The sequence below is a fragment of the Coptis chinensis genome, chromosome 4 (genome assembly GCF_015680905.1).
Source record: "Coptis chinensis isolate HL-2020 chromosome 4, ASM1568090v1, whole genome shotgun sequence".
In the NCBI taxonomy this organism is placed as follows: domain Eukaryota; kingdom Viridiplantae; phylum Streptophyta; class Magnoliopsida; order Ranunculales; family Ranunculaceae; genus Coptis; species Coptis chinensis.
Window position 1 is genome coordinate 99,777,345 of NC_141459.1, and position 72,089 is coordinate 99,849,433.

The 72,089-nt window shown below is 37.7% G+C and overlaps 4 long non-coding RNA genes and 1 pseudogene across 7 annotated transcripts; 1 reads left to right on the forward strand and 4 right to left on the reverse strand.

Moving 5' to 3' along the window:
* Nucleotides 1-2,996: 2,996 nt before the first annotated feature.
* On the reverse strand, nucleotides 2,997-4,009 carry LOC147506191 (uncharacterized). Its single transcript, XR_015220752.1, has 3 exons — nucleotides 3,897-4,009; nucleotides 3,189-3,427; nucleotides 2,997-3,094 (listed from the first exon to the last, which is right to left on the reverse strand). It is a non-coding gene; the product is annotated as an uncharacterized LOC147506191 (long non-coding RNA).
* Nucleotides 4,010-4,669: 660 nt separating this feature from the next.
* LOC147506192 (uncharacterized) lies at nucleotides 4,670-6,005 on the reverse strand. Its single transcript, XR_015220753.1, has 4 exons — nucleotides 5,980-6,005; nucleotides 5,628-5,734; nucleotides 4,993-5,118; nucleotides 4,670-4,899 (listed from the first exon to the last, which is right to left on the reverse strand). It is a non-coding gene; the product is annotated as an uncharacterized LOC147506192 (long non-coding RNA).
* A 64-nt stretch (nucleotides 6,006-6,069) lies between these two features.
* LOC147506193 (uncharacterized) lies at nucleotides 6,070-8,644 on the reverse strand. 4 transcript variants are annotated; one of them, XR_015220757.1, is made up of 6 exons: nucleotides 8,620-8,644; nucleotides 6,830-7,023; nucleotides 6,655-6,732; nucleotides 6,389-6,470; nucleotides 6,198-6,311; nucleotides 6,070-6,123 (listed from the first exon to the last, which is right to left on the reverse strand). It is a non-coding gene; the product is annotated as an uncharacterized LOC147506193 (long non-coding RNA). The 4 variants fall into 4 exon arrangements; XR_015220754.1 differs by lacking the exon at nucleotides 8,620-8,644 and having other exon boundaries at nucleotides 6,830-7,350; XR_015220755.1 differs by lacking the exon at nucleotides 8,620-8,644 and having other exon boundaries at nucleotides 6,389-6,518; nucleotides 6,830-7,350.
* A 588-nt stretch (nucleotides 8,645-9,232) lies between these two features.
* LOC147506194 (uncharacterized) lies at nucleotides 9,233-9,902 on the reverse strand. Its single transcript, XR_015220758.1, has 3 exons — nucleotides 9,866-9,902; nucleotides 9,697-9,773; nucleotides 9,233-9,286 (listed from the first exon to the last, which is right to left on the reverse strand). It is a non-coding gene; the product is annotated as an uncharacterized LOC147506194 (long non-coding RNA).
* An 8,657-nt stretch (nucleotides 9,903-18,559) lies between these two features.
* Nucleotides 18,560-20,438, forward strand: LOC147506195 (plasmodesmata-located protein 2-like; annotated as a pseudogene).
* The last annotated feature ends 51,651 nt before the right edge of the window (nucleotides 20,439-72,089 follow it).

Here is a 72,089-nt window from a genome sequence, read left to right on the forward strand (position 1 = left end):
ATTTCTTTGAACAAACAACTTACCGCCGGGTGTGTCATTCCCAATATCTACTCTGTCTTCTTCAATAAACTCCCCTACAACTACTTTGTTGGGTTTACAAATATCTGCCAAAACACTTTTTAAATTAATTCACCGCAAATAAAGACAAACTAAAATGGAATAAGGGGGAGGGGCGAGCTCAGTACCATCTGTCATTTTATTCATGTACACAAGGGGAAGCACATGAATGTACGACATCATCATCCTCATCCATCAAATCACTTCTTTCTATTCTAGAAATCAGAATCCGTAAATCTCCCATCTTTTTACACCTCATCGACTTAATTGTTTTCTTGTAGTCATCCACATCTTCAACAGTGCACGGATGGCTGTAAACCAAAAAACATAACTTCAGTGGTTTAATTTTGCTTATTTTCTCAATAAAGTATAATGAAATCGTCTAATGGACAGTTCACAGAACAACTTTGAAGCTTCGTTACCCCACCGGAGTACCTACCACCACCACCAGTATCATCTGCTTCGAATTTTCCATCATAACTGCATAAGAATTGAAAACTTTCCCCCGTCGCCATTTCCACCTATCTTGGAGAACCTCCACCTGAGACAAAAGGAAATGAAATAATGAAATAACATTGAAATAAAGACTCAGACTGTATTAATATACATAACTGTAATTGGACGCCAACAAAACCAAATGCAAACGACAGTGTAAGAGGACTACAACAACAACTTAACTGAGTACTGAACTTAATAATTCACCTATAGAATCACTCAAACTTTGACCTACAATTCACTGAAACTTTTAGACGACAAATTAAATGTATGGACGAATAGATAAAATTAAATGCAATAATGGCTTTGTATAACCTACCTAGTACATAGAAGATTTTCACCAATGGTCGTTCGGAAATTGAAGAAGAAGCTTTCCTTCTTCAATGAACTCTTTAACTTATTTTTCCTCTAAGGAGTATTGTGTGGTGGTCGAGAGTACAATTTTGAAAAGCGTGTATTTAATTTTTTTTCAATATTTTTTTGATTGTTTACTTTTCGTTTAGGAGAGAGAGAAATTTTACATGCATTAAATGCATGGAAATGATGCTGGCCCAGTGAAGGGTATTACATTGTAAATAAAGTGTTTTTGAGGTTACTTATTTAAGGGGTATTATTTGTAAATTTGAAAACTGCTAGGTCAACGAGGCCAAAACCACGGTCAACAACGTTCGGTATTTGAATAAATGGTCAACTGGTGGTTATGACAATAATAAATAGTCAACGTCCAGTTATTTAAGAGTTCCTTCGCTAAAACCAAAAGCACTACCATCCACAAAGTCGAAAAACAAAAATACACTCTGAATGAATTGAAAAGACTTTTTTTTTTGCAGGCAAAATGTGAATATTATATATAATAATAAGGTTACAAAATAGGGGTTAAGCACCACCCGGGATGGATTAAGTTCCCACTTTGAATCCAAAATAATATATTTCATGAAGGTGATAAAGCCTTCATTCTAATTTCTAAACCATGTGTGTTTCCAGTAAGAATAATTCATTTATATCTTGCTGAAATGTTTCTAGTCCTGGGTGGACGAGGAGTTGGATCGACATCTTTCCCCTTTGTCTTGCTTCCTTTCTTCTTCTGAATCTGCCATGGTTCCTCACCATCCTTTGAGTTATCCTCGTCTTCAGCATGCTCCTGCACCATCCATGCAGGCTTATACTTTTTCATTGCTATCGTCTGCCATGTTTCTTCACCATCCTCGACATTATCATCTTCATCGGCGAGTTCAACCCAATTAACCGATTTTAGCAATGAATTTGCCTCATTCAATAATTTGAGCATGTTTCCCTCTCCAATAGTGGTAGAAGAATTGAACTCAGCCATTCTCATCGTTGAAGAGGAATCGGGCTCTACCGCTCCACTCTTCATAGTCCTCGCAATGGGAGAATAGGAATAATTGAAAAGACTAAAACCCCAACAAACTCTATAAATCTTTCATCATTTGAAATCAAAATCTATTTCTCTAAAACTCCTCAAAACCAAAGTTACGCGACTTGAAACAAAACCACCCCTCAATGGGCTTTTCAATCATAGGCCACCCCTTCTATCTCATTTCTCCAACTCTTATTAGCTTAACTACACTTGCATTTCTATCATGCTCCAGCGTAGTACGTATTAGACAATAGTCCACGTCAGCTAGTTTCCAGAAGAAAGTTTGTTAGTGAAGAAACCGTATTCTGTTAGTTAGTTAGTTTTCTGTTTTGAATTCAGTTAGACAATGAATGTAATACTATATAAAGTGTAATTGTAGTTCATAAACATTTCAATGAGAATACTATTGTTCAACATGCACTACTACAGAATGACACTTATACCACTGTTTTTAAGTGTGGTATAAATATATTTACCACTGTTATACAACCGTGACAATAGGTGGTGTGGTATATAATAATAACAAAACTGTGGTATATATGTTTAACGGATACCACGGTTTTTTAAAAAACCGTGGTTTGTAATGCCCATTATATACCACGGTTGTCAACATAACCGTGGCATATAAGCTATTGAAACTATGGTTTATATTAGTGTATGTGTTATAATACCGTGGTATATAGTTATACTAAATACTACGGCTTATGCCAAACCGTGGTATATATATATATATATATATATATATATATATATATATATATATATATATATATATAATAATGCTAGTAACAGTCTTCCACTTAACAACCAAACCTGCATAACAAAATTTACACAGCCTGCCTACATACAACATTTCCATCTTCCCAACAAATTCCAAAATGTACAATAAACTATCAAACATTGCAAAAAAAAGATAATAATAATAAAAAAAAACTTCCATTAATTTTTTGAGTGCACTAAGAAAACAAACTTCAAATTCCTTTTCATAAATTAAAAAGATAAGACTCATAAATTAAACCGGAGGGTCCGAACATAGCTAAAACTCATCCTCATTAAACTTCCGATTTGAAACACCCCATTTTCCTGGATGAACTGAATAATATCGAGTCGAACACCGTCAAGTTCATCTTGCGTGTATGTCTCCTTCAGTTCTAAATTTATTATCTGGATGAGTCAAAGCACAACATGTGGAGTTACTATATAAGAATAAGGCGAAGTTGTTGAGCCAAATAAAGTGTTTGTCAAAACTTTCGAATACCTTATTTTCAAATGATCTAGTTGAACAAGCTTCTGCTATTTCCCTCATAAACTTCATTGTATAATACCCACACTCTATGCCACCTGGTTAATATGGGCCCTAACATATAGACTCACAACATATGTAAACATATACTTTTCAAAGAAAAAGACAATAATGTGTAGGATTTGTTTACCTTGATCTTGTCCCACTTCAACGAAACTTGTTTCCCATCAACCCTTTGCAATGTGAGGACCGCACTTCACAATAAGATAAATGCAAAACATTTAATTCACAAGGTTTAGAGACAACCAATAGAAACTAAGCCACGTTTTATTAAAAGCGAAACATGATTCACTCCCACATAGTTTGTACATCTGAGGTTTTCACCTCACACATGGCTGCCAAGAGGTTTGAGAATAGATGCATTGAAAGAGAATCGAAGAAACTAGAAAGATTAAGGCAAAACACCACCAGGTAATAGGGGTAAACAAGTAGGCCCCTCATCAGACGATTTACTCCATCCATAAATTAACATTTTTTTATGGTAAGGATGATCAATGATAATCATCAACTTGACACATTATGAAACAAAAAGGAATAAGGTGATTCGCAGTATCTTCAAAACCAAATTAATATGAATGGAAAATCAGGAAAAAAAAATATCAATCATTTACTTCCTAAGTTGCACTGCAATAAAAAAAGTAATATCAGAGAAGGTGTCCTTACCGGAGAGTTGATGTAGCTTGCCCCTTGCCCAAAAGATCCCTGATGAGTGAGCTGTGAAATTCAATTACCCGTATTTACAACAACTCTTTAAATCCCAAAAGACCATTGAAATGTAATAATACACAGGAACTTTGACCCGATTGAACTCCGGCCGACCTCTTTTCTACCATGACCACCCTTCCACGGATCCTTTGCTATCACCACAGCGAAATTGCAATTCCTCGGATAAATTAAATATCGTGTAGAAAATTAAGCTACAATTGACAAGTCACGAGAATGGATTAAACTACTTTGTAGTGTCCTCTCCATTTTCAAGTAGAGAGAGAGAGAGAGAGAGAGAAGGGGGGTTACCAAGTCCAACATTTTTTTTTGTATTATGTAAGACAACCTTGCAAGAAACCCAAAGAAAATGACGTAGCCGGCCTTTGGAATATATGTTGTTTCATTTTTTTATGTTTCAAAAGAAAAGTAATCTGAGGGATAAATAAATTCCATAGTCTCTAACAAGTAGATAGATTCAAAAGAATAAAAAACACAAAATGTAATGAGAAATATTTGATTTTTCTGTTTCTCCAGGATCAAGCTTATATGTTGAGAGCAATGAACCACTTATAGGATCAACACAGCAAATGTCAGACGAACTAAAATAAGAACCCACCTACAATATTCTTTTATTCATCCATAAATCTATCAATCTCTACCCCAAACACCATTTCCAACATAGCACAATCACAAATACATTCCACAACAAGATGCTAGTAACCGGCATAATATTATAAAAGAAAGCAAGAATAAGATATACTCATATATATCTATCTTAATTAACACATTTGAACTACTAAGAATTGGCAATTTCCATTGAAGAAGTTCATAAAATACAAGATGAGAACATAACTACATAACTTTAATGGTAGATTTACATACTAATTAGCCACCAATTACAGATGAACCATACATTGGAACATAAGAATCACCACTCATGTTCTAGTTCCACATCTATTTCCTATAAAAAAAACAAAAAACAAAATATTACACTACAAAAAAAAACAAAAAGGCCTTTGATATTGGAAGATTAAGATCAAGTTTGAAGACTTACTCTATTACTCCTCTTTGGTTGATTGCACAAGGATAAAATGCAACTCCAACTATATTCCAATTAATCTCACTCAATGCTCTTTGACTCCCGTTTCTAGCCCGGTCTTTCCTCGCATTCGCAAACCTTCTTCATAGATCATACAAAATATCAAAAACCCATGTTATTAAGTAGACTTTACAACTAAAATTAATATAATCAAGACCAAGTCTCAAAATTATATCAAACTTTTCTATCCCGAGTCATAAATTTACAATCAATGACCAAGAAACAAAAATATACATCAAACTAAACTAATTCAGTCACACCAAACAAGTATTTGCCGACAAAGCTAGACCCACTAAGTGTATACGTACCAGCACCAATAAATTTGCTAACGTCCAAGAAATTATTTATTATCAATTCCTTGTCATATATGGTGTTATTAATACAAACATGGCTCAAACTAATCTAACTTTAGCCAAAAAGATGAACTGAGAAGTTCATGTTAATTGGCATAGTGACTTACAAAAGAATCACAACTTAATTAATTCATTTGCAGCAAGCAAGCTAAATGGACATAATTCTAAGGCATCAACTTCATACATTTCCAACTTTAATAAATTGGTTAAATAACTAGTGTTAGTTTAAAAGTAAACCTGCACATAGCCAATAGCAGCCCATGATGCACATCCGTGAAGATTTTGCTCCATTACTCATATGGTATTCACACAATCACATTCCCTTAATGTACGACCATGCATTACTGTTGCAAAAAAAAAAAAGGCAGATAAGAACAATGTGGTAATCTGTTTGATCTTCTGGCTCATCAATCATAACATATACCAAATCAAACCTTAATAAGATAGCAGGAGGAAGAGCCACATTGTACTGGAAAGAAGAGATGCAGGTCATTTTTATTTCCACATTTCATAGATGATACACACTGACATAATCAGTTCTCTACTATATTGGTCTTAAAATCAACATAAAGGTGCAAACATTTCTCACCTTTAGTGGTTTTGACTTGTCATGCCATGCCCCGATGGGGTTGGCAAAGGCTAAAATTGATGTTCGAGCATTTAATGTCGCTGTATTCAGATTCCCGCTTTTGTGATACTTGGTCTGTTGTTCCATGGCTTCATGAATGGCAACCTTTAAAGAGATCAGACAGTTAGAGAAAACTTTCAGGTCCCTCGAAAGTTGAAGTCTAAATAACAGATGGTTACCTGATCTCTAACATCCATTTTATCAAATTCATCTATGCAACAAATTCCATTATCATCAAGCATTAGAGCACCAAGAGCAGTAGAGCAAGCATATTCCCTCGAAAGCATGTTCCACTATCAGCAAGCATTATCCGCAAGCATTAGAGCAACATATTCCCTCAAAAGCTTAAGTCTAAATAATAGATGGTTACCTTATGGTTTGCACATCTTTTTTGTCACTCTTTGGTAATCGGACCAGCTTTCAATTCGAAACAACCAAAGTCATACAATCACCTTAAAACAAGTAAACCTTTGATAACTTTGTAGGAGTACCAAGAGGAGCTGTAATATTGAGCAACTCGACCCGACTTACAGAGTATTTAGGCATAGCGACAGATTTTTAGCATAAATTTAATGTGTTTGTTGAAAAAGGAAGAAGTCTATATAGCATAACATTTCTAAGTAACCAAGAGCTCACCCTGAATTGTTGGCTATCATCATCCTCCCCATCTCTCTTGCTATTTCTTATATCGCTATCTCTTCGACCATCAGATATCTGATTAAGAGCATACAAAGGAAACAATTTAAATGAAAGACTACTACAAATACAAATAAATAAAATGATGAGCTAGGAACATAAAATGGGCACAAACCTTAACAGAGTTAGCAATGAACGCAAGGCGATACGAGAGGTCTCTCACTCCTAGTGCCCGAAAGCCTCTTACACCTTCATTTCCGCCAGAAGATTTTGGGCGCTGAGACCTCTCTCCTACATTCTGCTCTTTCACCTGGTGAAGCAAGTGCCATTATGTCTGGTATTACAACCAACGTACCCGTGAAAATGACCCTGTGGAAGAGAAGAATTGCAAATTATCCAATCACAATCAAAATTCTCTCACTCCCCCAATCAATTATCATATAAATTAATAACTTCAAAGCCATATAATAAACAAAACAAAGATCTTAACAATACTTAATTAGTTTTTGTGTGTCCCATCAGATGGTAGAAAGATCTTGGTTTACCAGATAAGTTGGGCCTTGCCAGAGACAGGTTGGTGGAAAGTTTCTTAGCGTCAGTTGGAGCAGCCTATAAAACTCAGTACCACTGTTGTAGGGAATGGATAACTCGAGCTATTTTTCTCATACTGATAATTGATGGTATCTATGAACTAAAACTTTTCTGAGACTCATGTAAAAGGTTGGTGGCTACGCTTATATAAATAAGTTCGAATGTCGCTTAACCGGTATATGACTAAAAACTTTCCTTCAGGTGGGATCTCAAGGCAATGGACCTAATGCCATACTACATGATAATGTTTCTTGGCTCTTTTCAACATGTAGAACAACATTCTCTACTTGACATACAAAGAAAAGGGTATTGATATCTTACCACATTTGACTAAAACGGTATTTCATCATATTATATATGCACCTATCACATTCTAATTGGTATACATCATCTACACTTTGTAATTTGCGCTGTTTTTTTCTTCTTTATTATCCCAGTGGGCAGATTTTTGTAAAGCAGTCAAAACCTACACTTTTGTTAACTAAATAAACTATTAACATGATCAAAGGCCTACACCAGAAGGGAGACAAAAGTCCAAGACATTTATGGTGTCCTCGAAAGCGAAACAGACCGTCATGTCCTTCGACTTCTTATGAACTTACCCCTGCATTTTAGGCCAGAGTTAAACAACAAGAACTCATCAATCACTACGCCTACGCCAAAAGAGAACAATATAAGAGAGATTAGTTATTCTAGTTTAGTCTGAAATAAGAAATAGTTCTTCCTATGAATTATTATGTGGTATCCTCTTGTATATTCCAATTATCCCGCCTTAGGTTCTTTTCACTCCAAAGGAAGTGATTGATGCGAATATAACACATCTAACAAGTTCACATATTCTTTTTTGGTATTTCATTTCATAAATGAATTTCTAACTCTGTTTTCCAGTTGTTATGAACTACTCTTTCTCAACACAGATTAAGAAATATATCCAGTTAATATGACTCCCAAAAATGAATATCCTCTCCCAGTCAATCCATTAAAGTTTGGGCCAATGTTTTGTTTCATTACTTGAGATCCATATCTCTAGAAAACACCGCTAAAGTAATAGTTCTACATTGACTATTTCATTAGTAGTATACTTATTTATAACAACCCATCCACTCCTATGTTATGGACAGAAAATGTGTAACACATGAATTGCATGTGCCAATCCACTAATAGTGTAATAGATCGTAAAACAGTCAAGTCAACAGAATTATATAAACTAAAAAATAATAATGTAATCTCTAAAAACAATTCATAGACGAGAAAAATAAAGTAACAAAATAACAGAAACGGTGGTATTACATGATAAGTTAAGCAATGAATATGCTGATAAAACATAAATAAATAAAATAATAAAATAATTATCTCAGCAATAATAAATTTTACCTTCTGCAAACACCTCTACCTAACTTTCGGATCGGTGTTATTCACATGAAGTCGCGGACACCTTTACGCCAGACGAAGCAATGGACAGATGATGCACGGTGTGTGTGAGTGAGTTCACATCCCAAAGACTAATGGCCTCTCGCTTCAGCTATAACAACCTTCCCTCTATTTCTCGGTAAAATTTAACAGATTTGCTATAGTAATTAGGTGCCCGTAAATCAAAGGGAATGAAGCAACGTGAGCGTGATACACAATACAACATGAGAACATTTAAACTAACTAAAATCTATCATATAAAAATGCAACCTTTGGCCATCGTTGACAAGTTATACCAATCTATTGTTAACATACACCCTGAAAAATACATGTAAATTGTTAACATACCAATCCATTGTTGACAAGTTATCCAATACATGTAAATTTGTGATTGGTAAGATAGAGCAGCTACACCCTTGCATTCCCTTAGCTCATTCTCCAAGTTCAGTTTTTCTTCTTGCTTTCGATGAGTAGAGCTCTTGAAACTTATCTGCTTGCTGCAATTTAGATATATCAGTTCACGTATCTGTATATTGATCAAATAAAAATAATATATAAGATGAGAGATAAGCTATACCTTTGAACTTAGGTCTAAATCAATCTCCAGCTGCTCTATCTTCTCATTCATGGCCTGGAAGGAAGTAAAAATATCATTGTTTACGGCCCAATAATGTGAATATCATAGAAAACAACACAAGCAAAATGGGAACATATAGTGCATCTACAAAGCAGATGACCGTTGTGTTAATGAAAAAACCAACCATAGAATTCCTAGGTCAAAAGTAAAACCATATGACTTATCACTTCCTTTCAGATGACATTATAGAAATTCCAAAGGAAATCAACCATATAATCCAGAGACTAATGAAAGGCAATTTACGACTATTCCATTAAAAGCATTCAAACTGGACCATCACCTTTGCATTTTCTAAATGGAGAAAACAGAGACAAAACCTTAAAAGATGGCATAACGAAGCAGATCTAGTTGACGTTAAGTGAGTACATCAAACTCAAAAAGGTTGATAGCTACCAAAGACAAACCTTTTTGTCAGCCTCATCTTGAACAAATCTCTCATGAGGAACATAAACTCCATTCTTTTCCCTTGCTGCTCGCACATCTATTACCAGTTTGTCGAGATTAAGATCTATAATAAGTAAGAAATTTCTCAACTGGAATACGCAAAGTGAAAAAACTCAACAGTCATCAAACCTTGTTTCATTCTTTCCATTTCTAAGTACGGATCTTTTCAAAGAAAAGTGGCCTTAGACATTTTCTGGTTTACCTGAAAGAAATAACATTATATATCAGCTAAGTATTTGAGAAGAACTTGGTACAGGAAAAATGAGTAGTGTACTCATGCAAACCTCCGGCTTGTTTTTTATATTTTTAGCACGACATGCATAATCAAGAGTGCTTAGCGTTTCCTCAAGACAATGCACAGCTGGAGAAATTGTCGCAATAATGCATGTTTTTGTTTTTCCACCCAATGAGTCACGTAAAAGCCGTGTAAGCTTACTGTCCCTGCATGAATTGGTAACAAAAAGGGCATTACATCAACAATCAGGGACCAGACGTAAAATAACCGAAAGCAATTCCTATTGACATAAACCTCAGATGGTATGTGAGCGGGAATGTTCCACAAGTGCATTTATGACACGACCAAGTGTTAGTAAGCTCTTGTTTATCTCCCCTGCTTCCCTTGCCCGACCTGAAAACCAATTAACAACAAAATAAACAAAAAGAATAAAAGAATAATAAATAAAGACGGTCGATTCATTGATCAGAACACTGCTTTTTCATTGTTCGTCACATCATAGGCCATCAATAGCATATTCATATGTTTAGAAGACAAACTAAATTTTAATAACCTTGGTCTATCTTGGTCTGACAGAACGAGGCACCTAATGATACTCTAGAACATTGATTAGATGCAACTACAGCTATGAAGGGATTACGATTCAGATGCCTGACACCACATATTGAGTTTAAAAGAAACTGAGAAAACATTTAATCCAATACATGTAAATTTGTGATTGGTATGTGGACGCCAATTTAATTTTTCATATATCAAAACAGGAAAATGTCCAGGAACAAGTTATCCAATACATGTAAATTTGTGATTGGTAAGATAGAGCAGCTACACCTTGCATTCCCTTAGCTCATTCTCCAAGTCCAGTTTTTCTTCTTGCTCAGTAAGGTAGAGCTCTTGAAACTTATCTGCTTGTACCTTTGGCCATCGTTGACAAGTTATACCAATCTATTGTTAACATACACCCTGAAAATCTTATGTCAAGACAAACCCAAAAGCTAATTCCTAAATTTTTTAAAAATGGAAACAATAGAAATTGTAAATAAAAGATGATTCACTATACAAAACGCTACCTTGGACAATGAAGAATCTTTCTTGAGCAGATTGAGCAATTGATTATACAAATCCAACTCCTTAGCCAAAACCCTAACTGTTACAAAGAAAGAAGAAGAGAAGATTAAGAGAATTGAAGGAAAGAAGAGAAGAGAAATGGAGAAGATGACGACTTGACTGGAGCCACACTAGCGGGCGGCGATCTGATGCTTGATGGCGGTTTTCTCCGATGCTTACCTCACTTTTCTCTTTTATTGAAAGGGTGTGAGAGATGAGCACCGAGAATGAAAAACATCCTCACCCTATTTTCATTTGTTTTCAATTTTTCTTTTATTTTTTTGGCAATAGGTCACACTTCCTATCCGTCACCGGGGTAAATGTTACTAAATAAACCAAATATTTGCCTACAAAAAATGTAACGGTTGGTACCATTTCCAACGGAAAGTATGTGTGACAAACATTGTAACGGATGAATAAGTGTTAGCAATCAATTTTACTAAATGTTGCAAAATATGTGTGACAAACATTGTAACGGATGAATAAGTGTCAGCAATCAATTTTACTAAATGTTGCAAAATCAGTGTTATGGTGTAGTGGAGAGACCGAGAGAATAGCGGGAATCCAATTTGAATGAGTTTCGTACTGTGTATATTTTTTTCACGTATTTGACTATTTGGCATAAAGTCATAAACCAGTAGAAAGTGGCAAATTTATATACCACTGTTTATGTTTAAGGTAGTGGGGATGTGGAGTACTCTCATCTTTGGAAAAAAACTAACCATGGTATATGGCCCAACTTATCCCACGGTTTTCATGTAATCGTGGCATATACTAGTAAACCAATGACCAAAAAAATTTCCGCCGTGGTATATAAGTATTTCCCACGGTTTTTGGAAGAACCGTGGTATAAACGTTCTTATTGACCGTGGTATATGTGTCATTCTGTAGTAGTGATTACACGTTAAACAAGTTTCCACAAGAAGTTTAGGCAGAACTCGAAGTAAAAGCAATAGAAATATTGAACAGATAAACCTATGCTCACTCTTCACATATTCATCAGTTACTAGTTACTACCATCACCACAATCATTCAAAACATACACATTCAACCATATAAATATTGCACCACGAAGCGAAGGCAACACAAAAGCAGTCCAAGCAAGCAACTAAGAACAGCTATGGCGCCGCTCCCCACCATAAGCAAAATAAGCATTTGAGCCTGAAATCACAATCACTAGGCGGCGAATAGCTATCATACTTTCGCTATAAATAATAACAAGTCAGGTAGTCTCCTCACTTCCAAACAACCGGTTACGTTGCACACTCATTTGCCTGCACGACAAACTTGATCCCACACTATACAGGCAGGTGCACATCAACATAGCAAAAGGAAGCAAGTAGATACTAGCGGTGATGAACAATCTAACCATATAAGTTATTCTATTTCAGTATTGTGTAGCTCTACTATAATAGAGAAAGTTCTGCTATGCACCTCTCGCCAAGACTAGTTTAGTTGCCTTTCAATCAAAGGCCATATTCTTTGCATTCCTACTCTTGATTCAATTCCTTCGACACCTTCCACCAGCATTGGCTTCACGCTTCGCCCCTATCCCAACAATATTCCAACAAGCCCATCTAAGAGCTTCACCAACTCAGCTATCCGGGAATTCAGGCAGCAAAGCAGCACCAGGGAAGTCAATTAGTAGGGAAGTGTTCGAGGGCCCTCGCTCTCGAAATCCACTAAGAGATGCATTCTTGGCTCGACCAATCAATCACTACTATAAAAAAAAAAATCCATGATACCATAAAGAAAAGTTACACAACGTAAGGTCTTTGCGGGATAAGGAGAATAAGTCTTTGGGTACAAGTACCGGTGCCATAAAGAAATGTCACTAAAGTCAAGAGCTATCACGCCCGAACCGGCAACCTCTATCTTCTTATGTCGCTTTGCTTGCAACTCCGAGGTTTCGATTGACTTCACTTTTTCCAGGGAATAGCTAATCCCATGGAACCAAACCCTCCCCGAATCGCATAAAAAGGAAATTATTTATGAACCAATTCGGATAAAGATAAAGTTTTAGTTTCTATTTGAAATCCAAGAATGCTTTCAAATCAGATTTAAACTTTCCAAACCCTAAATACTCAAGAAATTAGGCTTATAAGAACTGGGGTTCTCGAAAACCAAAGCTTCAACATTAATTCAATTAAATATGACAAGTGAAACCCCAATTAGCGAAAATATCAAAAGATGGTATTTGTAGAATTGCCTTCTGACGTAAGAACACAAAAGATATAATTTTTTACCTTTGTATATCGAAATAAAAAGAGGCGTCCGTCCTCCACCCATAAATCCCAACGATTTAATAATAACTCTAATTCATCCAACAAAGTGGGGTGGCGATCTTCTCGTTGGTTTGAAGTGCGGTTTGAGCTATGTCTTTCTAAATTTTTCTTGTGTTTTAGATAATATATGATAAGGTGGACCTTTACCTACGGCTCTTGACAAAGATAACAAGATCTAAAGCCGTTCACACATGTATCCCACGGTTGAAACCATAGCAACAGCCACGGCTAAAAGTGTAAAACTAATAGTGGCTATGAGTTCCAAAATAGTGCTATGGACCTTTGAGCGATGGCGGCGACCAACATCCGTTGGTTATTTAGCTAGGTAATTAGCCGTGGGTAAAATATACCGGGCTTCCATGGCAAAAAATCCCATTTTCTTGTAGTGCTAACTTCGTTCTCAAACCGAAATCTGAAATCCAATTAAAACCTTAATTGGATTTTCCTCACGAAAATAAAAACCTTAATTTTCCAAACCCTAAAAAGAAAAGAATAATTGAAGAAGAAGAAGGAAAGTAAAAACTAACAAAAGAAGAAAGAAAAAAAACTTACCTTCGTTTTAGATGAAGAAGTACTGGTTTGAGCCAACCACTTCCCTCCTTTGAAAGTGAGAGAGAGGAGTGCGGGATTGGTTTTATACTGTTTCTTATTTTTCAATTTTTTTTCTTTTTTATTTTATTTCTGACGATATCCATATGTTAGTCAACCGTGACAAATTAATTCCGATAATTATCTAAAATTTAAGTAACATATAAAGTACATGCTAACGCTTTATAAACGTTAATAATTGTGTCACGGTTAAAAAAACGTTACAAGTGAAAAATGAGAGCGTTACAAAATTACCCTTTTGGTGTAGTGGGGAATCCAATTTGAATGAGTTTCGTACTGTGTATTTTTTTTTCCGCATATTTGACTATTTGGCATAAAGTCATAAACCACGGTAGAAAGTGAAAAATTTATATACCACTGTTTATGTTTAAGGTAGTGGGGATGTGAAGTACTCTCATGTTGAAAAAAAAACTAACCATGGTATATGGCCCAACTTATCCCACGGTTTTCATGTAACTGTGGCATATACTAGTAAACCAATGACCAAAGAAATTTCCGCCATGGTATATAAGTATTTCCCACGGTTTTTGGAAGAACCGTGGTATAAACGTTCTTATTGACCGTGGTATATGTGTCATTCTGTAGTAGTGATGGTATCGGAGCAGAGAAACCAAATGGTGATCTCGATCCCTTTTTCAATAAATTTCCTCATCCTCAAAAATCAATTTCTCTAATCAAGTTTTTTGATCGAATCAAACCTTTGATTCAATCAATCTTTACTCAATCAACCACGAAATCAAGCTTTTGATTTCATTTTTCAAATTTAAGATCTATCCTCAATCAACCACGAAATCAAGTTCTTGATTTCATTTTTCAGTTTCTTTTTCACATCAATCATCGATTTCACTAAACATCATGAATACCTCAACCAACATTGCTAATTTTGTTCCAATCAAGCTAAGCAAAGACAATTATCTGCTATGGAAGTCTTTATTTCTTCCAATTCTAAGAAGCAATGGTTTAACAAGCTTCATTGATGGAACAGGAGTGTGTCCACGATAAATTTTAGTCAATCGGTTTCGAGAATCAAGAGTTGATAATCGTGAATCCGTGAGTTTACTTGAATGGAATAAGAAGGATCAAAACTTACTTATCTGATTAAATGCTATTATCTCCGAATCACTACTTCCTTATGTTGTTGGAGCTCCAACAAAGAAGAATTCTATGGAGCACTCTAGAAAAAAACGTTTCTCATCAATTTCTCGCTCGCAAAGCTTCAACTCAAATCAAAGCTTCAAAACTTGAAGAAAGGTAACTTAACTATCTCTGAAATTTTTCAGAAAAGTAAAAGAAATTTCGATAATCTTCTTGGCTGTTGAGTCTTTGTTGAAGAAGAAGATTTGATAATGTATGTTTTGAATGGATTATCTTCGATTATGATACGTTTGGTACATCTCGAGAATGAGAACCGAACAAGTAAGTTTGGATGAATTACATGGGTTGTTGCTAATGTAAGAATTGAATATTGAATTGAGGAATCTCAATTTAATGCAAAATATCTTGTGAATCAAGCTTTTTCGGCCGTTAATCATAATCAATATTCAAGAGGGGGTTATAACAATAATAATGGTGGTTATAACAATAATAGAGGTGGTTATAGCGGCAATACTGGTGGGTTCAGAGGAGGTAACAATGGATATTATAGAGGCAGAGGAAGAATTAATAGAGGAGGACATAATAACACTGCTTATAATGGTGGAAATGGTTATACTGGTGGTCACAATGGTGGTGGTTTTCCACAGCAGTCTAATAGCCAAATCAACACTACAAACAAGTGTTTTCAGTCTGGACCTGCTGGTACAAGACCAGTTTGCCAAATTTGTGGAAAGCTAGGTCATTATGCTATTGATTGTTATGACCGTATGAATTTTGCCTTTCAAGGTAAGATTCCACCAAAAACTTTAAAGGCTATGGTAGCCCACAGGAGCAATGAAACATCAACATCAGGTTATGGAAACACTCAATACTGATTCTCAACATGATGGACAATATGATCCTACCGCAAGTTCAAGCTGGTATATGGATAGTGGTGCAACCAACCACATGACTTCGATGTTGGAAATCTGAATTATCATCAACCTTATTGTGGTGGAGATCAAGTTCAGTTGGGAGATGGTCTCAATCTTAACATTGCAAACATTGGTAAAGCACTTCTAAAACTCCTACTCAATCTACTTTCCAGTTAAACAACATCTTACATATTCCTAAGATTTCACAAAACCTTCTCTCAGTACACAAATTTACTAGTGACAATGATCGCACTATTATATTTACATCATCTCATTTCTTTGTCAAGGACAACAAAACACGAAAGATCCGTTTTCAGGGGACAAACTAAGCATGGCCTCTATCCCATTTCATTATCATCCACTGGTCAAGACTCACATTTGCATACAAAGATTCATTGGTGAAAGATCAAGTTCCAATTATTTGGCACCAAAGATTAGGACATCCAAATAGTTCTATTCTCGCATAAAGTTGTTCATCAAGATGACTTGCCCTTGAACACAAAACTAGCAAGCATACTTTCTGCACTTCATGTCAATTTGGCAAAAGTTCTCAGCTTCCTTTTGTTTTGTCTACTTCCAAGTGTAATAAACCTTTACAGCTTTTACATGTAGACCTATGGGGTCCTTCACCCAGACTCTCGTAAAAGGATTCAAATACTATGCATCAATAATAGATGATTTCTCAAATTATTGTTGGATTTTTCCACTATGTGTCAAATCTGATTTACGTAAAGTATTTCAAATTTTCAAACTTCAAGTTGAAAATCTCTTAAACACCAAAATCAAAAATTTTAGATCGGATTAATGGTGGTGAGTTTACAAGCAATGTTTTTGAAGATTTTCTGTCAAATTCAGGAATCAAACATCAATTCAAATGTCCTCACACTCCACAACAAAATGGTGTTGTGGAGAGGAAACACGATTATATATCTCTCGAAGTTAGGAAGAACCTTATTTGCTCAAAGTACTATTCCTTTTCATTCTTGGGTAGAAGTATTTGAAACGCGTCCATTTTTCTTATAAAACGTATTCCAAAGAAAGAGGTTTAACTTCATCTCACCTTATGAAAAACTTTTTCATAAAACACCAAAATACCTTTTCTTCAAAAGTTATGGGTGTGCATGCTATCCTTAATACTCCATATACATCAAATAAGTTTCAAGCAAGAAGTAAAGAGTGTGTTTTTCTTGGTTATAGTTTAAATCATCAAGGTTACAAGTGTCTTGACGTTTCAACTGGAAAAGTTTTTACTTCAAGAAATGTTGTCTTCAATGAAAATCATTTTCCATTCAAAAGTCTTCCTTCCAACCACAATGCATCTGAAACTTTCACAATACCTTTGATCATTCCCTTTTCTCAATTTTTACCTTCTTCCAACAATATACCTCAAACACCAAATTTCACTCACAGTCCTCCAGTTTCACATATTCCTGCAAATTCAACTTCAACACCTATCATATCTCAACCTTCTACCTCTGCTCAACCTCAATCATCTCAACCTTCTACCTCACAACCTACACAACTTCGTAAAATCAAAACAATTTGAAGAAGACCAGTCCCTCATTTGTGAATACTCATACAATGAACACAAGGTTAAAGGATGGTATTGTAAGGAAAAAGGCACTTCACTCTACTAAGCATCCTTTACCACTTATTTATAGTGCTTCAACTCTTTTACCTTCACTTCCAACATGTTTTAGTCAAGCTTTCAAGCAAAAAGAGTGGAGAGAAGCCATGGCTGAAGAATACAATGCATTACTCAAGACAAATACTTGGACCTTGGTTCCTTATAAGAATCAAAATGTAGTGCAGAACAAGTGGGTATTTCGAATCAAGCAAACTGCTGAAGGTAAACTAGACAAGTTGAAAGCTAGATTGGTGGCTAAAGGGTTTCAACAAAAGGCTGGAGTTGATTTCAGTGATATATACAGTCCTGTAGCAAAGCCTGCTACAATAAGATTGGTTCTTACCATTGCGGTTCAAAATGACTGGGTCATCAAACAATTGGATGTTAGCAATGCCTTCCTTCATGGTCACTTAAGAGAAGAGGTTTACATGGCACAACCTGCTGGTTTTATCAACAAGGACAAGCCATCATTTGTTTGTAAGTTAAACAAATCTTTGTATGGCCTAAAACAGGCTCCTCGTGCCTGGTATTCTGAACTTATGGGAGCTTTACTTGCATTGGGTTTTCAGACGTCTGAAGCAGATCACTCACTCTTTGTACAAATTCATCAAGACCTAGTTACTTACATTTTGGTGTATGTTGATGACATCTTACTTACAGGAAATTCATTGTCGCATTGTGAAACAATAATTCAGAGGTTGAGCATACAGTTTGCAATGAAAGACTTGGGAATATAAGTTACTTTCTAGGTTTTGCAGATTACAAGGACTAAAAACTATATGTTTTATGTCGGACTAAATATATTTTAGATATTCTTCAAAAAGCATGATATGTCGAAGCAAAGCCTGTCTCCACCCCAGCTGCTACTAATTCAAGACTTGATAATATCACTGGAGATTTATTAGAAGACTCTACAAAATACAGACAAATAGTTGGAGCCTTGCAATATCTTACATGGAGCAGACCAGATATTTCTTTCTCAGTAAATCAGGTTTGTCAGTACCTGCAATTTCCAAGAACTACTCATTTAGCTGCAGCAAAAGGATTTTAAGATATCTCAAAGGTACTTTAGATTATGGAATAATGATAAGAAAAGGAAGTTCACAAATTCAAGCTTTTTCAGACGCTGATTGGGCTGGATCAGTGTCAGACAGAAGATCTACAAGTGGTTATCTAGTATTCTATGGAAATACTCCAATTTCTTGGTCAGCAAAGAAGCAACCTACTGTCTCAAGATCAAGTACAGAGTCTGAGTACCGGTCATTAGCTCACACTGCAGCAGAACTTTCGTGGCTTAAAAACTTATTCAGAGATCTACACATTCCTATTTACACTCAACCACTCTTGTGGTGTGATAACATCAGTGCCATCTCATTAGCCTCAAATCCAGTGTTTCATGCACGCACTAAACATATTGAAGTGGATTACCATTTTGTAAGAGAACTTGTCACAAGCAAAGCAATTCAAATAAAATATGTCTGCAGCCAAGATCAACTAGCAGACATTCTGACAAAAGGCTTATCAAAGCAACGTCATCTCTATCTCCAATCCATGCTATCAGTAGTTTCTAAACCTACTTCTGCTTGAGGGGGTATATTAGACAATAGTCCACGTCAGCTAGTTTCCAGAAGAAAGTTTGTTAGTGAAGAAACTGTATTCTGTTAGTTAGTTAGTTTTCTGTTTTGAATTCAGTTAGACAATGAATGTAATACTATATAAAGTGTAATTGTAGTTCATAAACATTTCAATGAGAATACTATTGTTCAACAGTACGTACTAGTACTGCTTCAGATTATACCAACTTAGTCTACCAAGGTTGTGCAAAGCAAACTTTTCTAGACTCATCTAGTGTTCATTCACAAACCCTTTCAACACTATTTGATTCCCTTGTTTCTCAATCTTCAAAATCCAACTTCTTCAAAACAAGTTCAAGTGGTGACCAAGCTTCCATATCTGCTCTCTTCCAATGCAGAAGAGACCTTAGTTTTGGAGATTGCAACAACTGTGTAAGCAAACTTCCAAACATGTTGAATAGTTTATGTGAAAACACTATTTCAGGAAGAATTCAACTCTCAGGTTGCTACATTCCTTACGAACAAAATGGATCTCCTCAAGTGTCTAGTTTTGACTTGCTTCATAAAACTTGTAGTGCTACACAAGCAGAAGGAAGTGGATATGAAGAGAGAAGAGACGCGGCATTTGCTGCATTGAAGAAGGGAATGGTCAGTGGTTATGGATTTTACACAACAATATATGAATCAGTTTATGTGTTGGGACAATGTGAAGGTGATTTAAGTATTGGAGATTGTGGAGAGTGTGTGAAAAGTGCAGTTCAGATAGCTCAAGTGGAATGTAGAAATTCCAGCTCTGGTCAGATTTATTTGCACTAGTGTTTCATTAGCTATTCTTACTTTCCCAGTGGGATTTCAAGAACATATTCAGGTATATATTTCTTGGCCTCCTGCCTTCTATAACAAAATGTGCCACGTTGCTTAACTATAATTTTTTAATTAGTTTAGATTAGTGTGCCTTTTAATTAGTTGGTTACATTTGTGATTTGTTTGAATGACAGATGATGAGACAACACAAAATTCAGGGAAAAAAAATAGCTATTGTGGTAGGAGGGGCAGCAGGTGTAGGGCTTGGAGTTATATTTTTGATGTTCATCAAATCTTTAGTAAAGAAACATGAAGGTAAGGATTTTGTAACTAATGAAAAAAAATGACTAGAATGAAATGGATATCTTTGTTTAGTTTAATTGGTTTCTTCTTCATTATGGTATCTACTAGCTAGTGTTACTGTTGATGATGTCTTACTCCATGCAGATTATTAAAAGATGGAACAAAACTTGCTCGAAAAGTAATTTCTTACTTTTGAGGTGGGTGAATTTGGTGGGAAAGAGGGGTTATTAGCTAGGTGGATATTGTTGGTGGAAAAATCAGATTGTTGGGACTTGGGAAGAGAAGTGTCCAAATATTGGAGGAGTAAAAGGTGTAAATGGAAGGAGAAGAAGACATAAAGAGAAACACTGTCCTTTGTTAGCTTCATACCTTGTGAACATTGTACTCCATCAGTTTATCCTCTCATTGTATCTTTCCAATCTACTTAGACATTATATTTATTTAGTGTCTTTTTCCTTCTAAACAACATTTGATAGATTTTAAAGTTTGAACTATATAACAAATTCAAAGGGAATGCCGTTCAAGAACAATTTAAAAACCAATTTATAAAGAAAGTTCTGAACATGAAGCCGAATGCCAAGAACAATATTTCGTGAGTTTCATGAAACTTGCAGATATCGATTGTCATCCTGAATCCTGATAATGTAATAGCGTGACACACAACGCGACGACAAAGAAGTACATATATAGCTACATATAAGAGGATGTGGACCAAAATGTTGCTTATATCCCGAATCAAGTTTTCGTGTTTCTCTTTGTAAGTTGTTGTTGATTGTCAATGTGTGTGTGTGTTTGTGTGCAACAATTGATGAAATAATATGACAAAAGGGACAACTCTTTGTTGGTATGATGTGCTATGCAGTGCAACAAATTTGAGTAAATTTATGTTCACAAAATGAATGAGAAAAATAATACAGTCTAATTCAGGAAAAAAAATATATAGTTTTAGAGTGATACGGTGATTACATTTTTTGTTTGAAGAAAGTCCTCACTGAAAAATGGTTCTGTTTCTTTGGAGTAGTTAGTTATTTTTGACATTGTGGGTACTGTTTTTTTTTGTTTTGTTTGGACTTTGGAATTGCATGAACATGTCAGCATTCTATCCCAGTTCAACTAGTATAATGAATGTCAGCATGTGTTAACTGAAAATATTCATATTCATATAAGTTTTTGCATTTGGAATTCTGTTGTTTGAACTTTGAAGTTCTATTGCCCATATTCACCATATTCAATATTGTTTACTATGTTTAATTTTAGCTTATGAATTGAACTGATATAAGGTTTCTACAATGTAGCCTGCCAAGTGTCAAAGCTAGAAAAGAAGATTGTAGATTATATTACTCAGTATTGCCTCTTTATTATGGTGCAAACAAAAAGGTACGTCCAATTTTCTCCATATGAGCATTTTTTTTTTTTTTTTTTAAGTGCTAATATGAGGTTGTTATTGATTATTGAAACTTGTTCCCAGTATGAGGGTGCTATAGGATATCTGTTTATTTTCTTCTACTGAATATAAGTTTATTCTGTATGAGAAATAGGGATTGTGTGTATACACACCAAGAGTATATATGTTATAAATCATTTTTAGCCTTTTTTCTAGGACTTAGATCGATTTGGTTATTATCTAACTTGACTGACCTCAGTTGTTTTAGTTTTGAATAAATGAAAAATCTAAGTCTGTAACTTTCCGTTATCTATACGTATATCAGTATATGGTATATATCATTATATCTTAAATGAATTATTGAAATCCACTAAATACCTGGATGTAAGCATTTAACCACTAAAATAGTAGTTACTACATGTAATCTAGAAAGTAGAAACCATAACTTACCTAGGGCCAAGTAACCATAAGTTCCAGCAACTAACCACCCGTGCTGGTGGAACTCTTATCTTCTGCCAGCAATTAGGAATAGATAGTAATGGCACATATAGATAGAGACAATATGTAGAATTCTTAATTATCAATCTCCTATATATTAATTACTAACCAGTATAAATCTCTGGCTTTCTAGTTTTTGGTGGTTGTAATACCTAGGCACCTAGCATGCATGCATCTTGGATCTACCCATCTCGATCAGCAGGCAGATTACTTCATGGAAGAATTTCTAAATTAGGAGTTCCAATAAATACACCCACAAATCGATCAAAACCAGTACTATTTTAGGTAGCGGCTCTTATGCCAAAAAATCACATGGCATGTTTTCCATGGAGGAGTCCTTTCTATTTAGCCCCACTGAGCCATCTAAAGGTTCCACAACGATTTCAACTAGTTCTTCACAAACCACAGCTTCACGCCTTCACGTACGTTCTCCAAAACCCAGAAAAATGAGTTCAACTCACAACTTTAACCATCTTACACCAGAAGATGAAGAGTTAGCATGCTTACATGCAATGCAGTTAACTAACTCATCGGCCTTTCCCATGGTATTAACTGCAGCTGTAGACCTTGGAGTACTAGAGATCATTGCTAAAGCGGGTCAGGATGCATACATCTCCCCGTCTGATATTGCTGCTCAGCTACCTACCAACAATAAAGATGCTTCTATTATGCTTGATCGTATGCTTAGTTTAGTTGCTAGCCATCAGGTACTAAGTTGCACTCTTCGCACTTTAGCAGATGGAAAGGTTGAAAGATTGTATGGTCTTACACCTGTTTGTAAATTCTTAGTAAAGAATGAAGATGGCGTATGTATGGCTCCTTTGGTTCTGTTGAATCAAGACAAGGTCATTTTGGAGAGCTGGTATAGTATATCTCTTGATCTAGGGTTGAATTTCTATATTTCTCTATTATTATTTTTTCTTTTCAACCGATATTACACTTTAGGGTGTGTTTGTTAAATTTTAACTCATGGAAAGAAAAAGAAATAAAATGGGTGGTCCACTATGGAATGGAATGGAAAGGAAATAATTTTAAATGGTATGTGTTTGGTAAACTGGGGAAAGGAAAGTAAAAACTGGGGAAAGGAATAATCATGTTTGTTTGCAAAAGCTATGGAAAGGAATAATTGTATTGTTGAGTGGAGTGTATTAGTAGTAAGTCCCTATTTATTTATTTCCTTTTCTTTCCTTTCCACAAAATTTTCAGGGGTTAGCTAAAAACACAAAACCTTTTTCATTTGTTTCCATATGGAAAAGCCCATTTCCTTTCCATGGGTAAACAAACGCCTTAAAAACTATGGAAAAGGTGGACCACTCTTATTTTCCTTTCCTTTCCATAGTGTTTCCATCATAACAAACACACCCAAGTGTTGCTAAAAAAATTGTGACATCAGCATTTTGTGTCAGAAAACGCTGCTAAAATTTCGTTATGTATCAATGCGTATTTTATAAATTTTCATTTTCTATTTTGGTCGGGTATAGTTTTCCTATTTAAAATTAGGTTTTTTTTTTGCATGGGACAAGTTATCCCGTTTGATATTGAGACTAACCATTTTTTTAAAAAAAAACGGCACCACTAATCCACTATTGAAATTTGATTTAAAAAAAACTTTAGACGGGACAAGTTGTCCGACCTCCATGACCATAGCAAATAAATAAGGAGATAAGGGGTCACCTTGCTGAAGACCTTTCCTACCTTCGAAATAGCCTTGCTCAGAATGGAGTAGGAAGGAGATGTAAAACACATAGTGATCCATTTTATAAAGAGGCTAGAAAATCTAAATCTTCTCAAAATCTTCTCCATTGAGTCCCAACTAACAGAGTCATAGTCTTTTTGCACATCAATCTTTATAGAGCATCTATGGGTCCATTGCTTCTGTTATATCCTCTTATAAGTTCATGAGCTAATAACAAGTTATCTTGTACGCTTCTGCCAGACACAAAATTAGTTGATTGATTAAGATCAATCACACGAGACATGATAGGCTTCATCTTGTTACTAATCACTTTTGAGATGCACTTACATGCTATAGGTATAAATTCATCTAACCTTAATGGCTTATGTTTTTTAGGAATAAGAAGACTACACAAGAAGGTTGAGTTGATACCTCTATGCATATAGTTATGATTAAACACATACTTGACAGTTTTTATGAGCTCATCTCCAATGATAGACCAAACTTACTTGTAAAAAACCACATTGAACCCATTTGGACTAGGAGATTTGTTGTCCTGTATATCAAATAAGGCAATTTGTATTTCCTCTGAAGTAATACTCTCCATGAGCTTATTTGATTCCCCTTGACTCACTTCCCTTCTGATTTCCAGCTCTTCTAATGCATTGTATGCCATCTTCTACTCCCAAAATACCTTCATAGTATTGTAGAAAGGCTTTAGAGACCTCTTGTTGCCCTTGAAACCTGCTGACATTGGAGTCCTCCACTGACCATATTGGATTTCTGGACTTTTTCTCTTTTATTAATTGCAACAAAAAAGAAAACATTGCACTTGTCACCATAGCTCATCCAATCACATTCTGACCTCTGTTTCAAATCTTCCTGTTCCATCTCAATAAGCTTAATAAGTTTTCTTCTACTCTCTTTTTCCTTGTAGTTAAGAAAATGGTCCATTGGCCTTATTTGTTGCTCTCTTTGAACCTGTTTCAACTCATCCCTAGCTGTTTCCACTCTCTTCTGTAAATCAGATAGGTGATCGAACACGAGACCAGTTTTTAAGTCTAGCCTTAACTATCTATAACTTTTGAGAAAAAACATATAGCCAACTACCATACACCTTTGAGTCCCAATATGCTTGAACTGTTGGCAAAAAATCATCATGCATTGCCCAAAAATTGCAAAATTTGAAAGGTATATGCATTTTTTCCTTATTAAAGATACTTATAACTTAACCATAGGAGAGTGATCCTAAGTGCCTTGAGGTTGAAACTCCACTATTGAATTACTAAACTGATGTAACCAGAGAGAATTGAATTAACCAATACTCTGTCTATCTTAGACCATTTTCTTACAACTTCACCACAATTTGTCTAAGTAAAGAAACTACCTGATGACTTAAGATCGGTTAATCTTGCATGAGTGAGCCACTAGATTTGCAAAAGGAATGGTTTCCCTGGGCTGAACAATCTCACCCCCTATTCTCTCATGGGAGAATAGTACATTGTTAAAGTCACCCACTACATTCCATGCCCTTTGAATGGAGGAATGTAAGTTTCTTATATTTTGCCATAAAAGTAATCTTTCCCTCCTACTGTTTGAGGCATATACCAATGTAAGCAAAAAACTAGACCCATCATGTAAGAAAGTAACCTTATAGTGAATAAATTGGCCATACTCCTTTAACTTTATTTAGCACCTCTACTATCCTTGCATCTCACACCACCCATATTCTACCTGATGCATCACTTGCATAATTATGCAAAAGCTCCCAAGCTGGACAACTCCTTATCATCTCACTATTGACTTCCCTTACTTTTGTTTCTAATAAGCCCATTAGACATACTTTGTTTTTGGTTCTAAAGTTGCCTACTTCCTTTGCCTTATTCACATATATATGGTTCATCCCCCTTACATTCCATACACTACAGTTCACTTCCATTAAGTGTTCTTCTTGCCACTAGAGCCTTTTGTTCTTGTTTCTACCCTTATTGCCAGTGATAGGAGAGTTGATTTCTTCTGAAGACCTCCTCTGAGCTCTTGTTCTGGCTTTCACAGGAGCATTCTTTTGTGAATTCTCTATACTGTTAAAGTTAGTTGTTGTTCGGCCACTCCTAAGTTTTAGAATCTCATCATGTACCTTCTCTACCTCATGGTAAAAAATATATAGCTCAACCTCTATTTCAATGATGTCATCCTCAAGCTCCTCTTCAGAACTAGCCATAGCTTCAAATTGATTTATCTCCTCAAGGCATTCCCCTTCCTTATTCCTGTACTGATTCCTGTTGGCTGCTGGTCTAAGCTAGCTGCTGAGCTTGAACCTTTACTCTCATTAGTGGAAGGTGTTCATTGTTGCCTATCCTCTTGAATAGGAGGTAACATAATGCAAAAATCAGTAACTGGAGTCACTGCAGTCTGTTGTGCCTCGTTGTTAATTACAACCATCTGACATGCAATAGAAGAGAGTTATGTTATTCACCATTGACCGGTGTATCTTGCTGTTCATTAACATTATGAGCATCTACCTTTCCTTCCTCTTCTCTATAAGGAATGATTTCATTTGTAACTACTAGATAGATTCCAGTTGTTTCATCACCCATTGTAGTCGGTATATCATTCCTCTCAGCTACTAGAATAGCTGAATTCTCTTGAGCTTGGTTTATTTTCACCCTCCCTTGTGACTATACCATTGATATTTATGCCTCCATTTAGCAAATTCCCATTTATGGTTGGGTCAACTACTCCTCCTTGTATTAGTGTTCCTCTTTAATCGATTAGGACATTTTGCAATCTTGTGTCCAAGTTTGTTACAGTGGTTACATATTGTTGGTAACCACATGTACTCAACTCCCACTTCTATAGCATTACCTCGGCCCATTCTGAATCTCAGAATGTCTGGTTACTTTGCAATGATAGGCACTTCAAGACAAACTGTGGCATAATCAAGCCTCAAGTTCTTTTGTGTTGCCTCATCCCAACAATGAGGTTTACCTAATTTGCTAGTGCGCAATAAAGCTCATACCTGCCTTTGTCCACATCTGCTTTGGCACTCCCCATAATTTCACCCATATTGGTAGCGTCATACATACTCTTTCTTTGCTCCTCCAACTCTGCAGTCCATGGTCTCACCATAAATACTCTTTTCGACAATAAATAATAGTCCTTTCTCCCAGACCATTTGCCTGTCTTCATTCTCCTTGAATTTAAAGTAGAATAGTTCTCTGTCTGTAGCGATCTCATACTCTCCTTTTGTTTTCCAGATCTTTTAAGAACTCTCTTGATCACTGGGAAAGGACGAAGCCTTTTGTCCACAAAAAAACCCACAAGGTGATCACTCCACTTTTGAATACCTTCCAGTAAGATTTCTTGAGGCACTTTAACAATATCTAGATCCATATCAGTCTCAATCCAGTCCAACTGTCCACTGGAAACGTTTGTGGTAGCATTTGTAAATAGCGAGCTCCGATCCATGAAAGTTCTCCAGAAGACCTAGCCCCACCGATAATATATCAATCCAAAACCAAAGGAGGTTCAACAGAAAATGGCACAACCCACTTATAGTGATCTCATGCCTTACCTAATGGATAAGTAATCTATAGAAAAAACCTCAACTTTGGTGGAAGAAGAGAGAAGATTCCAAAGAAGAATTATCTCTGCAAGGAGTATGAGTGATACAAACAGCAAGAAGATCGAGTACAAAGTTTTAGCCGTTCACTCGAGAGTCTAGCTAAAACCTTAACTTCTTCAAGTTACTTGTTCAAAAAGCTACTATAAGAGGAAAATGTACGAACAACATATAAGAACGAGAAAAGAAAAGTAGCCTTAGAAAGATTACCTTTTTAGGAAAGAGAAGATAAAACTAGAATCGCCTTTGGGAGCTCAAGTCACGTCACGAGAGCCCATTCTCAAAAAACGCATGTTTAAATATTAGAATTGGATGAATTGATTTTATATTTAGGCCTGCATGAAAGCTTATTTGCATTTGAAGACCATTAATGTGCAGTGAGTATCCAAGGAATATTCATATACGCTTAAGAATACATTATATGAAAGTTGGTAATAGTTAAGCATTAGCTCCGTATATCTCTTGATCTAAGGTTGAATTTCTATATTTCTCTATTATTTTTTTTCTTTTCAACCGACATTATATATACTTAGAGCATCACCAACGTGTTGCTAAAAAAAATTGTGACATCAACATTTTTGTTAGATTATGGAACCGTCGAGATTTGTTCCGGTGTCCGACCATGTTGTCGATCTTCAGCATGTTTTCATTCTGAGAAGAGGGCGCGTCCGTGCTTCTCTACAGCCAGACCCAAGGGGCGCACGCGCTCATGTTACTGGAAGTTGGAAACGAAGAAGGCGCGCACGCGCTTTCCTTTGCCTTGCCCAAGGCACGCCCGCGCTCCACTTTTCTGGAATTTTGATAGTTTGTCGATATTTCGGCCCAAAGCCTATTTTCTCACCTTTTTCTATGTGTACCTATATAAAGGAAATAGATTAGGGTTTTGAGACAATTTTTGAGAGATTCATTTCATGGGAATTGTGGGAGCTCTATTGAGCTAGGGTTTGAGTGAGGCCTTTTGTTCTTGATTCTAGTTACCTCTTGTAAACTCTCAAATCTTTACTATAAAGGAAACTCGGCTCTTGTGTGGACGTAGATAACATTTACCGAATCACCTTAAATCTTTGTGTCTCTTTGCATTTACTTCCATATTTATTGTTTGCTATGAATTGTGATGATAAATGAGTGGTTTTGCTTTGTTGAGTTTGTTGTGATAACTACCAAAGTCTTGGGTGAGTGACTTCTTTGGTGTGATCTCCAAGTTGAAGTCATTTGGGATTGAAAGTAACTAGGTTGAGGTGTGGTTTCTTAGTGAAATCTCCCAACAATTTTGTGTCAAAAAACGTTGCTAAAATTTCTTTATGTATCAACATGTATTTTATAAATTTTCATTTTCTATTTTGGCCAGGTATAGTTTTCTTGTTTAATTTTTTTTTTTTATTTTATTTTATTTTATTTTTTTGCATGGGACAAGTTATCCCGTTTGATATTGAGACTAACCAATTTTTTTTTAAAAAAAAAAAAAAAGGCGCCACTATTGAAATTTGATTAAAAAAAAAAAAAAAAAACTTGGACGGGACACGTTGTCCCTTTCCAAAGAACCGATGTATTTTTCGTTCCGAGTTTTTTGGGTATCGATTGTGGTGTGAGTTTTCTTTAAAGGAGGCCACCAAGGTAGTCAACATTCCATCCTGTTGAGTACATTTGACTAAACTGTCGCTTAGTCGATGTAGTTGTGATCCACACACTGCACCGGCCAACACAAGCAATTTTCAAGGCCTCCGGCCGACATCAGTTCATGGCCTGCAAAATTGTGTAACTTTTGATTGATGTAGTTAGGACAGCAGGACATGCCTTATGAGTGGTTTACGTGTTCATCACCCAATCCAATCTACAAATGTAATACAAAATATCATAAGCAGAGGATGCGATTTTAGGAATCAACGTCAGCAAATACTTTACCATTTTTTTTGTAGCAGAGCTATGATCACTTTCTTAATTGGTTTTGTTTTATTTGAATTCATTTTGAAGGCTGAAAAAATATATTTTGGAATTTATTTATAGGTACCACTTGAAGAATGCAGTCCTTGATGGTGGAAATCCATTTGCTAAAGCATTTGGAATGAGAATATCTGAGTATTGGGGTACAGATTCAAGATTTACTAGTCTGTTCAGTAAGGAATGTCGATCATTCAGTTATAACAATGAAAAAGATACTTGAAACGTACAAGGGGTTCGAAGGTGTGAAATCTGTGGTTGATGTTGGTGGTGGAACTGGTGGTGCGATTAGCATGATTGCTTCCAAGCATCCCACCATCCAAGCCATTAACTTCGACTTGCCTCATGTGGTTGAAATTGCACCAAAATATCCGTAAAATTCATCTTTCCCCTCAGACGTTGAGATGTATTATTGTGTGATATGAGACCTTTAATTAAGGCCTTGCATAAGTTCGTGAGGCTGCTCCACTCATAACCAATTGATTTTGAGTTCGATGCTCCGAAATTTAAGGTCACGTTTCTTACTTGAAGAATTTGAACTTGATAAGCTAATAAAATCAAATAATTTACAGGTGTGAAGCACATTGGGGGAGACATGTTTGTTAGCATTCCGAAAGGAGAAGCCATGTTCCTGAAGGCAATTAAAGAATTGAATTTGTATAGTTTTGCTGGTATTAACTTGTGTCGATCACTAATGAAGATAATATCAGTCTGACACTGTTGGAAATAAGGTTGGATAGACGCCCACCAAGATAAGGATAAACCACTGAGTATAGGACTCTATCCTATCTGATATTAGATGAGTATAGGACTCTATCATATCAGATATTAGATGAGTATAGGATTCTATCCTATCAGATATTAGATGAGTATATGACTCTATCCTATCTGATATTAGATGAGTATAGGACTCTATCCTATCAGATATTAGATGAGTATATAACTCTATCCTATCCGATATTAGATGAGTATAGGACTCTATCCTATCCAATATTGAGGAGGTGGGAACCTCTATAAATAGACCCCCACCTCTCACATATTAATGATCCAACAACAAGAAAAGCTCTCTCTTTTAATGGCGACCTCCAACATTTTCTAAAGTAGAAGTCGATAATTTGTGGAGATTCCATAGGTGGTATCCTCCCTAGCCATTGTCGGGTTCTTGGTTCTTGGTTCGTGAAAAAAAGGTTGCTTCCGCTTAGTTTGGAACTTGACTCAAGCAAAGTTAAGAAGAAGAAGATCTTGAGTGTGTCAAGAACATCTTCTCCGTGTCAAAGCTTGGAACTTCAAATTGAAAAGCGTGACCAAGGTACGATCTTCTTTTCGGCCTATTTTTATGCATGTGGTATAACGTAATTGTATATATCATAGGAATCATGCATGAGATATCGATAAAATCCAACATTGGCATCGAGCCATTTCCATGGTTTGCATGCTTTTGTTTTGCGGTTTTGATCTTGTGATCTACAATTTTTTGAAAAAAAATGCTTTTTTTCAAAATATTTTAATTAATTTTTAAATAATTAGGTTGTTTAAAATTAATTAGATATTGCTTAATTTTTTTTGTAAAATAAATTATTTATGGGAAATAATTAGTGGAAAATTTTTTTCTAGGAAATTTTTTCTTAGAAATTTTACATGGAAATTTATTTACGAGATTATTTCTCTATAAATTTTAGGATTTTTTTTCACATGTATTTTTCCACAATTAAAAATTTGACATTAGGATGTTTATTTTTACCATGCAGTAATTATTTGAATCTGGATTTTTACTATTGCATGAATATAAAATTGTTTGTTTTCTATCAATCCATAAGTCATATGAAAACTAAGGCACAATGCCTAAGTCACATAGACCCCAAACTTGTAGGAAAAACTGAACCCGGATCTTGGGAGGCGGGCTTCCAAGAAACGCATGACCAAAGCAATATAGGAGAACTTTGAAGCCCATCTTGCTTGAAATCGATAAGATAGAGACAGAGCCACCATCACCGGAATATACACCAAAGAGCCCCAAATCCCTATTCAAGATAGGAATGAGGCTCGACCACTTAAATCTCTCTACATAGATTATGGGGCGATGCTAAGGAACCAAATCCATATGATGTGTCATCGGGGTTTATTTTCCCACCTCACGGGGAAACAGAGGAGGAAGTGGCTAGTAATTTTCGAATGGTGATAGTAGTTGTGAGGATGAGGATGACTCCCACAGGCACCGAGGGAAGCTTCTATGTTCATGGTTGACTAGCTCTGTTTTAGTTCTACATTGTTTTTGAAAGATAGGAAACTCTTTTTTTTTGTAGAAACAATTTTATGAAATGGAAATTTAAGTAGTAGATTTTTTGCATATTCTATGTTATTGATAGTCAAATGCATTGATTTTATTTAATGGCTAGAATCATGCTAGTAGATTATCATGATCATCTCATATGTGAAAATGTGGATTACTTAGATTTAAATTTAAGAGATGATTCTTATTAAGTAGTATCTTATTTTTGGAATTCAAACTTGATAGAATGGCACCCGATGGAAAATCCCGTTCTGATGCTACACGAAAAGGACTTGTTAAACGATAAAATTACGAACTTTGGTCTAGGAAAGTTAGGCTAATTCGCAGATAGGAAGGTCATTGATGTAATAAGCGAGACAAGTGCGCGTAACCTACCACCGAAGGATTAACACAAGCTGCTTATCTTCTTTGTACTTAAAAAGTACAATGAGTATACAAGCAAAGATAATGTTGCCCGAATTGCCATACTTGGCACCATGAGGAATGACTTCATGATGCGGTATGATGGCCTTGGATCGGCAAAAGAGCTATGGGAAGCGAAAAAGCGGACCTTGGGGTACGCGACTCTGCACACCGGTGAGGAGGTTACAAATGAGCTTTGACAAATTTATCAAAGTGCCCCCCATACCTCTATGACCTGACATTGCACGGTGATGAGAAACATGGTTCTTTGAGTTAGCCCAAGCGGGGACAGTCCCTGTCAAATGAACAACAAATTCAAGCTGTCATTAGGTCTTTACCTAAAACTTGGGAACAATTTTGTCTTATCTTGACGCGATGACGACAATTATCACAAACTTTGCACAGTGCAAAGGAAATGTGAACTTGAGGAACAAAGGCTTCTCAATGAAAAGCCCGTTGTTCAAACTGAAGCAAATGTTGTCAACTCCAAAAGAGGAAGGCTCCTTGGAACAAGAAAAGTGGAAAAGGGAAAGGCAAGGAAAAGGCCAAGCCTAACCCACGACAAAAGAAACCTAGGAAGTCGATAGACATGACTAGTGTTGAATGCTTCCGTTGTCATCGGATGGGACACTATGCTAGGGCATGTCCTTCTCCCGAGGTGAGTTTTACTTTAAGTCTTGTCAATGTGATAAATCTTGTCATCTTTGTCGATTCATCACAATATTGGATTGTAGATTCAGCGAAATGATTGCACCACATAAGCGGGATAGGTCCCTATTTGAAGATTTCCTGGAAACTTCCACAAGGAACTTCGGAGAGTCCACATGGGAAACCAAAGTGTTCTTGATGTTTTGGGCCATGAGGCACTTGTAGGTTGGATTTTGCGAGTGGGAGATCCATCCTTATTGAAGAAGTACTCTTTGTACCCTCAATTAGGAGAAATCTTTTATCGATTTTGAAATTACTTCAAGAATCCTATGTGTTTAATTTTTCCCGAACTTCGCTTGAGATATCTTTAAATAACAGTTTGATAGGTCATGCTTATTTAATGAATTCTTTTATGACATTACACTTAGCACAAACTGAAGTTTTATGTCTAAAATAGTTGGTTGCCAATTGTGGCATGCTAGACTAGGACATATTGGACCTGATAGGATAGGCCCTTTTAGCAAGGGGAGGGTTATTAGGTAACTTAACCTCTGTTAAAATGGAAACTGTGAAAGTTGTCTTCTTTGGAAAAAGCCACCAAGAAACCTTTTGGGAAAGCCCAAAGGGCAACTTATCCTTTACAACTTATTCACTCAGACATCTGTGGACCAATGAATGTAACAGCAAGGCATGGGGCTTTGTATTTCATTACCTTCACAGATGACTATACACGTTATGGGACCGTGTACTTGATGTCTCACAAATCGAGGCGCTTTGGACTATTTTAAAAAGTACAAGAACTTAGTTGAGAATCAACTTGATAGGACAATAAAGGCCTTAAGAACTGACCGCGGACGTGAATATCTTTCTGATGAGTTTAAGGAACTCTGTGAAAATAAGGGTATAGCTAGACAGCTAACTATTCCTTATACCCCTCGTGAGAATGGTGTCTCTCGAGAGAAGGAATAGAACCACTGCTGGACATGGTTAGATCTATGATGGCTCGGGCTAACTTGCCTATCTCATTTTGGGGTGATGCATTGTTAACGGTCACACGCACATACTTAACCTAGTTCCTTCAAAAACTGTTGACAAAACACCACATGAACTATGGACCGGTAGACAACCCGTTTTGAACTACCTTAGACCATGGGGGTGTCGCGGCCTTTGTCACTTCTCAAAATCGAGAATTTGGAAAGTTGAGTGCTCTGGAAAGAAGTGTATCTTTATAAGATACAGTGAGACTTCTAAGGGGGTATGTCTTCCTAGGGGAGGATACTTTCGAGGGCATGTCACGAAATCAAGCCGCGTAACGTCCGATTCTTAGAGGATCAATACCCAACGATGAGGGGTGAGGTTGATAAGGATATACAACTTTCTGAAGTTGATAACCTTATAATTGCTGCGATGAACAAAGCGAAGATGAAACTTTCATCAACCACGATTCTAGTAACAATGGCATTGGTCAAATGATTGATCAATCCCACCTCGTAAGAGTGTTAGAGGCCATATCCCCAAACGTCGGTTTGAGATTGAAGGGGAGATAAATATGACCAATGCACTTACAAAATATCGATGAACCTAAAACGTTCAAGGAGGCTATTTTTGGTCCAATACAAGTAAGTGGATGGAAGCTATGAAGGAAGAATTGGAGTCGATGAAGAAAAACAAAGTATGGGACTTAGTTGATCTACCTCCAAACGGGGGAGATCTATTGGGAACAAGTGGGTTCTCAAGATCAAGAAAAAATCTTGGAAGGGAACATAGACAAATTCAAAGCTAGGCTTGTTGCAAAAGGTTACACCCAAAAGAAGGAATAGACTATGAGGACACCTTCTCACCAAGAGTGAGATTTGCCTCCATCACGTCTCCTCTTGTCAATGGTTGCCCATTTAGATTTAGAGCTTTACCGGATGGATGTCAAAACTGCTTTTCTCAATGGAGAATTACAAGAGGAAATCTATATGGATCAACCCATTTGGTTTTTCAATCAAAGGGTCGAGGAACACAAAGTGTGTAAACTGAATGAGATCCATATATGGTTTAAAAGCAGGCCTCTAGAGCGATGGAATCTGAGATTCCATGAAGCAATGCTTCAAGACAAATTCGAAATGGTAAATGAGGACCATTGCGTATATGTCAAGACATCTAAAAAATGGTTTTGTGATTCTATCTCTATATGTGGATGACATTTTGTTAGCGGGTAACAATAAGGCATTGATAAATTCCACTAAGGAGTGGTTGTCATTAAACTTGAAAATGAAGGACATGGGTGAAGCAAGTTATGTCTTAGGAGTTAAAATAACTTCGTGATGAAACCCTTGTTATCTTTGTCTCGGGGAGACATATATCAAGAAAGGTTTTGGAAAGATTCAACATGACCGATTGTAAGCAAGTGGATCTCCCAAAGAAGTCTAGGAGAGTCTTTGAGTTCTAAAATGTCTCCCAAGAATCCTTTTGAAACTTCGGGCTATGAAAAATGTACCATACTCAAGCCGCGGGAAGCCTTATGTATGCAATGTTGTGTACAAGGCCGGACATCTGCTATGCAGTTGGGTTAGTATCAAGGTTCCAAACAAATCCACGGGTTACATTAATCTGGAAGGTCATCAAGAAGATAATGAGGTATCTAAAAGGCACCGTGGACTACTCACTTGTCTACCAAGGGAAAGATCTTAAAAGGCGATTGGGTACTCCGATGACCGGGTGGAGACCCTTGATGAGAGGAAAGTCAACTTCGGGATATACCTACATAATGAATGGAGGTGCTATATCCCCTGAGCGACAAAAGAAGCAAACTTCCATAGCACTTTCAACTATGGAAGTCGAATCATATTGCATGTTGCTCTCGCCACCACAGGAGGCCGTGTGGCTCGACGATTCATCAAACACTTGTCGGTGTTCTCAAGAGTGGCCGAACCGTTCACATCATCGGGATTTTAAAGATGGCTGCTCTTGCATATGCTAAAGATCCAAAGTACCATGGAAGAACCAAGCATATAGAGTTAAAATACCACTACGTCACGACAAATGATATTGAAAAGAAAGTGGTTCTACAACATATATCCACCGATCGGATGGTTCAAGATCCATCGACCAAACCTATTCCAAAGGAACTCTTCCTTGCACATGAAAAAATGCTTGGGTTAAAGAGGATGTGATTATGTTAAGAACACTTTGATGGTTTAATGAATAAAAGTGCATTCTTTCCGGATCGATTGCATTCTCATTATCTTTTGTTTATCATCTCATATGTATGTCGGGGGTTGATTGGTTCACTCACATGAACAGTCACTTCCATTTTAAACGATTGGGAGTTTAGCTTGACAAGTCACTAAACCTTATAGGAAGGGTGGACCTAGTGCGAGTCATGCCCCTTCTTATAATTGGATAAGAAGAAACAGCTTCATAGGGGAGATTCTGTCTAAACCTACAAACGGTTGTTGCCAAGTGGGAGCATAGTATCCTTGGAATTGTCATTAGGGATGACAACACTTGCATGGTATGAGTGGACATACAGATATCTATTGTTGAGTAAACAAATTAGATACTCTTGCCATGACATGTTTTCACACAACATGTGTATAGTTGACCACCTGAGAGCAAGAAAAGAAATATCCCTAAAATTCTTGCTATGTGAGCTCTATTGATATATTTTTTGTTTAAAACATATCGAATGGTACCCTCCTTGAACTTTTGACCTTGTCAAGAAAATAAGAGGACTACTCGTAACTTTGGTTTGCTCCCCACAAGCTCTTACTAAAAGGTCATTTGGATGCATCTTGGGAAGTTGGTAGAACTCGGCGACAATGATGACTTTGCGTGCAAAGGGTAAAAGAACTGAAGGTTTATCACACAATCACTGATTCTACGGCGGGACAATTGATGATAATTGTGAATCATGTGATCGTTTTTGACTTTATGGTGTGGACTCATAGGGATGAGTGCTATTTGTCAAAGTGATGAAACAAACAGATCTTGGGGTATACACACACTTTCCGGATATTAGGTTTTGGATTCATCTTCTTTAAGATCACTTTCATGGTAGATCAACGTATTCGTGCTTTTCATTGCGACTTGCTACTTCACGATATCATGATACGTGTGCTAGGGTCACCACGAACCATTTGCCGTGTGAGACACACAAATGGCTAAGCATTCTACTTAAATGCTTCTCTTAGAAACCTTCTTCCCGTTGTGGCGAGTGGGAGATGTTGGAAATAAGGTTGGATAGGCGCCACCAAGATAAGGATAAACCATCGAAAGATAGGACTCTATCCTATCGATATTAGATGAGTATAGGACTCTATCATATCGGATATTAGATGAGTATAGGATTCTATCCTATCGATATTTAGATGAGTATATGACTCTATCCTATCTGATATTAGATGAGTATAGGACTCTATCCTATCGATATTAGATGAGTATATAACTCTATCCTATCGATATTAGATGAGTATAGGACTCTATCCTATCGGATATTAGATGAGTATATAACTCTATCCTATCGATATTAGATGAGTATAGGACTCTATCCTATCCAATATTGAGGAGGTGGGAACCTCTATAAATAGACCCCCACCTCTCACATATTAATGATCCAACAACAAGAAAAGCTCTCTCTCCTTTAATGGCAGCCTCCAACATTTTCTAAAGTAGAAGCCCGATAATTTGTGGAGATTCCATAGGTGGTATCCTCCCTAGCCATTGTCGGTTCTTGGTTCTTGGTTAAGTGAAAAAAAAGGTTGCTTCCGTTCGTGGGTTGGAACTTGACTCAAGCAAAGTTAAGAAGAAGAAGATCTTGAGTGTGTCAAGAACATCTTCTCCCTGTAGATCAAAGCTTGGAACTTCAAATTGAAAGTTTGACCAAGGTACGATCTTACATTCCATTTGCGCTATTTTATGCATGTGGTATAAACGTAATTGTATATATCATAGGAATCATGCATGAGATATCGATAAAATCCAAATGCATTACATTAGACTTGGCTAATTAAGTTGGTCTTCTTTTATCTACTTCTAGTATGTTCTTCACGGTTTGAGTGGACGAGCCTTGTCTGCAAGTTTTTGAAGAAATGTCGAAGCATTGCCCTTTGATAATGGAAAGGTCATTATTGTGGAATCAATTCTTCCGGTACTACCTGAGCCTACTCTCCTTGCTAAAGTTGTTTACCAACTTGATAACATCATGTTGTCCATTAGCCCTAGTGGAAAGGAGAGGACTAAAAATGACTTTGAGGCATTGTCACTTGGAGCTGGATTTGCTGAATTTAAGTGGCATTTACTGCTTTTAACTGCTGCGTTATGGAATTTTATAAAATGATATAACAGTGTTTAAGTGAGTTCTGGTTATTTACTTAGTGAAATAATATGTACAATAATATGATATGTGTTATAAATGCATAGGCGTTATGGAGATGCCCACCGTGAAGAGTCCATTAGGATTTTAGGAGATTACTTATCTTGGAAGTAACTCCTTTATAGAAAGGGTTGTAATCTCTTATTATTGTACACATCAATAAGATTATTTCTTCTTTGTCCTTTAATATTCTGGCTCTCTTATTCTCTGATTATATAACACGTTATCACGATAGTGTCTAGCTTTGGATTATATGTATATATATAGGGGAGGGATCTGTTTACCATGGTTTTTTATACCAAGGTTTATACCACGCCCCTTTACAAAATGAGTTAAAAGCTAATATTTTATGGATATGATCTCCTAATTATGGATAGATTTTCCACAAAAATTCGGCTCAATTGGAAATCTCTAACCTAATTAGAAATTGTTGACAAAATTTTTTTTTTTTAACGACTCCGATTTTTCGATTTTGCAATCATATTTTGACGTTGTTAAACATCATCAAATGAGCTGAAATTTTGTGGAGGTCAACTACAAGGTTTGTTGGACATATCCACAAAAAATGAAGTTCTAGTTCATCTTGTGAGTGAAGTTGTGGGCCATGGTATAAACCACGGTATATTGATCCTCTCTCTCTCTCTCTCTCTCTCTCCTATATATATATATCACAATATATATATATATATTGTGAAGATACCATGGGTACAATAAAGTTTCGATTTTGTATATTACGATCGTGTTAGAACCACTTAACTATACTGTTAAAATTAATTTGAATCAATGGCTATCATGTTGGTTCTCTTTGTCGTACACCATGTTTTATGTTCATTATCAAATTGCATATATGTCATATATGGAAACGGTATCACGAGTTATAAAAGTAGGAGATGTTTTATCACGCATGCAGTATTTGCCCCCGGACGTCATTTTTACGGATATCTGCGCGCCGGCTCCCTCGATCGATTTTGCCCCTCAAAGACGGCAATGATATCGCTATGCTTTTCGGTGCCCCTGACGTGCATCCGCCCCCCATACAGAACAGATATGCGCGCCTTCGGCTCCCCTGACGTGCATCCACCCTCGGTACGACACAGATACGCCCACCTTCAATGACCGCCAGCGCGTATCCGCCCCGTGCGGAACAGATCACGCCGCTTGGCGGTACGGACCAGCGATCCACCTCGATGCGACCATAGATCATACGCCTTTGGCTCGATGCACATCCATGCATGCGACGACACAGATATATTTGGCGCCTTCGAGCGATCTGCCCCCTACTCATGTTTCCAGAGTACGACACAGATACACGCGCCTTCGGCACCCCCGATGCACATCCGCCGGTACGACACAGATATGCGCGCCTTCGGCACATCCACGCCCCTACTCATGTTTCTAGAGTCCAACAACCCATAAAAGTTCTGCCCAAAAACAGTCCACACTTTTTTTGAGTGGGGTGGGTGAGGTGAGAAAATATTTTAAACTCACCCCAAAAAACTTATTAACTCACCCCAGGAAAACAATCTAGTGGCTATGGTAAGGGGGTGACACGACCAAATATCACCTTATGAGGTGGAATTTGTCGTCCCACTCGTCCCTTCTTTGTTATATAGAAGATGGGCCATCATGTATAACATTTTTTTTCCATGTATAATATATATAATATGACCATTATTAAGTGAACCCAGGTTAATATAGTGTTATTGTTCACCATTTTTTTTATTCATGGAATCAAAGGTTTATCTAAACCGGAAAAAGAATAAAATAATAATTAAATAAATAAAAAATAATAATAAAATTTAGTCTGAGAGGAAGCATACTGCATGCGTGTGTTGATGTAACTGGAGCATCTACGTTGGTAGGACTTGGAAATGGAGTCTTTGAAGTGGGAGAATCAATTAATAGAACAACGACAAGGAAGATTGAGAAACACGAGGATGCTTGTAGGGCTAACCAGTATTATTTCAATCCGTTCAGTTTCGACATTTTCATTTTCTTGGCACAACAGTCTGTTGAGCTCCTTAAGATGTTGCATAAAGTTATTGATAAAAACATAATGACCAGCTGTTCTAATGAGTTTGTATTTAGGAGTATGGGATTTGCCATCTAGAAAGACAATTTATAAAGAGAATTCTAAACAATTTATAAAGAGAGTTCTTAACATGAAGCCGAATGCCAAGAAGAATATTTCGTGAGTTTCATTAAACTTGCAGATTATCATCCTGAATCCTGAAAATATAATAGCGTGACACACAATATAATGCCGACCACAACGACAGTACATATATAGCTAGAATATGATTGGGCTCCAGGTCGGATACAATTGACATAAAAGCCCATATTGTTATGGACTTAGGCCTACCGTTAGCCCATTAAAGGCCTACTGTTCTTCACCACCATCGTGAATGGTGAATGGTTCCATTGAGCAAATTTCCCTCCAAATTCAGGCATCTCTCTTTCTCTTGTAAATTTTGCATGAAAAAAACACACAGTTGGATTTTCTTTTGGGGTTTCACTGTTTTGGTATTTTGTGTTGGTCTTAGAGTGATGGTCGTTGTGAATGGTGTGTACATTTTTGTTTGAAGAAAGTCCTCACTGAAAAATGTAAACACCGAGTATGCATTGTAAAGGTGGATATTAGTATGGGCTTTACAAATGATGTTAAGGTGGGGGAAAAGGGGTTGGTAGATTAGAAAGACCGAGTTCGTTCGGAGCGAACTGCCTATGTATCTAGCTCTCACTTTTGGGGGGAGAGTAGAATCAGGTCTGGTGTAGTTCATGCATGGGGTATTTATAGTTGCTAAACATGGGAATCCACACAACACGTCTATTGACAAACACAGATGTATGGTTGAGATTGAGAAGGAGTGTATGAATAGTGTTGGTAGGAATTCCGTAATGATGGGGAGTGGTTACAGTGGTTCGTATTTTGCTGTAATGGATTGTGTAAGTATGGCTTTGGTAATGATTGTATCTAGATGATGGATGATGTCATGAGATGAAGCGTTCTATATGAGCTCATCCGTTCGACTTGCATCACCCTAGAGCGAGCTAGTAGGACGAACATCTTAGATCGGGTAATGATGTCACGACTTGTAGTACGAGCTGAAGTGGACCACCTACATGAGGCGAGTTGCTTATGAAGTGAGCTCGGAGGACAAGTGCATGAGGTCGGTAGGATATTTTTGCTTATGTTGGATGTGCCTGATATTCATTAGATGTGAATATTACTCCCTCACACAACCCCATCTCAATAGGTCACTTTATATGGAGAAGTGATATGTTGAGAAAGAACGGTGGCACGTATTGATAAGGTTATATACTAAAAGCATTACTTTTGTATTAACTCTAATTCTTTATATTTTGAATAAGAATCATATGGGCAAATATTATGCATATTATATATGTTATTAGTTATATGCATGTGTCTAATACTTTATGTTATAGATGATATGGTGTGGACACACAGAAGATCATATCATCAGTACTTTATAAAGTATAAGTAATCATTCACAACCTAGATGGATTTGGACAAACCATTGGTACGATTGTAGTATAATCTGGTATTAGTCTATCTTGACTATAGGATTACACTAGTACACTTTGTGTGTATTGAACAGGACCAAGTGAGGTTGTTTCTCCTTATACTGACTATATAAGAGAACAAACGCCTATGTTTATTATGGATGCTTGTCCTCCTAATCCGAATATAATAACGGGCACTTACCTGCATTGTACATTACTTTAAATCATCAATGAGTGAGATTCATTGGTGAATCAATAAACTCGATGGATTGGATAATGACATTGTATGTAAGGTGTGCTGTTGATTATAGAAGGAATCCGTGTCCCGCATAAGAAGTCGGGTTGATGATGTCCCCTCGAGGAGCTCAAAAAGATTGTCATGTAAACCCCGCGCAGGTGGATTTATTTCGACATGACAATGAGGTTGAAAGTGGTACTACTCAAGGACATAAGAAGTTGATTAATGTAGTTGTCGAATCCTGACTTAATCAACGGACATTCGATATCTTAAACACGGGAGATCAATGAGCATATAATATGGAGCCCATAAATGCCGACACGTAATTTGGGATTAGGGCGGTAGTGCAACAATGGCCTTTAGTGAAATAAGCCATTTGTTGACGGACTTGGGCAGTGTGTTTGGGGCGAACATGGGAAGCCCAAGCCCGTCAGGAGGCCCAACCCTAATTTCTCCTCATGGTCCCTGTTGTAGCCTATAAATAGAATACTCTTTCTCTCTGGCTGAAATTCACTATTCATTGGTTCTGAAAAAGAGGCAAAAAAAGTAGATCTGAATTCGTTTATGATCTTGAAAGAAAGAAGGGGGTTGGTAGATCGTTGTCCACATAACGTCCAATCTATTCTAAAGGAATACAATAGAAGATCAAGGGGTTGATTTCGGATTTGATAAAGCTTGGATTCTCAGAGTTATCTAAACCGATTATCAAAGGTATGTTTTTCAATCACAAATCGTGAGAACCTATTAATTCCGCTGCGCGTGGTTCTCGCGGTTTGTAGAAATATTGATTCTAAAAATAACGGTTCTTACAGTCTAGCATATGTGAGAAGGTGAACGTTTGTGAACATAAATATCCATCATTCTGGAGAGCTCGCTTGTATAACGAACCGGTATATCAGAGGGCACGGGGAGAATCCGAAAGCAAATGAGGAGGAAAAAATCACCGCCTCGTTTTCTGGGATTTTGAAAAGACAGCTCTGTAGGGGGCGTGTCGTCTAGAGTATAAGGTGTAATCATGATATGCATCGAACTGAAGGGTCATTGTATAAAACCAAATTTAGAGATCTGAAAAGTCATTTTTTGTTTATCCTCTAGCAAAAATGCAAGGCTAGGGTTTCTAAGGTTAGTGCTTTTGCCATTGTTGCTCATCATTTTTCTTCTACCCTTGCTTTTTGCATTCAGTTGGTAGGTCAGTTGTAGTTTTACTTGTTTAGGATTGGTGTTTGCTAAGAAAAAAGGAGATGTCTGACTCTTATGATACTCGATCTGAGGAGATTCGAGAAGTATCGTTGAGTTGTGGTGATTATGAAGAAGAGAGAGAGAAGTCAGTGAGGTGTGAGAGTGAGGATGAGGATGAAGATGATGCCCGATCTAATTCTGTGGTTGCTATAGTTAGCACTTCAGGTCGTGACGAGGGGTCGTCTTCTAGTGGGTTGCCCCCTAGGGTTGTAGATAAACGTGCGGTGAAGGCTTTCGCCGATCTGAGTGAAGCTTATGGGATAAATGTTTAACACGGAGATACACAAATTGGGAGAGAAAGCAAATGTGTTCAGTGAGAGGTACATGTCGGACGAACTCTGAGGTAGTAGTTCCATAGGGCAATGGTGAGCTGGTATGAGGATACCGTTCTCGAAGCTGGATTGTGAATTTTTGAACTTTTGTGGGAAAGCGCCCTGCCAGTTCGTGGGTAATACCTAGCGGTTGCTTAGGGTGTTTGACCTGTTGAATGTGAGTGATGAATATCGCATCGAGGTCGCTAACATTGCTGAGCACTTCTCTGTGTAGTGATCTCGGGATCATAACTTTAGTTTGCAAACACGAACAAGAAGTCTAATGTGATGGATGGTGTGAGTAATGAGGCTTGGGAGAGAAGGCCATTGTTGGTAGCTGGGAATTATTATACCACAAGATTTGGTGTAAACACTAGGGTTTGTAACTTTTTGGGTGGGTATTACTGTATTGTCTTATTGGTTTGATGTTCTGACTGTTGAGTTTGTATTTGAACTGCTTCTTTGCTATTTTTGCAGAGGTCGTTATCAAAAAATGAACTAAACGTGGGGTGATAGAGTCATTTGTGAAGCTCACTCGAGCTCAGAAGCAAGGGAGACTGCCCGAAGTAGCGAGCTACTTTGTAGAAAGAGGAGGTTGCGCGATCAGGAAGAAGAGGAAAAGTCAGAAGGAAAGGGCTCGGGGTCTAGTTATCCGTGAAGCTTCCAGTGAATCAGTGATGGAGAGGAGCAATGACGCGCTGGTGACTAGGGAGGAAAGAAACTTAAACCGTCCTGGTCACAAGCGACACGCAGGTGGGGCTGGTGGGTCGAGTAGGTGACCTGAAGGGGGGAGGGGGTCCGGTAGTACTCCTTTGACTTGGAGGAGATCACCTTCACGCCTCGTGAGCGAAGCAGCTCGCTGAAGAGGAAGGCTGATGTGGCTGAGCAAAGGGCTGCTAAAGTTGTGAGGGTAACGGAGCTTATTATTGGGGGCAACTCCAGTGGTGGAGGGGTGTCTGGTGGTGAATGAGTTGGGGGTAAGACCTCTCGTAGTTCCAGGTCGAGGGCGGCGCCCGACCTAAGCATCTTGGATCTCGAGACCTTTAGGGTCAGTCAGAGCCAGCCACAAGCGCCTCGAGACCGAGTTCGACGGCAAGGGTTGAAGGTCCCGAGTAAGGCGAGTGGTAAATCTGTCGTGGCTGACGATGACTTGGACTGCCAAGTGGTGTATGTGGACGACCAGGGGGTGTATCAAATAGTGAAGTGAACTGATATTAGCTACAAGTCAAGTAAGATTGTTGCCTATATGATTGATCATATGGCTATGGATGGCAACCACAAGGAGCTGGATTCCAAGGACCTTGCTGAAAACCTGAGGCGAATGGATCTGGCTCATTGTTTGGTAAGTGACGCTTTACGAGGTGTACTCATTAGTGTCGTACTTGAATTTCAGGAGTTTACTGTTGTGGTATTTTTGCGTGTGCAGCTTGTGAGCGGATACCAGAAGTTGAAAGAGATCGCTCAGATTGCTGAATCAGAAAAGGAGTCTGTAGCAAAGTTGAAGGAGGATTTGAGGAATGCCTAGGACGTTCACTTTATTGACCTTAAGAAGGCCTGAACTTCCTTGTAGAGTACATCAATGCGAGTATTGCTTTTTCAATGTAGGAGTAGTTCTTTTCAACTGGTGTTAGCATCTTGCTTGTGAAGTAGATCGGCTTTTTTAAGCCGTTGTCTTCTTTGAAGAGAACTGAACTGATGGCGAAGTCAGATACTGCGAGGTAGAGCCCCAACATTTCACCCTCTGTTGGTTTGGCCAGGATGGGTGGCATTGTTAGGTATTCTTTGAGAGTAGAGAATGCTTGCTGGCACTGCTCGCTCCATGAAAACTGTTTGCCCTTTTTAAGAATTTATAGGAATGGTCTGCATTTATCTGACGCTCTCAATATGAAGCGGTTTAGAGTTGCCACCATTCCTGACAACTTATGTATTTGCTTTTTTGTCGTTGGATTAGGCATATCCAAGAACGCTCAGATTTGGTCTGGATTAGCTTCAATTCCTCGCTCTGAGACTTGATAACCCAGGAATTTCCCGGAGGATGTACCAAAGAGGCATTTCTCCGGGTTGAGTTTCATATGAGTTCGGCGTAATCTGGAGAACGCTTGCTCGAGGTGATATAAGTGGTCAACTGCTTTCTTGCTTTTGACCACCATATCGTCTATGTAAACTTCCATGGTGTCGCCTAACATGTCCTGGAACATGTCAGTAACGAGCCGCTGGTAGGCTGCTCCCACGTTCTTGAGGCCAAATGGGAGGACATTGTAGCAGTAGATCCCTTGCTCTGTGATGAATGAAGTTTTCTCTTGGTCTTCTTCTGCGAGTGGGATCTGGTTATATCCACTGTATGCATCCATAAATGATAGGAGTTCATGGCTGCAGGTCTGGTCCATGAGTCGGTCGATTCTTGGCAGGGGGAAACTATCTTTGGGTGTTTCTTGGTTGAGATTGGTGAAGTCTACACAGAGGTGAACTGTACCATTCTTTTTTGGGACTGCCACTATATTGGCGATCCACTTTAGGTATCCTACCTTTCTGATGAAGCCTACTTTTTTGAGTTTGTCGACCTCATCATTAATTGCTTTTTGAAATCTCAGGGATAGTTTCCTAGGTCGCTGACAAACTGGTTTAGTATTAAGGTTGACATATAAGGTATGACATGCAATACTAGGATCTATACCAGGGACATCGATGTACGAACAAGCAAAAACATCTTTATTCAATGATAAAAAGCTTACAAGTTGTGCTTTTAAAGTAGAATCAAGGTTAGCTCCTACATAAACAAACTTAGGATCGTCCTTTGTTCCTAAGTTCACTCGCTCCTTTTCCTTAGTCTGAACTGCTGCTTTAAAAGCTGAAGCGACCTCGGTGGAGCTGGTTAAGGATGGTGTTTTCCCGACCTAAGGAATGGAGATCTTGGCAATAGGAGCGGGTGCGACCTCTGTGGTTATGACAACAAGAGCTGGTGGGACCTCTGTGGTCATGACAACAGGGGCTAGGGCGACCTCTGGGGTCTTGACTGGTGGAGTAACTTTTTTGACAAGCCCCGAGCGTTCTCCTGTGGAGTTTTGGTTTTGACCTTAACAATAAAGTCTTTGGCCATCGTGGTGCTGGTGAGCTCACTTTTGGTTTGGATGGAAGCCACAGTGGGTTTGTTCGCTGAGAGGATCTAATTGCAGTGGTAAGCCTCGAGATGGTTGCTGCGAAGCTCCATCATACGTCTGGGGCCGGGAAAGCGGAGTACCTAACGAGTGTTGATGGTATTGCTTGCATTTGATGGATCCAGCGACATCCTAGGATGGCATTATAGGACGAGTGGACGTCCAGAAGGCTGAATCGCGTGGTGATATTGACTTTGTCCTCTCGGGATCCAACGGAGACCGGGAGTATGATGTCGCCAATTGGATCAGCTCGAGAGCCATTGAATCCATGCAGAGGGGCTATTGGATCTATGACGATCGATCTGGGCAGGTTCATCTCTTTGATGGTCTGATACAACAAGATGTCACATGAACTACCTAGGTTTACCGACGTGCTTAACTGTCCAGTCGCTGATTTTGACGTGGACAACTAGGGCATCATTATGGGGGAGGCAAACTTTGTTGAAGTCGGCCTCCGTGAAAGTTATGTATGATAGGTTATATACTAAAAGCATTACTTTTGTATTAACTCTAATTCTTTATATTTTGAATGAGAATCATATGGGCAAATGTTATGCATATTATATATGTTATTAGTTATATGCATGTGTCTAATACTTTATGTTGTAGATGATATGGTGTGAACACACATAAGATCATATCATTAGTACCTTATAAAGTATAAGTAATCGTTCACAACCTAGATGGATTTGGACAAACCCTTAGTATGGTTGTAGTATAATATGGTATTAATCTATCTTGACTATAGGATTACACTAGTACACTTTGTGTGTATTGAACAAGACCAAGTGAGGTTGTTTCTCTTTATACTGACTATATAAGAGAACAAATGCCTCTATTATTATGGATGCTTGCCCTCTTAATCCGGATATAATAACGGGCACTTATGTGCATTGTACATTGCTTTAAATCATCAATGAGTGAGATTCATTTGTGAATCAACAAATTCGATGGATTGGGTAATGACATTGTATGTAAGGTGTGCTGTTGATTATAGAAGGAATCCGTGACCCGCAGGAAGTCGGGTTGATGATGTCCCCTTGAGGAGCTCAAAAAGATTGTCATGTAAACCCTGCAGGTGGATTTATTCCGACATGACAATGAGGTTGAGTGGTACTACTCAAGGACATAAGAAGTTGATTAATGTAGTTGTCAGTAACTTGACTTAATCAATGGACATTCAATATCTTAAACACGGGTAGATCAACGAGCATATAATACGGAGCCCATAAATGTTGACACATAATTTGGGATTAGGGCGGTAGTGCCACAATGACCTTTAGTGGAATAAGCCATTTGTTGACGGACTTGACGAACAATGCCCCAAATGGGCTTAATATGGGAAGCCCAAGCTCATCAGGAGGCCCAACCCTAATTTCTCCTCATGGTCCCTGTTGTAGCCTATAAATAGAATCCTTTCTTCTTGGCCGAAATTCAATATTCATCTTGATAGAAAAGAGAGGCAAGGAAAGATAGATCCAAATCGGTTCTAGCTTTGTGAGAAAGAAAGGGGTTGGTAGATCATTGCCCACACAATGTCTAATCTATTGAAAGGAATACAACAGAAGATCAAGGGGTTGATTTTGGATTTCATATAGCTATTGGATTCTCATATATTACATTTTAGCCGATTATAAAAGGTATGTTTTCCATTCCAAAACCGTGAACCCCATTAATTCTGCTGCGCGTGGGTTTTCGCGGTTTGTAAAAATTTGCATTCTGAAATAACGGTTCCTACAATGTCGCTTGAATGGCGACCTGAACTGCGTGGGGCAGGTGTTGCCTGGGAGGAGAACTGGTAGACTTCCTGGAGAGCGCCTACACGTCTCCTTTTTTCCCTGGTGGATGTAACAGAATCATCCTGGAATGTGATCATGTTGATCGTCCTGTCGTTATCTCTGTCAGATGAGTGTTGATGACGGTCGTGACGGGAGCGGTCGCTGGGACGTCCTTTGCTACGAGAGCGAGCTTGACGATTGTGGCGAGCTGGAGATCTGCTACGCTCTCTGCGAGCCATGAGTTTATGGCATATGTCACCATCGACGATATTGGTATAATACTTGATATGCCCCGACTCGACGAGGTCTTGGAGGTAATGCTTGAATCCCCAATACTCGTTGGTGTCATGACACTTTGCTCTATGGAAGGCACAGTAAGGCTTGCCTTGTCGATCCTCTAGTTGCCGCACCTTAGGTCGGTAATAAGCAGCTTTCTTGATCTTTTCCAGTATGTAACTAGAAGATCGGGTGAGTACAACGAACTCGTGGCTATTGGGCGTTATGTTTTCAGACTTCTGTCCTTATTGTCTGGGAAGCTTTTTGAAGGTGGGGCATTATCAGAGATCGCTTCCACTTGCTGTTCTTATGTTAGGCCTTCACATTTCAGGCCTTCTTGCAGCTTGATATATTTGTCTACATGAGCATACAACTCAGATAAAGTTTCTGGAAGTTCTTTCAAGAGCAATCTGGAGAGTGCTGTGTTGCGTACACGGCAGGCATTGGTGAATGCCAATGTGGCAAATTACTCTTTGAGGCCGCTCTCTATGCATAGTAGTTCGGTTTTGAACCGACCTAAGAAGGCGCAGATGGTTTCATCTTTGCGTAGTGAGAGCTGGAAAAGTGAATCTAGGTCTGCTTTTTTATGCCTGTTGTGGACGTACTGGCTAGCGAATAGATCGGTGAGATTCTCTCAAAGTTCTTTATTGAGTCGGGCTCAAGTGAGAAGAACCAATCGAGAGCGCCATCTTTAAGGCTTACAGGAAACAAACGGCAGTAGAGATGGTTGAACTCCTGGGCACTATAGAGTGCGGGGCTCTGAATGTAACGAGCCACGTGTTGACCGGGATATGTGCTGCCATCGTACATTGCAAAGCGTGGTTGGATGAAATCCGGAGGGAAAGGTTTACTGAGTACCTCAGCAGTGAAGGGGGACGCTCTGTACGTCTTTAGCATTTTTTGAACGATCTGAGTGGCGACCTTCTTGACTGCACTCTGATCGATTCTCTGAGACATCTTATTAATCTGCTGGTTAACTTCATGGATACCGTGTTCTACTACTGCACCAGTTGGGTTTTGCGCGTCCACTTGTGCTTGTAATGCAACATTCTCCTGCCTGAGCAGGGTGATGTGCTCGGTCATGGTACCTAGTTGATTTTCTAAGCTATAGATTTGAGCTTCGAGGCTTGCCGAGCTTCGAGGGCTTGAGGGTTTTTGCTTATGTAAAGTGGTTTCTCAAGAAATCGAGACCACAGACGGCGCCAATGTAAAGGTGGATATTAGTATGGGCTTTACAAATGATGTTTAAGTGGGGGAAAAGGGGTTGGTAGATTAGAAAGACCGAGTTCGTTCGGAGCGAACTGCCTACGTATCTAGCTCTCACTTATGGGGGGAGAGTAGAATCAGGTCTGGCATAGTTCATGCAGAGGGTATTTATAGTTGCTGAACATGGGGATCCCCACAACACATGTACTGACAAGCATAGATGTATGGTTGAGATTGAGAAGGAGTGTATGAATGGTGTTGGTAGGAATTCTATAATGATGGGGATTGGTTACAGTGGTTCATATTTTGTGGTAATGGATTGTGTAAGTATGGCTTTGGTAATGATTGCATCTAGATGATGGATGATGTCATAAGATGAAGCGTTCTGTATGAGCTCGTCCGTTCGACCTACATCACCCTGGAGCAAGCTAGTAGGACTAACATCTTAGATAGGGTAATGATGTCACTGCTTGTAGTATGAGCTGAAGTGGACCACCTACATGAGGTGAGTTGCTTATGAAGCGAGCTCGAAGGACAATTATATGAGATCGGTAGGATATTTCTGCTTATGCTGGACACGCACCTGATATTCATTAGATGTGAATATTACTCCCTCACATGCATTTTTGGTATACTTGGATGCTTAATGTTTTACTGGAAACTTGGTGCTTACGTCTCACTAAATACGTATACGTGGTGTAATGGTGCTTACATGTTATAGCTTGGTTTTCATTTCATATTACATGTCTTCCTTTCACGTACATGATTTTAATTTGATAATTTGTACATTCATTTTCATGTGAAACTTTCCTCTTTACATGTCAATGACCAGCACAATTTCTTGGACCGGCATATCTATGGAGCACATGATTGGAATTTTGCAGAATCATTAGTTCAAGTGCAGATACATTTTCGGGGACAAGGTTTAAATATGTTGCTTTCTTTTCCAAAGAGTTCCTTCAGTTTTCTATGTTTAATTGTAGCTTAAACACCAAAAGACTAACTCTATGCTTAACTAAAGAGTGGAAACGAAAAAGGAAAACTTAGGGGTTTTTTGGAAGTAAAGTTTTCCAACGTATTACACTTTTGGCACTTTTATGCAAAATATACCAAAATAAGAGGTCTACCATTTATAAGTAGCTCAAAAGCAAACACCAAAAAAAAGTAGTCCACCACTTACAAGTCAAGCTACTTATAGTTAATAATTAGTTGTGTGGATAACTTATTGGTTTGCATTAATTGGTATCATATATCCTACATGTCTTATCGGTTAATGCCTTTATATAAAAGATTTATGCACCTTTCCTGGTTTTCTATTTAATTGACTTAATATAGTTTTGGTGTTTTGTTTTGAGACTTTGAAACCTTTTTAGAGATTTTTGGTTTGGGTCTTGGGTTCATATGCCAGGATGCTAGAATAACTTAATCAAATAGACCAAGTGCTATGTTCTCAATCCTATGTTTGTGTAGCATCAATTATTTGCTTCCTTTATAGTGGTGTGTAGGATTATTTTGAGGAATTTGAATGTTTTTTTTCTCTTCATATTAAAATTTTAAAACAATATCAAGCATTTCCCTCCTTTTCTGTTCCTTCTGATAATATGAAGTTCATCAAAGGGAAAAACAAAAAGTTGTAGAGGTGAGGGTAGATGGGAACTAATGACTATTAAACAATTCAACCGAAAGGGTGGATGACGTAGCCTTGATAGGTGACGTGGTGCATGTACAAGCTTGAAAAGAAGAAACTTAGGTTCAAATTCAAGTCTACTTGGTTTTTGTTGTAAACTAAGTGACTGCTTTTTCGATGTTAATTATAACACCCCATTTATTTTCTTTTTATTTTTTTCCCTATTTATTAGGATTTAAAAAGTAATAATAATATTAAAAAGAAAAGAAAAGGATAAAAATAAAATAAGATAAGATAAAAATGTGGGAGAGTTAAAGGGGTTTGGTTACAACCGAACTCTCCATCTTTATTAGTTTTTTGGGGTTTTTGAAATACAAGAGAAAAAAAATAGAGAGACGTACAAGAAAAAAAAAAGAGAGAGATAGTTATTGCTTCAGAGTGATTGAAATAGAAAGGGGCGGAGGAAGACAACACCTTGACATCAGTTTTCGAGTTTGTCGGATTTCGAGTTTGTTACGTAAACAAACGTTTTCGCTTTTCGATTAATTCCGGTAAGTAGTCTAATTTTTTTTTTACAACTTTATTTGATTGATGAGCATATAAATTCTTTTAGTTATTTACATAATTTATTAATTGGAACTTTGGGATGAAAAATTATTAATTTGATCAAAAGAGATAAATGGCGTACTGAGTTACTGACTCAAGGTTTACTTCTGCTATATCTAGATATTCGTGGGTATGCTGTTGTAGCAATGGGTATTCTGTAGGCTATTGGGTGCTTTGAAGTATTTCATTATATATGTGAGAAGTTTAGATTTCTTTTGTAAGGCTTCGACTATAGCTACTGTTGGAACTACTAATGAATTGTATAAGTGGTAATGATTGATATGAATGCTAGCATGAGATGGCTACAGGTGCAAACCTTACCGAATACTATTTCAATTAATGATATGTTATCATGAGTATAAATGATTTACTGATGTACATGCATTTTATCCCGTTCCATGAATTTATTCAATGTTGTCTATTTTGTTTTGACACACCATATGGTAGAATGGCGCTGGTGAAGTTGTGAGTAATCATTTTACCAATTTCTCGTGGATTTTGAAATTTGAAATATTGGGTTTACATATATCATTTGCCTTTACCTATATATGGTTACTGTCGTACTGAAACGTGGACTGAGGTGGAGATGGTATTTGAATCAATGAATATTGCTTAGTTGGTTTAATTGTTTGAGTTCATACATATATTGATTTCATGAAACTAAAAACTGGAACACTTATACTTATGTCATGTTTTGGAGCTGATTTTCTTATACTTCGAGTTTAAGTTATATTTTCCTCTAAACACAAAAAAAATAAGGTCTGAAAGTCTGATTTCCAACCTAATTGACCTTGTTGCATTCCGAGGTTTGTGCATATGGTTACGGTGTTTGGAAGTTAGCATGTCAGAATTTTCTGACTGCAGAAATCCGGTCTGTGCCTGGTTTGGAATCAAGTTTTCACATAGTTAGAGTCAGATTCAAACTCTCACCAAAACATAAAAAAATGAGTTTTCTGAGTCTTCTTTCCGACCTAATTGTCCTCGTTGTATTCCGAGATCTGTAGAGATAGATATAATGTCTGGAAGTTTGGTTGACAGAAAACAGTGCGTCAGAAATTAGTTTCTGCGCACTGTGTTAAAGTCCGGTTTTAAAATAGTTAGGGTGAGAGTTAGAATTTTTATAAAACATAAAAGAGTAATATCTGGAAGTCTGATTTCTATTCCAATTGGCCTCATTGCATTCGAAGGCCCGTTGAATTAATTATGATGTATAGAAGTTTGACTGGCAGAAAATAGTGCGTCAGAAATCAGTTTCTGCGCAATGTGTTCGAGCTTAGTTTTCGAATATTTAGAATAAGATTGAGTACTTTTGTAAAACATAAAAAAGTAAGTTATGTGTGTTAACTTTTCAACACAAAAAGTCTTGATGTATTTGGATACCTGTGGAAAGAGTTGTGCCATTCGGAAGATAGTCCGTCAGAAATCCAATTTGCTGAAATTAGGATTTTTACCGTTTTCAACCTAAGTTTTTTTTTAGATGGGTTGAGGTTGGGACTTCGAGTTCTACATGAAAAAGAATGTCTACATATCCTAGTTTCTAAATAATTAATGTAGAAAACCTAAGTTACATGTCATTTGGATGAATGTAGAAAAAACTATAGCATTGACAAGTTGGTTAGAAAACCTACCGTGTTATCCTTTATGTGGATGAACTTATTTTGGGAAATATGTCTAGTAATAAACTAAGAGTCTCTTAAAATTTTCTTGGGTGTTTTATATAATGTTTGTAGTCTACTTTTAGACTGTGGTTTTATTTGGAACCGACATGGTTCATAAGATCATTTTTTTTAGAATCAAAAGTAGAGAAATATCCATTTGTGAGTTTTGGATTTAAAGGTTCATAATGTATCTCTAGGTATAAAACTTTACGTATATGATTGTGGGAGTATGTGAAACTTATTGTATGTAATTCTATATAGTATAAATTATTGTTTTCCTTAAAGGTACATACAAGGATGTTGATATTTATTGGTTAAGAGCTACGTAAGACTTGATTCTAATCTTGAAAGATTAGATACGTAGGCAGCCTTATGTACAGGTGTAGCCACTATATTATATATTATATATTAGTTATTAGTTATGGTAATAACTATATGTGAACAATGTCAGTACTTAATTGTGTACATGATTATGGTTGTTTAAAATGTATTCACGAGACATTTAACTAATGCGTTATTTCTGATTGAACATTTTGATATCTATAATTTATATAATTGATAATGAGGTGAGTTGATTAGTTATTGTGTTTAGAATCTTTAGTAATGAATTATTGTTTGAGACGATGTTTGTTTTGTAATGAAAATATTATAATAAATGAGAACTCTTGAGTGTTAAAATTCGGTGTAAAAGTGTCCTATGAAAATTTAATGTGTCCCCCACATCTTTAGATCTCTCCACACCTCTTTGATGAAAAGAAATATTTATGACTAATGATGTCATGTGAAAAGCCGCCTTAAAGAGGAACTAAGGTATTCGCCTTACGGGTGGGCTGTATTCCTTGAGTGTATGGGAATGTAGGTATGAGTATTCTTTGAATGTGGTGGGAATGACCCAAGGTATTCATTGAATGTGCCATGAATGACCTGTTAGTATTATGATGGGTATTCCTTGAATGTGGAGGGAATGACCCAAGGTATTCATTGAATGTGCCATGAATGACCTGATATTTTGTTATGCCCAAAAGAGGCTTTGTGTATGTGTATGGAAAGCCCAGAGTTGGCTGTGACTCACAAGTTATGAGTTTACAAGATGAAAATATGTTTCCTGGAGGCGATATCCCCGCTTGGGACACATGTCTTGTAGTGGTACTCGGTGTGAGTGAGGCACACAGATATGTGTGATTTGGCAAATGTGTGTAGTGTAAATCGTGGAGTAGGAACTAGAGGTTGGGCTGCGTCTTTTAATAAATGAGTCAACGAGATAATTAATAAGCAAAGTAAAATATTGATTTGACGTGTGATGGAGCTATTGCATATGATGTATATGATTTCTTATGAGAAATGTTTATGTGGTTTGTGTGAGTTGATACTCACGAGGGATGAATATACTCCCTGGTTGTGACTTTTTCCTTGTTCTCATAAGTAGACGAGTGATATTAAAGTAAAATATTGATTTTACATGTGACTGAGTTATTGCATATGAATATTTATGTATTATGATATACATGATTTCTTACAAGGAAATGTATACGTGGTTTGTGTGAGTTGATACTCATGAGGGATGAATGTACTCCCTAGTTGTGATATAGTTCCTCGTTCTCATAAGTAGATGAGTGGTTTTTAATAAAAATATTGGCTTTAAGTATGAGAGAGTTGTTGGATATGATTGGTGATATATTATGATATAATGAATATGGTAATGTGATATGAATATTAGTTAATATTGGTGATATATTATGATATAATGGATATGGTGGTGTGACATGAATGTTAATATTGGCGATATATTATGCCAGATTATATATACCCATGATGGTTAACGCAGTGAGAGTGAAATAGATATATACTATAAAAGATTACGTTTGGGAAATCTAACTTTGTTTTGCAGGAGGGTAGGACTTATTAATTTTTTATGCAGAGACGTTGTCCTATCTTAAGACGACTTGCTGGCTTAAAGGTAAAGTGTATCAAACTCATATTTAAATAAGTTATCATATGTGTATGCAATAAGTTGAATGTAAGTGGAAATTATATTGTGAGTTATTTTGGAAAGTGAGCATGATGAATAATGTTATATGAGATTTCTTAAAAATGTATATTGGGGGTTGAAATATTACTTGGGAAGAAACTATATGCCGTTTTGAGAAAACGGAACTAACTTGTCTTCCAAGTTGAAATGATTGTAATAGTATATTTTTTTATTTGAAATATTGAACAAGTTGTTTTTATTTTAGTCTTACTCATACTAGCAAATTCAATTTGCTGACCCATGTTTGTTTTGTTTTTCGACGTGGGTGTGTTCTTGGAAACATAGATGGTGGAGTACAGTAGATGAGGACACGTGATTTGGATTTGCTCTTGGAGTCCTCTGGTTTAAGTTTTTATGAAGTGTACGGTTTTGTTTTTGAGACAGACATAATAAAATTGGTTAATTTCTTTGTAGTTTTATAATGTGATTGAAGGATTGTTCCTTTTGGTTTTAAATTTGATCTTAGATTTTAATATCGTGGTTGATAATGGGTTATTAGGGTTTCGTTTCATCCTGAGTTTTCAAATGATTGAATAGGGTGACGATTGAGATAATTATATCTTGGATAATTCCATATTCTAAATTTTCTAGAAATTTGGGGTGTGAGTGTAGGAAGAAGTGGCTAGCGAGGACATTGTTGAAATTCTTGAAGTTTTCGTGGAAAATAGTTGAAAATCTATGCATAGGCAAGTAAGGGTGTGAGATAAAAGGAATGATTTTCTAGCCTTTGTAATTTACAATCTTTGAGACTTATTGTTACTTTTCAAAAATTTGATATTTTTAGTGTTAGCCTATGTATTCCTACAGTGTAATATATAGGAAACCACGAAAAATGGAAAGCCATTGGAAACAAGTATAACATTTTATTTTATCTGTCATACTTCCTTTGTAATTTTATGTGCAGCGTGTGTAATTGTATTGGTCATAATTATCTTCTACACTAGGTGTAGTCGCATTGGGTGTCTGATTGACAGCTCTTTCTTAATATTTACAAACGACAATATAACTATTTGTTGGGATACAATCACGGATGGTTGGTTTTGACTAGCATCAATTGTTGTTGCTTCATTTTTGGCTGTGTTGTTCTTCCATTTGTAAAGATATATGGAGAGTACGTCTCTGACAGTGAGTATTTCTGGCAAAGAATAGGTACATTTATCTATGCTAGGAATGATTGGAAGATTTTAAATGTGAAATAGGTGGATGATGGACTTTTTTTAATGCAAATCAATGAAGCTAAATTAATTTGCAAATTAAATATATGTTTCCCTCATTCATTATCTAATTGTTTTATAGATTTCTCCTTTGCCCACTATGTTCTTCTTCATCTAAATGTCTTACCAGAGTAGTGACTTTGGATAGATTAAAATGCAGGAGATATGGATGGTTTTTTAATTGATAACAACTAATTTGTGTAGCTTTGTTTGGCATTAAGAGGATGTGGACCAAAATTTTGCTTATATCCCAAATCAAATTTTCGTGTTTCTCTTTGTAAGTTGTCGTTGATTGTCAATGTGTGTGCGTGCAACAATTGATGAAATAATATGACAAAAGGGACAACTCTTTGTTGGTATGGTGTGCTATGTAGTGCAACAAATTTGAGTAAACTTACGTTCACAAAATGGATGAGAAAAATAAAACAGTCTAATTCAGGAAAAAAATTAATGTAATACTAAGTGCGTTAGCTCACAAACAATCAACGAATCACTCTTTAACCAAGAAACGATGAAATAACTTTTATAAAGTCAATGAATAATCTTATCACAATTCTTCTAAGCCTTTAAATAGGCGTCCTAACCCTAAACTAAACAAGCGGTGAATCCACCGAACCAATCCTACCAAAAATAAACAAAACAAGCAATAGTTTGCATAAAGCTCGCGATAAAGCCCAGAGCGCGTGTGCGAAGGCAAAACTGAGCGCGTGCCGCGCTCGCTTTACTGTAACATTCTCTAGCTTTAAGCGCACCTCGCACTTGCATCAAGGCAAAACTGAGTGCATGCGCCCTCATACCTTTCAAATTAAAGAAACTTCTCATACTTTGACGACCCTATCATATTCATCAAGGTATTCTTCAGCAAGCATTTGTACTGCATCATTCCCCCCTGGTTGGAAGGAATTCATCCTCAAATTTAAAGCATCCTTATCGTCGGATGAGTCACCACAGAATGGAATGAGATGTCGAACATTGAAGACATCCGAAGTCCGGATATGGCTAGGCAAACACAGGCGATAGGTGATAAAACATTATATTTTACGTTATTGGTTTTTTATACTTAAGTCCGAGGTCCACGGTCCCGAAGACCAAGATCCAAAGTCCAAAGTCCGTATAGTCGTCCGTTTAGTCAAGTTACCTTACTCACGTGGGTTTGGTAGGATAGGTCGAGTAAGGGATCGTCCAAACATTAGGTCTCGGCAAGGTTCACAACTAGAATTACAACTTTTAGTAAGTAAGATTTTAGGTTTTTTAGTTGGTTTAATCAAATTAATGGTACTGTAAATAATGTAAATTACTATCGGTGATTTCGATGTAAATAAACAAAGATAGAGAAACAAGAAGAGGGTTAATCATACTCATGCAAGAATCATTTTTTAACAGTTTATATTACCACATCACTACAGTTCTAATTCGTCTCGAGTTCATAGACAAACCCGAGACGATGTCGAGTATTGATCCCTAGAGAAACACGCACATCTTTGAGTCGTATCGCCCTAGTATAAGGAGTTGAACTAATATTTCATCTCTAGAATATCATTTCAACTCCTGGTTCGATTCTACATTAGCTGGACAAATTGGAGAGTTGTCGACACCAGAGAGTCGCACGCGAGACATTTTGGGTCTCTCATGAGATCGCATTATGGAGCATCGGACTCAAATTTGTATAGTCTCAGTCATTTTGGGACCGGATGTCTAATCTACACCTAATTTCTAAGCAGTGATTCTAGAATATTAAAGAGTCAATCCGGATTCTCACACGAGCAGCATAACCCTCCCCCTAAAGGGGGGGGGGATTAGCTCATGGTCATTGAAGGAATAATTAAATTTGTTGTATGCATTAAATAAGTAAATGCAGGACAAGAATTAAACTTGAAAAGAAATGACTTTTATTAAGAAGAAATGACTTACAGTATTTAAGCTGCTGAAATGAAAAGGACGGAATGTAAGTGCTGGAAATGAAAAACTATAGACGATTAACTAGCTATAAAGCATAAAGGCCGAATAATGAAGACCCCCCTTCCCCATATATATAGGTTGGAAAGCCTTGTGAAGGATTAATTGGGTTTTGTCTTTTATTGAATTGAGACATTCAAAACTTTGAATAACAAAGTTTTGTTTTTACCTTGTTTAATTTGCCTTGTCTTTTCCTTATTAAGGTTTTGTCTTTTAGCCCAATTCAATTCAAACATTGAATTAGTACGTGTCTTTCCCATTGCAAGGTGGCACAAAATTGTGACCATCACTTGCCACCTACCTATGCTGACTTATCATGCCTTTTGGGCCCGCAGAGTGGGTCCACTTAGTGTGTCCAGTGGCGGCGCTGATTTTGGCATTTTTACAACTTTTTGTCTTTGCGTAGAGTTCGTCACCTTGGTCGCTCTAGCAGTTCACTAGCCAACGTCGGCATCCAGATTTATCAGATGTGAGCTTCGGAAGTTTGCTCCTTCTTTATATGTGGACCCGTTCTATACTAGTTTTGTTCTTTTGGAAACTTCGGCTCTAGTCAGGCTTTGTTGGGCTTCACTGGGGTTGAGTGGGGAACTTAAAATATTCCAGTATTCCCTTACTTCGATGCATGTTTTATCATTATATTCATGTTAACTGCGAAAACTTGCAAAAGTACGAAAATATAATTATTACATGATTATTAAACACATAATCGACCAAAATGCTATGTCTCTCGGGGTTTAATATTACAATTTTGGGTGCTTATCACACCACCCCAAAACAACACTTTGCTTGTCCTCAAGCAAAGAAGAGACATTAAAATGATAAGTGGTCAAAAATATGATGTCCTAAGCTAAACCTCATTTCACAGAGTGCGGTTGCATTGACCGTATGCAACAAGGCCTTGAACCACTAGGAATTCCCTAGTGGACGAGTTATAGCCTCGTGAGAGTTTTCCAGAGAAGATACTCACAAACTTCATTTATACTACAACGACTCAGTAACAAAGGCCTGTTTCCTTAATTAATTTCAGATATCTAGATATCTCACTAGCGGGGGAAACAAGGATTTAATTCTTTCGAAATTTAAGTTAATATACATACAATAATCAAAACATCTACGTATGAGTATGCATGCAGTGAATTTATAATGAAATGTACGAGCAGGGCCGTTTCTGGATCCTTTGGATAGTGTCCTTAAGTAGGTTCTCACCGGTATGTGTCGAAACACAATTTTTTCTCTTATTTTTCCACTCAAGTTTTGCTATCTCCAGTGTGCATTGGGCACACGTTTTCTCACAACTCAATGACAATCAGAGGAGTCGAGGTCGAGAAGTCGCAACTACTACTTATTATCACACTATCCTACTCCTAATTGAGCTAGAGGTCTTTATTAGGTGTTATGGGGCTTAGGAGGTAGTGTAGAAGAAAATAGAATGGAAAATTCAAAAAATGACAAGTATGAGAGAATATGATCTTCGAGATACTTATACTAAAGAAATCTTTATTTTCTTTCCTGCTTCTAACATGGGTTTCCATACTTGGCTTTTTTCAAGCTTTTGTATTCCCTTTTGATTTGATTTTGGGGGGAATTCTAACTTTGATATTTCTTTTGATTTTTGGAAACATATATATGTTTTTTCTTCTGAAACAGGTAACTCATTTTGATTTGTGACAAGGTTTTTCTCTTCATTTTTCTGCACTTCATCCTATTTCTCATACTCATCATCTAGGTAGGCTTATTTATTTATGGTTAATAGATGGGTAATAAATTTTTGGTGAAATAGAAAGGGATAATGAAAGGTTCAGTGGGGCGACTAGTGGTAAATTTTTTTACAGGTGTGAATTTTTGGCTATATCGATTCAAAGAAGGCCTAAATTCTCACCTAGGATTTGGGTAGTGATTAAGTAATCACACATTTTGAGGCTTTTTGGTTAGATTCTTACAGGATATGGAAAAACTACTCCTCTGTGTCATTACTCACATATCACACATTTTGAGGCTTTTTGGTTAGATTCTTACAGGATATGGAAACTAAATTGTCTAACAGTGGGTCCCAGAAACTTACTGCTGTGTACATTTAATAATAGTCAGTGCATGAATGCTCATGAAAAGATGTAAAAACTATTGCATACATATTAAATTAAGTTTCTAAGAACAAGTCCTAATTCTCATGCTAGAGTGAGATTTCTAAATATTTTTCATCACAGAAAAGGAAACAAGAATTTGTCACTAAATACGTTTATTTAGACATAAAGTAACTATGCATGCTTAATTTTTGTGAAAGGCTCTCACCACCCCCAAACAGTCGGATGCTGTGTCCTCAAAGTGTTAAGAGGAAGAAAAAGTATACCTGAGAGGCTTTGAGCAAAAATATAGCTGACATCTTCCACAGAAATTTATTATAACACACTATATATTATACATCATAAAAGTGAAAGTACACTGTTAGATTGGCACACTGTTAGGTTATTTATTTATCTCACATCAAAACGTAAAACAAATATGTACATGCATCAACTCACATTGCCCCAACCAAGAACTGGGGGATGGTCCATCCTTGCTTTGTCTCTGTAGAAATGCCATTCCTTTACGTCACGCCAATCTATCATAGCTTTCCAGACTTCGCTCCACTTCCTGTTATTTGCAGTGTCCTGATAAGCTATCATTTTATCATCATTAGGGAAGGAACAAACTTTCTTTAGATACCTTGCAGGGCATCACCATGTCCGAAATTGCAAAGAACGAATGATCTTGTTGGTTGGACACATAGAGTTACCTTTACCCATCCCGAAAAGTGGCCGCAAATCGTGGAAGTACGCGTCCTCACTATCCCGCATCTTTGGATCGGCAAGGTGATATAGTGTTGCCGAAAAGACCGAGCCCTCTTTAGGTTCTCAATTACTAGGTCCGTGATGTCGAGGCGGTATGTTCTTTGGGCGCATGGAACGCCTTTACAAGCTGACTTTGATGCGATGGAAAAATGCCAATCCCCCATGATGTTCAGAAGAATAAATAACATGGCAGTTCCAACATTCATGGTCATACTGGCTAGTAGAATAGTGAAGTCTGGCCATCGGCCAGCTTTGACACGTTCACTGACCTGGGCAAGGCCATCGCCATAACGGGCGACAAATTTTTCCCAAGAATAGTCGTTAAAGTTGTTTTCTATCATGTATTGGATGGGGATGTCTGGGTGAAAAGGAGGAAGGTCTAAAACCATAGCAACTATTGGCGTAAAAAGAGTGTCGGGTGTTACCAATACGGATTGTAAATCCGTTCAAAGGGAAACCCTGTACAGCAGGTAGATCTTCCATATGATCGTAAAAATAAGTTGCCAAACCTGGGGAGTATGTCTACTCCGGGTGTAGAATAAGGGAGTTCCAACTGACTCGAGTGATGTAGTCTCTAAAAAGATGTCCATATGTAGGAGAATTCAGTAACGAATGGAAAGATTGTTCTGGAATCATCTTTGGAGCTTCCATTGTAGAATATGTGTTAAGAAAGATGCTACCTGTTAGACAAATATTAGAATATGATGAGAATAATTAAGTAAAAAAAAAATTACCATAGGGAAATTGCACTATATTTAAAAAACTAAAAAGAAAATGACAAAGAACATAAAATTGCAAAATTTAAATTGTGTCATGGGCCCAAGTAACGGCGAGGATCCTTTTGTGAAAGGAATCCATTTATAAGATCTTCGATGCCGTCAATCCTAGCAACAGCTCATTGCATAATTTCACTCTGTGTCTGGTAAATCTCGGCGTGGTTCTCCATTATGAGAGTGTGATTTGCCGAGAACAGGTTGTGACTGTGCAAGAATTGTGCTTGTTCCTCTTCCTGTATTGTCCGCAGGTCATGAAATTCAAGAAGACTGGTGATGATAATGTTCTGACGTTTGTATAATGTCATCAGTCCTTGTTGAATTAAACGAATGCCTTCCATATGATTAAATACATTGCTTAATGCATTTTCAGTGAAGATGTTGTTAGCGGAACAAGCTTCTTCGGTTTCTGTACTGACATGGTTCTTTGAAACGTCGGGATTCCAGAAACCGTTCCTACAAACTGAGTGAATGGAAATAATGTTAGCTGTTCTGAGAGGTGTATTACGAGAAGTACTAGAAAAACCCCAATGTATCATGATAAGTGTCACAATGGTTGGCAAAGGAGCTGCCTTTTTCCTGGCACGTGCGATAAGCGTTCTAGAGAAATTTAATAATGCAAAAATCATTGCAGTTAGTCTGCAAGACCCAGAGTAGATGGAGGAGGGGTTTTGTTATTTCGGAAGTCTTAGACGTGCCGAGCACATTATGAGCTAGCCATTGGATCACATATAATTGGTTCTTTTGCAAGGATCGCTAATAAACAACACAATTTTTTCGGTTGTATTCGCCGTGAAGGATAGTTGTAAACATCAGATGCCTGATATTGTCGAATGGTGAATCTTGAAGGTGTACCCCTTGGTTTGTAATGGGAATTTGAAGTACATCGGAGATAATTTCCATAGTCAATTCACGCTCGCATCCGTTTGCACGGACAAAGAATTGCCCGTTTTGGAAATAACCGTGTTTATAGAACAAAAGGACCAATTCTCTGGAAAAAATGCCTGCTTATGATGTAAAGAGGGTACCATCCTCGACGTAAAATTTCTGTGTCAAAAAAAGGATGAAAAAGACCGTTTTGGAAATTTTCCATAAAATTTTGCTCAGGCACGAAAATTCGAGTGAGGGCCATTAAAGATGGAGTGGTAAAGAAAAGTTAGTGGAAAAAGGAAAGTTGGTATTTAGAGGTGTCTATCCTTGTTATAAAATAGGCACCAATCCGAAGATGTAGAAAATACGGATCGAGGTGTATTTTCTAAAATATGGCGCAAACGTTGATGTAGTGTGGATGAGAAGAATGGGGCATGTGACAAGGAATGTTTTTTTTTTTTTTTTTTTTTTTTTTTTTTTTACGTAAATAAATAGCGTAAGTAGAAGGCAAAGGAAGATGTAAATATAATATTACAATAAGATGTAAGACCGTACATAGGAGTGGAAACACATCATAATGATACGTAAAATAAAATACAAACCTAAATATTAGATAGAACTATATGCCACATTAACAACATTACTATAATAAAACAACCGATCATGAAGACTTGAGTAGCATATTCAATCTGCTGCTGCTCAAACTTTTCTAGTGCATCCATAAATCTTGAAATTTGGAGCGATCAAAAAACGATTTTTAGAATAAGAAGTGGAGAGGGGAGCAGATGAAAGGAATGAAATGTGAAGAATGTGTTGAACTTATTTATAGAAGAAAATTGAGCCATTTTTTGACCGTTTTTAGATGCGATTTCATGACTGTTTTCTGACCGTTTTTGGTGCGTTTTCATGACCGTTTTGTAAAACGTTAGTTTACGGTAAAATTTGTCGTTAAGTGTGTCATCTAAAATATATATGTATATATATTATTATTACTAATATAATTATATATGTTTCTACCTATATAATATAATATTGGAGATAGCTAATATACTATTTGACAAGGCAAAATTTTTGGAGAATGTAGGAATTAACAGACGTCCTAAGTTCGAGAATAAAAATGCAAATACGTAAATAAAATATCCGACATAATTAATATACAAGAACGGTGAAAATAAACTGTCTCCTGAGAATCCTCGGAGATCGCAGGGAGAATCCTCAGGGGCTGCAGAAGAAGAACCAGGAGTCCTACGACGTCGTGCAGGACGAGCTCCTAGATATCACCCAGAGTATCCAACACCTGGGCTTGAAACTGATATTGGTTTGCCATGAACATTCACTGGAACTTGTTATGGCGAGTAGTCATTTGGTCTTGAAATGCATTCATGGAAGCTCGCATTTCCTGCTGGAATTCGCCTATGCTGTCTGTCAGCGACCCATGGCGAGTGGTCATATCCATCCTTAACTCGCCCAAGGCATGTTTCATCGATACCTGGTGAGTGTACATGTCTCTCATGCCACTGTTCATAGCACGTAAGGCATCCATAGGGTAGCTCATCTTACTCATAGCAGTCTCATCAAAGTAGGGTGGGTGAGATGGGCCTACATTAGCGTGCTCAGCAGCCATTGGTGATGTGGGTTCCCAAGGGGCTAGTATGCATTTCTTAAAGACAAGCATATTCTCATATAGTGAAATAGGGAGTAGCGGGGTGGCAGACAGGAAACCCAAATTAATCATAACTTGCGTTACAAGAATGGCGAGAGGGGCTGACTTGAGATCAGCATGCGTAATAATATAAAAAAGAAAGGTAACTATGCAGAAGTTACCCTTTCGCTCCTGGAGGATCCAGAGAAGGTGGAGGAAAGTCTTGTTGATGTCCGAGGGCTTCGAGGTACCAATGACGTTTAGTCCCAGCCATTGAGTCACAACCAGCTGGTTCCGTCGCACCGAGCGCTAATACACGCATTTCCCATCTATGTTGTACTTGCCATCGATTAGCGTGTCGAGCATTAGGTCATAAGTCCGTGGGTACATGGACTACTACTGAGTCAACACATGGTCGACTAGAGGAATACCCGTGATCCCGGAGATCAAAATGAGTGTGACTTTGTGGCGCACACCCTCGACGGTAACCCAAAAATGGTCGCCATTAAAGCTCCCATTGTCGTAAAATTCATCACCAAATCCTTAGAATAAAGCCCGCCATTAGCATATAACAAGTACTCCCATCCTCTAGAGTGAATTTCATTATCAAAGAATGGAGCAAACATCCCATTTTCGAATAAAGTTCCAAAATTTTTCTCCACACAAATTCGCCTGTTTTCGGCCATTACTGCTCTTAGGGAGAGGCTGGCTATTGATTTATGATGAGGGGGAGAAATGGGACTTGCTAACTAAAGGGAATTGGATTCGGAGCTGTAGGAGTTGCGCGCGAGACCTGGATATAACGTGGGCCTGTCTCGTGTGAGACTAAATCGAGAGGGGACAAGATCCGGATATTGGGGAAGATGAAATGTGTAATGGTGACACGTGTTTTCGGGTTTAAATGGACCGAGAATTCGAGATTTGGTTGGGCCCAAAAAAATTTCCCAAGCCCAAATCAAGCCTAAAGCTCGATTTAAGCCTAAAAATCTAAACGCTTACCCATAACTCGTTCGGACTCCAAATTGGATGAATGAGATATCAAAATGATCGGCACAAAAAATGCTATTCAATTATATGAGTCATTCTCAAATGTCATAAGAGTTTTTGAAAATAAGGAGGGTGTTTTATTTATAAACAAAATTTTTATTTATATACAAGGGAGATTTACGTGAAAAACACTGGATGTCCAGAAAAGTTACCATCTAATTTCATAGGCAACTATCATGTGAGCTCTGGAGTGAACCCAATCCAGCTAGATTGTGGCTTTACCACTATGTATTATGGGGTTAGGGGCAGGACGGTACCATCCTGGACCGTGCGCGCTTCCGGTCTAATAATATTGCCCTTATTACATACGGCTATCCTCAAACCGCCCCAAAGGGAACTCAAAGTAACCAATACTAGGGGTTGGTCTAGTGGAATCCATTGCCCATTTGTGTTCCAAGTATGCAACATCCGAGGTTGAACACGAATCTCTATGTGTACAACTTAAAGCACGGGGAATTTGTTTATAAAAGGCAACAATATATACATATCTACAAGGTGAGTCTTTTAAAGTTAGATCCTCAAGACGAATCAAGTCTTTTATTGTCAAATTCTTAAGACGTTTGTGAGTCTTTTAACGTCATATTCTCAAGATGATTCCCAACCACCCGTGGGAGAAACAGCGCGGCGGCGAAGATTATCCTGCGCAGCTGGTGTCACACAAAAGTATACCTTAAACTGGCTAGTATCGGATAGGAAGTCAAGACCTGGACAGAAGGGTGTTTGACAATGCATACACCATCCCATCTTTCGCGCACGTCATTTACGAGCAAAAGTACTACGACTATTCCCTATTCGTGATGAGTGAGACTTACACCAAATGATTAGTTGAAGTTCGCGAGGCAGAGAGTAGAAAAGGAAAGAGAAGGAATGAAGTGAAATTTTAGGTACCCATCATTTACCGACAGGCGCGTTTGCTCGTGTTGCAGAAGACATTTATACTCGGTCTGAAATAGAGTTTTCGTGGACTAAGGTTCCAGTGCTTGCAACCACACACTTTAAAGAACTTTTGAGATCATAAAATAGAAGATGGCCCGACTACCAAAATGGCGTACCCTCTATAGAAACAAGATTGAGTACACCAAACGAAACATCTAGTCTATGTAGATCGGATCCTGAAGAAGAGTCTATTCAACATCTGGGGAGCGTAATTCATGATAATGTTTTAGGCGTTATCCATTGACTTGAAATTTGCTGTTATCTTGTGGATTAAAGCAAAGAGATTGCCCCATAATGTGTCACAACTAACACAATGAAAGGACCAGACCATCGTGTTTTCAATTTACCAGGAAAAATGTGTAATCTGGACTTGTACAGTAAAACCTTTTGGCCAATTTTAAAATCCTTATGCAAAATGTGATTGTCGTGCACTCTTTTCATATTAGCTTTGTAGGATTTTGAGAGATCATAATCATTACTCCGAATCTCCTTAAGCTCATTTAATTGCAGTTTTTGCTTCTCACCTGCCTCGTTGATATTGTAATTGAGGCTTTTGATGGCCCAAAGGGCACGATGCTTAAGTTCAACTAGTAGATGACAAGGTTTTCTAAAAACAATGCGGTAAGGAGACATCCCTATAGGTGTCTTAAATGTTGTTCGGTATGCCCACAAGGCATCCGATAAGCGAGAGACCAGTCTTTTCTTGATGGATTGATAGTTTTCTCCAGAATGAACTTTATCTCTCTGTTGGAGACTTCCACTTGGCCACTCGTTTGTGGGTGATATGGAGTAGCAACTTTGTGAGTAACTCCATATTTTTTCATTAAAAACCTAAATTTTTTATTACAAAAGTGTGTACCCCCATCACTGATGATAGCCTTGGGGATACCAAAATGAGAGAAAATGTTTTCTTTTACAAATTTCATGACAGTCTTATGGTCATTTGAGCGACATGCGAGTGCCTCAATCCATTTGGACACATAGTCTACAGCGACTAGAATGTAGAGAAAACCTTGAGAAATAGGGAAAGGTTCCATAAAATCAATGCCCCAAACATAAAAAATTTCCACAATCAAGATAGGATTTAGGGGCATCATATTGCGTTTTGTAATTTGACCTAGGTGTTGACAACGAATACAGGCTATGCAATGTTCGTGTGCATCGCGAAAAGGGTAAGCCTAGTAAAAACCACATTGTAACACTTTGACCGCAGTTTTCTTTCCACTGAAATGACCTCTCCAAGATTGTTCATGGCAAAAGGATAATACATCGATGTGCTCCCAGTCGGGAATGCAGCGACGAATGAGTTGGTCGGAACAATACTTAAAGAGGTAGGGGTCATCCCATAAATAATATTTTATAGTGGATAAGAACTTTTTACGATCAGGACGTGACCAAGAGGAGGGACTTCCTCAGTAACTAGGTAGTTAATGATATCCGCGTACCATGGATAGGAGAAAATGGAGTACAAATATTCGCCTAGGAAGGAATCACAGATGGCTTCAGAATCACTATCAATGTCACCAACCAGCCTTGACAAATGGTCGGCCACGACATTTTTGGTTCCTTTATTGTCTTTGATTTCCAGGGTGAATTCTTGCAAGAGAAGGATCCAACGGAACAATCGCTGCTTCGCGTCCTTTTTCGCGAGTAAGTACCGAAGTGCGGCATGGTCAGTATATACGATAGTGGATGATCCAACTAGGTAAGGGAGAAACTTATCCAAAGCATAGACAACAGCTAGAAACTCTTTTTCAGTTGTTGTGTAATTACGTTGAGCGTCATTAAGAGTTTTACTAGCATAGTAAATGACAATGGGTTTGTCATCACGTCGTTGGCATAGTACGGCGCCCATAACAAAGTCGCTAGTGTCACACATCAGTTCGAATGGTTGAGGCCAATCAGGGGGTTAAATGATAGGAGCGGTAGTTAGGGCTGTTTTTAAAGTGTCGAAAGCTTATTTGCAATTAAAATTGAAGTCGAATACCGCATCCTTAAGCAGGAGATTGGTTAAAGGTTGTGCAACTTTATAAAAATCCTAAATGAATCGTCTGTAAAACCCAGTGTGTCCTAAAAAGGCACGGATATCACGAACTGTACGTGGAAAAGATAGCGAAGCAATTTTAACAATTTTAGCTTTATCAACCTCTATCCCATCTTTTGAAATAATATGACCTAGAACAAGTCCTTTGGTAACCATGAAATGACACTTCTCCCAATTATGTACTAGATTTTTCTCTTCGCAACGCATTAACACTTTAGATAGGTTGGATAGGCAGTCGTCAAAGGAATTTCCGTAAATGGAAAAGTCGTCTATGAAGACTTCCATATAACGTTCCACCATATCACTGAAAATGTGAAGCATGTAGCGTTGGAAGGTACCTGGGGCATTGCAAAGACCAAAAGGCATTCGTATGTATGCAAAGGTTCCAAAGGGACATGTGAAAGTTGTCTTTTCTTGATCGGCGAGATAGATGACAATTTGGAAGTAGCCGGAATAGCCATCAAGAAAACAGTAGTAAGCATGACCGGCTAAACGTTATAGCATCTGGTCAATGAATGGGAGAGGGAAGTGATCTTTACGTGTTCTAGTATTAAGTTTGCGATAGTCAATGCAAATTCTCCATTTTAATGGAATGCGAGTGGAGATGCATTCACCATTTTTATTTTGTACAACTTGAATGCTGGACTTTTTAGGAACAATGTGGATAGGACTAACCCACACTCACTATCAGAGATAGGGTATATGATACCCGCATCAAGTAAACGTAAAACTTTCTCTCTCACCACCTCTTTCATGGCGGGGTTAAGGCGACGTTGCGATTCTCGCGATGTCTTTGAGGTGTCATCGAGATGTATATGATGCGTGCATACGCTAGGGTCTATTCCCTTGATATCATCTAAGGACCAACCGATAGCAGAGCGGTGTTCACGAATGACACGAATGAAACGTGCTTCTTCGTCGGTAGTTAAGTGAGCATAAATTATTATAGGGTGACTACCATCGGGATCAAGATGCACGTACTTCAAATCAGAGGGTAGAGGTTTTAAATCCGGAGTTGGAGGATTGGGGATTAAGGATTCGTGAGCGACCATCTCTTCAATGGAAAAGATCAAGTCTGGTTCTTTTGAATCAGTTGACACCGCAGTAGTAGGATCAAATAGTGGTACTGACTCTAATAATGCGTGGACATCCTTAATGTACGAGTCATCGTCAAACTCAGGATTATCAAAAGAAAGAAATTGGTGTACCTCATCTTTGGGAAAAGAGTTTGTGAAAGAATCATGTGCCACACTATCAACCAAGCTAATCTCACCCTCCATTATAGGATCGGGAAATTGTTTCATTAATTTGAATACATTGAGTTCGACAGAAAGGTTCCCGAAAGACAATGTCATTGAACCGTTTCGACAATTTATGAGAGCGTTAGCAGTTGTAAGAAATGGACATCCCAAGATAATAGGAATGTAATCACAGGCTACTTTGGTATCTAGAATGACAAAATCAACGGGGTAGTAAAAATCTTGGACCTTGACTATGTCGTTTTCTACTATGCCCTTTGGGTACTTGATGGAGTGATCCGCGAGTTGTAGAGTCATATTGGTAGGTTTTAATTCATGAAGACCTAACTGCTTAAATAAATAGTAGGGAAGTAGGTTAACACTGGCTCCTAGGTCTAAAAGTGTGGTAGCGGTATACTTGTCATGGCGTGCATGGTACGGTTAATTAGGCACGGTCTTTGTATTTAACCACACCATTGGTAGTAGTAATTGAGGGAAACTGCTCAGCGAGGAACGCTTGTTGAGGAACATTTGTACGTCGTTTGGTGGTGCACATGTCCTTCAAAAACTTGGCATGCTTGGGCAAATGCTTAAGTGCATCTAGAAAAGGTAAGTTTATGGTCAAATTTTTGAAGGTTTCATTGATCTCATCGAAATGTTTGTCACGTTTGTTCTTTGCCAAACGGGCAAGGAATGGAGCTTTTGGGCGAAATCGTGCATAAGGAACACTAGCATCTTTCCCTAGGGACGTTGGTGTAGATTTGGAAGGAACAACTTCGTCCGTTATAGGTTGCGAGGTAGGAGTTGGAAGGACGTCAGCCGTGGCTTCCGTCGATTCTTTGTCTGGCATACGTATGTTATTGTCGATGGTTCGGCCAGAACAAAGAGTGGTGATGACATTTACCTCACCCTGGCTTGGATTACTAGATCCTGGTGCATTGTTGAGTTCAAAGGCAGTGTTCGTAAGCTTAGGGTTTGGAACTGCTTGGCCAGGGAACACGCCTTTTAACTTTTATCCTGTGCTAACAGCTGAAGAGACTGTTGGATAGATGCTAAGATTTGATTTTGTTGATTCATGTAAGTCAGAAAAGTTTCAGCTGTTTTATCAGCAGCGGATTGTACCAATGGAGCAGTAGGAACAAGTTCACGGTTATTGTTTACAGGTTGATTTTGGTAGCCATATCCTTGATTAGCGGGAACAAGGTTGCAGTTGTTTTGTTACCCTATATTTGCGTTGTTGGAAAAATTACTTTGCCCTTGCTGGAATTGCGGAGGATTTCCTTGACGGTAGGAATTGTAGTTCGCGGGTGGTCGTACAGGAGCGTTGTTGACACCCGGAAGAGCTTGTTGTTGGGCAGGGGGTGCCTAAGCCAAATTCAGATGTTGTCACCAAGGTGCATTAGGGATGTTAAAAGCACAAGCCTCTTCAGAAGATTGGGGGGGGGGGGGCATTCGTATACCAAGGGACAGTAAGAATCGGTGTGCTCCGGACTTAAACAAAGAGGACATGGGGAATAGTTGGTAGCCATGACCTGTTTGGGTTTCTGATAATTTACTTGAACCGAAAGAGCATCAACCTTTGTGTTTAGGGACTCGATTAGAGTTTTTAATTCTGGATCGGGTTTGACCTCGAACATAGATGTAACTTTGGTAGGAGTGTCTTTAGAAGATCTAGAAGAATCAGTGTTTCCCCAATGGGTACTTCGTGAAGCCTGTTTCTCAAGGAAAGTGTATGCTTCAGTAGCACCCTTGTCCATGAAACAACCGCCGTTCATAATATCTAATGTT